Source organism: Hemitrygon akajei, chromosome 1 (genome assembly GCF_048418815.1).
Source record: "Hemitrygon akajei chromosome 1, sHemAka1.3, whole genome shotgun sequence".
In the NCBI taxonomy this organism is placed as follows: Eukaryota; Metazoa; Chordata; class Chondrichthyes; order Myliobatiformes; family Dasyatidae; genus Hemitrygon; species Hemitrygon akajei.
Genome location: NC_133124.1, coordinates 87,561,784 through 87,633,872, shown reverse-complemented (window position 1 = coordinate 87,633,872; position 72,089 = coordinate 87,561,784). Strand labels below are relative to the sequence as shown.

The 72,089-nt window shown below is 40.4% G+C and overlaps 1 protein-coding gene across 1 annotated transcript; it reads left to right on the top strand.

Moving 5' to 3' along the window:
* The first annotated feature begins 13,228 nt into the window (after positions 1-13,228).
* On the top strand, positions 13,229-65,005 carry rab12 (RAB12, member RAS oncogene family). Its single transcript, XM_073047483.1, has 6 exons — positions 13,229-13,594; positions 50,810-50,870; positions 53,343-53,481; positions 58,346-58,435; positions 60,036-60,140; positions 63,421-65,005. The coding sequence occupies exons 1-6, from the start codon at positions 13,327-13,329 to the stop codon at positions 63,529-63,531; spliced, it is 774 nt and encodes a 257-aa protein (XP_072903584.1). The 5' UTR covers positions 13,229-13,326; the 3' UTR covers positions 63,532-65,005.
* The last annotated feature ends 7,084 nt before the right edge of the window (positions 65,006-72,089 follow it).

Sequence of the window (72,089 nt, the reverse complement as noted above, 5' to 3'; positions counted from 1 at the left end):
TCAGTGTAGGCAAGGTCATGTGGTATTAGAAGGTAGGAATGTGATGTAAACTCTGCCGTTTTTCCGCATCATTCTTCCATACTAGAGAGGAAGAGGGCTATTAAAATCAGCTCCAATATTCTGCTTTCTGTATTTGGCGTTGATATTCATTTTTGTAAAAATTGAGGTCCCTTAGTACAATAATGTTAGTTAAAATTGTGACGTTTACTTTGTATTCCTCCACTCCCTTCCAACATCTTTCAGGCTTGGAGCTGGTTAATTGTTAAGGTGTGAAATACAGGGCTCTCCCACCACGTAGGTGTGAAGGATTTGTCCCTGTGTTGCTGCTATGGGCATAACTCAGAATGCACAATTAACTGCTGATGCTTGATAACCAGCCTGGGTAATGTCTTGTAGAAATGGTACCGAGTTTTGGCTCAGGCTAAGGAAGGTAACTGCACACTGAACATTTTGGAGTTGCTAACAAGATGAAAAGTCATGAGGTAGTATCCTAATCTACTGAGAATTCTAGCAGTCAGCAAGGTCGGTGACAAGGCAGGAACTTGGACCCTGGAGCATCTGAAGTAGAATAAATGAAGGCTCACAACCAAGGTATCGCTATTTCCATTCTTCCCTCCTCACTACTTCTCACATGGATCCACCTGTTGCAAATGGAGTTTAATATATGGATATATGAGCTTATGTAGTTCAAAGAGATATCAGGTATATTGTAATCCAAATGGAATGAGACTCAAATTAGTGATGTAGAGCCGGTTCTAGATGTTATAATGCGTGAATCATAAATAACTAGCAGGCAAGTCCAACAAGCAGTTAAGAAGGCAATCAGCATTTCATTGAAAAGGGGTTGGAATTTAAAAATAGGAAGGTTTTATTGCAATTATACAGAATAGTATGGGTCTATATACGAATAAGTGATGAATTTATTCAGACATGTAAGATTCTAAGGGGGCTTGATCTTTTCGCTGTTGGAAGAGTACCAAACAAGATAGGTGCCAGCAACATAAAATAAAATTTCTTCTCACAAAGGGCAGTGGACTTCAGGAATTCCTTGCTTCAGCTGGTGGTGGAAGCCGGATCAAGCATTCAAAGTGGAGGGGAATAATTATTTGATAGGTTTAAAAAAACAAGGATATGGAAAAACGACATAGAGGTTAAAGCTAGTATAGATGAACCATGATCATATTAAATGGTGGGGTTGGCTTGAAGGGCCTAATTGACAACACCCTCTCCTATTGTGTTAGCAAAGATAAGTATTGGATGAGGGCAACAACCTACTCATTTATATTTTTATTAATTTGAGCAATTTTAAATATTAAATTGCTTATTGACAGTTTTAATACATTTTATTCCCTGTGAGCCTCTTAAAATACTAGCATCCATTTGATTTACATACAGAATTAGGTTTCCAAATATATCAAACATAATAAACAGTCTTAGCCTCACAGCTTCTGCTTCTTTAAGTGTTCTGATATAAAACTTAAAAAGTGAATGGTTTATTCACTTTTGGACAGCTGAAAGATCCTTAGAAATTCTAGAATGTCCATTGAGAAAGAAACTTGGCCCACAAACACTGAAGCTTAATCAATGCTCTATTCTAATGCTGGGTGCCTGTTTTAATGGCTCGGTCCATGTAGAGTAAATCTTGAAACCCCAGCTGCAAAAATGGCTCAATTGAACAAAGTGTTTTTTTTCTCAGCTGCATCACTAGTTCGTATCTGTCTCCTTAGATCAAGGTCTGCCCTGTGCTAGCATAGGTCCCGTCCCTGTGGAAAAATCGTTTTTAGATAATATATTTGTGCAGTGCACCTTTTAATCATAAACTACATAAATCAATAAATTAAAATTAAGTTATTTGAATACTTCACAGGGATCAACTTTAAGTTTAAAATTTGTTTGTATTATTTCTATTATTAGAGCATAAATATAGGTGGGTGAAGGGATTAAAACAGTATGCAGGCGGATGGGATAGCTTAACTAAGCAGAAGGGGTGGCACAGACACTGTGGGTCAAAGGGCTCATCCTATCCGGTGCTGTTGTACATTCTCTGAATCAGTTTGCCATGAGACAAGGAAAACCTGGATCCATGCCAGAGTACCAGATGCAAGTGCACCTTTACTCTGTTCCATCACTGGATACTGACCGATGTCTAACAGTGCAGGCCAGCTTTGTTGAATTCCACAGCTTTGCATTAGTCTCTTCAATGGAGATTCCCAAACAAGAAATAGGAGAAAAAAGCTGGTTATTTATTTTTCACATTTCAAAGCCACATAGTCAAAGTCAAAGTGCATCTATTTCAAATTAAATGTCAAGGTGCATATATACCTTGGGGTTCATTGTCTTGCAGGCATTTACAGGAAAAGAAGAAATACAATAGAATTTCATAATAAACTACACGTTAACAAAGAGTGACAAACAACAAATGTGCAAAATACAAATTGTGCAAATAAAAAATATCATATTGAGAACAAGAATTGTAAAGTGTCTTTGGATGTGTGCCTGTAGGTTGCTGAATCCATTGAGAGTAATGGTGAGTGAAGTTATCCACACAGGTTCAGGACACTTGGTTGTAAAGTAGGAACTGTTTCAGGTCCTGTGTTGATGTTGGACCTGAGGCTTCTGTACCTCATGCCTAATTGTAGTAGTGAGAAAAAGCCATGGCCTGGACAGTGGGGCTCTTTGATGATTGATGTTGCTTTCTTGTGGCAGTGCTCCATGTAAGTGTACTCAATGGTGGGGAGGGCTTTGCCCATGATCAACTGGGCTGTCTCCACCATTTCCTGTAGCCTTTTCTGTTCCTGGGAACTGGTGCTTCCATACCAGGGTGTGATGCAACCAGTTAGGATACTCTCCACTGTGCATCTATAGAAACTTATCGAAGTTTTTGATGGCACATTGAATTTTGTTGATATACTTCCAAGAAAGTAGAAGTGTTGTCTTGCCTTCTTTGTAATGACACTTACGTGCTGGTCCCAGGTAGATCTTTTAATATGTTCACATCAAGTAATTTAAAGCTACTGACCCTCTCCATCTCCAATCCCCTAATGAGGATTGGCTCCTCTTCCTCCTGCAGTTAATAATCAGCTCTGTGGTTTTGATGATGGTGTGTCAGAAGAGGTTGTTGTGGCATCACTCAACCAGATTTTCAATTTCTCTCCAATATGCCAGTTTGTTACCACTTTTGATTCAGTTGGCAACAGTGGGATCATCAGCAAACTTAAATACAGCATTGGAGCTGTACTTAGCCACACATTCAAAAAGTGGGTTGAGCAGGGGGCTAAGTACACAGCCCTAAATGTAAGTATGCTGATGGTGAGGAGATGTTGTTGCTAATTTGTCATGAAGCAATACAGCACAGAAACTCTGCCCATTGATTCAGCATTAACACTGCCAACTGCATATCTTTGTGGTGTGGGAAGCCTGGAGGAAACACACAAAATCATCGAGAATGCATTCAAATTCCGCTTTGACAGCACCCAAGGACAGGATGGAACCAAGTCTTTGGTAATGCAAGGCAGCCCCTCTGTTAGGTGCACCTCTGTGGTGCCCCTTCATTTGTTACTAAATGTTAAAATTATTTCATTGTCAAATAATTTTCATTTATTTTTAATTCATTTCAACTTAATGTTTTTTCACTATCATTGAATATTAAAGATATCACAGCCTTGGTTTACACCAGCCTTGCCTCCTGTCAAAGACTGTCAAGGTGCTCCAAGGCCTGTGCCACATCAGTATGTTGTCTGGGATCTACCTACTGGTAGGGCCTCACTACACCTCCACGAGCATTTCCCAGGTGCAGACAGCGTGCTCCACTGACTCTTCATCATAGCTTGGTATGGCAAGAGCGCAAGGAATTGCAGACAGTGCGGACACTGCTCAGCACTTCAGGTAAACCAGCCACCCTTCCATGGATTCTGTCCTGGTAAGACAAACAATGTAATCAAAAACCCCGCCAAAACTGGACATTCTCTCTTCTCCCCCTGCCATCGGGTAGAAGATACCCAAGCTTGAAAGCACATACCACCAGGGTCAAGGTCAGATTTTATCCCACTGTTATAAGGTTATTGAACAGTCCTCTTGTATAAGATTGACCCTTGACCTAATGGTCTTGCATCATATTGTCTGCCTGCACCACACTTTCTCTGTAATACTTCATTTGGCTTTCTGATATTGCTTTTGTTTTGTACTACCCCATTGTATTGATGGGATACAGTGATCTGTTTGGGTGGCATGCAAAACTGCAATTCAATACATGTGACAACAATAAACCAATGTACCTATACATTCAGCCCAAGAGAGTACGAGCAAGTGGGGACGATGGGGAGCAAACCAGGGAGAACAACTGCTCTTGATTTTGTCCTAATGTTGGCCAAGCTTCAAGTTATTGAGAGTCTGCAGACAAAAATCTAAACATTGATTTTCAATTCTTTCAGTGTTAAAAAGCCACAATACTCTAATCACTTTTGTTTTTCCTGATTAACACACTGTCATGCACTGTTATCACAGATCAGATCAGCGGCAGAATGCCAGCTTGGTGCAACATTCTGCAATGGAGTTATTCAACTAAAATGAGGAATTGGATGCTGAGTTTAATTACATAATTTATTAAATAGTGTATATATTAAGAACAATAATTTATTAAAATTAAATTCAGGTGTATGCTAATTTTTTGTTCCATGTATCAATAAGAGATAAAGATGACAGGTCTTAAAAAACGTAATGGGTTTTTACAGCTATGGAAAAAATGAACCATGAAAATTGATTTGCTGAATTTTATTCCTTTAATTCATGGCATATAGAAATAAGTAAAAACTTTTAAGAGTGGTCATTTTTTTATTACTTACGTTTGTAAATTACAGATGCAAAATACTTAATTTTTCTGTAGGAGTTACCCAGTCCTATTTTCAGAAGCTTCACCAATGACCTTTACTCCAATAAGGATTAAATAAGGAATACTCCAAGAAGGAGAGAAGTAGGGTTTTTCACTGATTAAGTAATATTCAATTACATTTGTAACTCCTCAGTTAATGAAGCAGTACGTGCCCTAGAAGCAGGATCTGGAGAGGATCTCGTCCTGGTCCATTTGGGCATAAGCAGCTGTCAGAGCACACAAGTATCAGACAATGGAGTTTGTTAACAAAAGAGCTCCCATGTATCTCCAGGCAGGCAAAAACCAGTGTATTGTATAATTGTAAAATCAACCTGGTTTCATTCTTGATTACATTTTAAACAAAAACAAAAAACAAAGAATTGCTGGAAATATTTGACCACATTATTTTAAAGGATCTTCCATGGGTTAAGATTTGCTAGATTTTTCCATTAATCACCATAATGAAACACTGAGCCCCCAGACTTCTCTTCCCACAGATGTAGTCTGACCTGCTGAGTGTACATCTGCTGTCATTTTGATTTTCACTCACACTCCTCTTCTTTGATTGGACTTGTCCACACAAACCTTCAGATGTTTATTTCAATATCACTTCCACTGTCTAACCACTACGGTCTCAGTGGCAGCCAAACTTGACATCAATCTGGTTCAGTAATGTCCTCATGGGGTTCATCTACCACCCTTGTGTGGCCTGGTTCAAAAAATGACTCCATACTGACAATGTGGTTGACTCACAAACAGCCTGATCCGTTCATGAAAAATAGAGAACAGTAAGTGCCTGTACCGCAGCTGACATCCACATTCAAAATCCAAAGTTAAAGTCAAATTTACTGTAATATACATAAGTACTGTACATGTATGCACAGGTGCAATGAAAACTTTGCAACAGTATGTTAAATCAATGTGGGTGGAGATAAGAAACTGCAAGGATAAAAAAAGCATTCTGTGCCGTGCCGAAGGGTCTCGGCCTGAAACGTTGACTGTACTTTTTTCCATAGATGCTGCCTGGCCTGCTGAGTTCCTCCAGCATATTGTATGTGTTGCTTGGAACTGCAAAGGGAGCTGCAAAAGGCATGTAATAAGGGTAATATCACAATTGGGGTGGGGGACTTATATATGCAAGGGGATTGGGAAAATCAGGTTGGTGTTGGATTACAAGAGAGGAAATTTTTGAATGTCAACAAGATGGCTTTTTAGAGCAGCTTGTGCTTGAGCCTACTCAGGAAAAGGCTATCTTAGTTTGGGTGTTATGTAATAACCCAGATCTACTAGAGAGCTTAACATAAAGGAACCCTTAGGAAGCAGTGATCATAGTATGATTGAATTCCTACTGTAACTTGAGAGGGAGAAGCATAAGTCTCATGTATCAGTATTGCAATGGAATAAAGGGAATTACAGAGGCGTGAGAGAAGAGCTTGCCCAGGTGGATTGAAGGAGGATTCTGGTAGGGCTGATGGCAGAGAAGAGGTGGCCGAAGTTTCTGGGAATAGTTCCCAAGGCACAGGATAGATATGTCCCACAGAAGAAGTTCTCAAATGGCAGGGCTAAGCAACTGTGGTTGACAAGTGAAGTTAAGGACTACATAAAAATCAAGGAAAGGGCATATAAAGCAGCAAAATTTTGAGGGAAGTTGGATGATTGGGAAGCTTTTAACATATAACAAAAGGCAACTGAAAAAGTTATAGGAAGGGAGAAGATGAAATATGAGGGCAAACTAGCTAATAATATAAAGCAAGATACTGCAAGTTTTTTTCGGTCATATCAAGAGTAAAAGGGAGGTGAGATTTGATCTTGGGCCACTGGAAAATGATGCTGGTGAGGTAGTAATGGGGGACAAAGAAATTAGCAGATGAACTTAATGAGTACTTTGCATCTATCTTCACTGTGGAAGACACTAGCAGTGTGCCAGAGTTCTGTGAGTGTCAGGGAGCAGTAGTGATTGCCATTGCTAATACAAAGTAATAAGTGCAAGTCAAACTCAAAGGGCTTAAGATGGATAAGTCACCTGGACTAGATGGACTATATTTCCTGAGTCCTGAGAGAGCTTGCTGAAGAAACACTAACCAGATGCATTGGTTCAAGAATCACTTGATTCTGGCATGGTCTCGGAGGACTGGAAAATTGAAAATGCTGCTCCACTCTTTAAGAAGGGAGGAAGTCAAAAAAGAAGGAAATTACAGGCCAGTTAGTCTAACCTCAGTGGTTGGAGACAAATGAAAGAATAAGGCATAGCCAGCATGGTATCTGTAAAGTGAACTTTCGGGAGGGGGCTTCTTCACACAGAAAGTGGTAGGAGTGTGGAATGAGCTGCCAGATGAAGTGGTAAATGTGGGCTGTCTTTTAACATTTAAGAAAAACTTGCACAGGTACATGGACGACAGGTGTATGGAGGGATATGGTCCAGGTGCAGTTCAGTGGGATTAGGCAGAAAAATGGTTTGGCACAGCCTTTTCTGTGCTGTAATGTTCTATGTTTCTATGGTTCTAAGTGTAGAGGGACTTAGGAGTACTTGTGCAAGACTCTACTGTTGAATCTCTGGTAAAGAAGGCAAATGCAATGCTGGCATTTATTTCAAGGGGAATTGAATATAAAACCAAAGAGATAATGCTGAATCTTTATACTAGTCAGGCTGCACCTGGAGAATTGTTAACAGTTTTGGGCCCCATATCTCAGAAAGGATGTGTTGTCATTGGAGAGAGTCCAGTGGAGGTTCACAAGGATGATTTGGAAATGAAGGGGTTAACATACAAGGACTGTTTGGCAGCCATGGGCCTGTACTCATTGGAATTTAGATGAATGTGGGAGGATCTCATTGAAACCTAGCAAAAGTTGAAAGAATTAGATGAGGTGAATCTGGAGTGGATGTTTCCTGTGGGGGGGGGGGGGGGGGGGGGGGTATCCAGAACTAGAGGGCACAGCCTCAAAACTGAGGGGCAACCCTTTAGAACAGAGCTAAGGAGTAATTATTTTAGCCAGAGAGTAGTGAATCTGTGGAATGCCCTGCCACAAGCTGCAGTGGAGGCCAAGTCTGTGGGTATATTTAAAGCAGAAGTTGATAGTTTCCTGATTGGTCAGGGCATCAAAAAATATGGTGAGAAGGCAGGTGTATAGGGTTGAGTGGGATCCAGGATCAGGCAAGATGGAATGGCAGAGCAGGCTCGATGGGCTGAATGGCCTAATTCTGCACCTACGTCTTTGGTCTCATCACAGGAACATTGTATCATATAAGAATTCACAAAAAAAAATATTTTTCTAATGCTACTCTGAAACCAGTTATTACCTGGTTATTTTCATCTCCCATCCGGTCATGTTACAGTTCATGGGACTTTATTGAACTCTGCAATTTCACTCCTGATGAAGGGTTTCGGCCTGAAACGTCGTTATTACATCCTCCCATAGATGCTGTCTGGCCTGCTGAGTTCTGCCAGCATTTTGTGTTTTTCTGCAATTTCAAACCTAACTCTAATGTCATCTTCCTCTTTGATGCAAGATCATGCTTGTTAACCCAGTTTTTCTCTTAAACTGTTCAGGATTTCCAGCATTCTTTATTAATTCAAATTTCCTGCAATTGCAATATGCAACCTCTCGTAGTTTCTGCATTCAATTTTGTGGGGTTTTTCCATTCTTTAATTGTGATCATTCATCTGTTAAGCACACTGCTCCAAAGGTCTGGTGTAATATAAACAAACTTGGTCTCCAGCCAATCACTGGCAGTTCTTTTGCCTTCATTGTTTTCCAAGAACTAAAACGTTTATGATTTGGAGAAGACATTCTCTTTTGGGTTTGTTTTTTGAGATGACATATGAATGCCATATTAATGAAACCAATAGTGAAGACTTGGATAAAGTTTCATCTTCATCATCTTCAGTATAATCCAGAGGAGCTATGCTCTTGAAGAATCTACTTCCATTGCACTGAAGAATTAAAATCAGGTTAGTGGCCAGGTGACAAGGGTGAAAATTAACCTCTTCAATTTTCATGATAGGATTTACATTCAGAGTCATGAAAAAAGGGTATATGTCAGACTTCGCAGGGAAATAAGGGTTAACTGTCAACATTCATCGAACAATGAACTGTGCAAGATAAAGTGAATGGCTTTGATCTGTTGAGAGGAGAAAAGTACAGCTTGTCTTCTTTTTTGAGTCCAAGAGTTACTCCAAAAAGTGTTACTGTTTTAAGTAAGTGGTGGTAATGACATCGGCTATAAGGTGCTTAAAATATAACTTTGGGGTCTGGGACAATAAGCATAGGTAATGAGATCCATTAACAATAGAATGAAAAGGAGGTACTATAAAAATTATCATAAACCTATCAGATTGACATTAAAACCCAACTGCTCTGTAAACTCCCAAAGGGAAAGAAAACCATGGTGCTTAGCATTAAAATCTTTATGCAACACGAGCCCTATACCATTGTGCCGGCTTCTTAACAACCCTCCAGCAAGCTACTCAATTAGAGCAAACTATCACATTGGGTCACAAAAAATGTGCAATAAATACTGAGAATGAAAAATATTCATGTTCCTGATACAGTTTTTGCATGATGTTGAATACCTTAGCTTCATAAGGGTATTAGAGACAAATGCATTCCAGAGCAATATTGGCATAAAACCCACGTTGGGTGGATAAAGGTTATAATACAAAGAGATTTAGCTGGAGAAGCCACACTATAAAGAAAGGAACTTAGCTCAATTCAGCCAATGAATTGTCAGCTTGTGGTGTTTTAAGCAACTTTACAAGAATCAGATGCCTTAGAGATATAGAGAAGATACCACACTTTCACATTATATGGCATATTAACCTGGTGTACCTCAGGGATCTGTGCTTAGCCCATTGGTCTACTCTCTGTATACACATGACTGTGTGGCTAGGCATAGCTCAAATACCATCTATAAAGTTGCTGACGATACAACCATTGTTGGTAGAATCTCAGGTGGTGACATGAGGGTGTATAGGAGTGAGACATGCTAACTACTGTAGCGGAATGGTGCCGCAGCAACAACCTGGCAGTCAACATCAGTAGGACGAAACAGCTGATTGTGGACTTCAGAAAGGGTAAGACAAAGGAGCACATACCAATCCACAGAGAGGGATCAGAAGTGGAGAGAGTGAGCAGCTTCAAGTTTCTCGGTGTCAAGATCTCTGTGGATGTAAACTGGTCTCAACATATCGATGTGGTTATAAAGAAGGCAAGATAGTGGCTATACTTCATTTGGAGTTTGAAGAGATTTGGCATGTCAACAAATACACTCAAAAACTTCTTTTGATGTACCGTAGAGAGCATTCTGACAGGCTGCATTACTGTCTGGTATGGAGGGGCTACTACACAGGACGAAAAGAAGCTGCAGAAGGTTGTAAAACTTATCAGTTCCATCTTGGGCACTGGCCTACAAAGTACCCAGGACATCTTTAGGGAGCTGTGTCTCAGAAAGGCAGTGTCCATTATTAAGGACCTCCAGCACCCAGGGCATGCCCTTTACTCACTGTTACCATCAGGTTGGAGGAACAGAAGCCTGAAGGCACACTCTCAGCAATTCAGGAACAGCTTCATCCCCACTACCATCCAATTCCTAAATGGACATTGAATCTTTGGACACTACCTCACCTTCTTTAATGTACAGTATTTATGTTTTTGCACATTTTAAAAAATCTATTCAATATACATAATTGATTTACTTGTTTATTTATTTCTTTATTTTATTTATTTTTTCTCTTCTAGATTATGTATTGCCTTGAACTGCTGCTGCTAAGTTAACAAATTTCACGTCACATGCCGGTGATAATAAACCTGATTCTAATTCTGATGCTTCTTTGACTCTTGAAGGATGCCAGCACAAATCTCTGACTTTATTCCTTCCTTGCCAAACATTACTCTATCTGGATAACTGCCCCCATTATCATTATTGCTATAAGTTTCCAGTTATTGAATCAGAACAGTGCAGTTAGGGAATTAAATAAAAACATGTAGATGCTGGAAGATAGGTGGAGTGGCATGTAGTTATGAGGAAGTAAGACTACAGAAGCACCTAGACAGATTTGGACAGTCAGTAAAGAAGTAGCAGATGGAATACAGTGTCAGGAAGTGTATGGTCATCCACTTTGGTTGAAGAACTGAAAAGGTTGACTATTTTCGAAATGGAGAGAAAATACAAAAAAACTGAGATGCAAAGGGACTTGAGAATCCTCGTGCAGGATTCCCAAAAGTTTAATTTGCAGGTTTAGTCTGTGGTGAGGAAGGCAAATGCAATGTTAGCAATCATTTCAAGAGGACTAGAATATAAAAGCAAGGATGTAATGTTTACACTTTATAAAGCACTGGTAAGGCCTTAGTTGGAGTATTGTGAGTAGTTTTGGGCCCCTTATCTTAGTAAGGATGAACTGAAACTGGGGAGGGTTCAAAGGAAGTTCATGAAAATGATTCCAGGATTGAGTGGCTTGTCATGTGAAGAGCATTTGATTGTTCTGGACCTCTGTTCACTAGAATTCAGGAGAATGAGGGGGTGACCTCATTGAAACATATCAAATGGTGAAAGGCCTTGATAGAGTGGATGTGAGAGGATGTTTCCTATGGACCCAGCCTTGAATAAGAGGGCATCCTTTCAGAATGGAGATAAGGAGGAATTTCTTTAGCTGGAGAGTGGTGAAACTGTGGAATTCTTTGCCACAGGTAACTGCCAAGTCTTTATGTATATTTAAGGCAGAGGTTGATAGATTCATGATTGGTCAGGTCATGAAGGGATACGGGGAGAAGGTAGGAGATTGCGACTGAGAGGAAGATTGAATCAGCCATGATGAAATGGCAGAGTGGACTCAATGGGTCAAATAGCCTATTTCTGCCTCTCTATCTTCTGGCCTTATGATGCACACTAACTGTGGTCTCCCGATAAGTAAATCATGATTCCAAGTTGCAGGATAGAGTGAGTTAATGCGGCAGTTAGATAATAATTTTTGTTTGTGCTGTGTTGCTGATTTGGGGCTGGGGTCCAAAAATGGGTACGCCATATACACAAGATGGCTACAAGAGCAGGTCGAGGCTAGGAATCCACCTCCCAACTCCCCAAAGCCCCTCTACCTTCTACAGTACGTCTACAGACATGGAAAACTCCCCACTTGCCCAGATGATTGCAGCTTCAACAGCACACAAGAAGCTCGGCATCTTAACAGTTCATAGCAGCCCATCTGAGAGGCACCCCGACCACTGTCATTCACTTACCCCACCCGACACAGAGTAGAAACACCATATGCAGGATGCGTTGCCACAACTCATCAAGAATCTTTAGACAGCATCTTCTAAACCCACGACCTCTAACAACTGCACAAGGAAATCTGCAGATGCTGGAAATTCAAGCAATACACACAAAATGCTGGTCCAACGCAGCAGGCCAGGCAGCATCTACAGGAAGAAGCACAGTCAATGTTTCCGGCCGAGACCCTTCGTCAGGACTAACTGAAAGAAAAAATGCCAGAGAAACAGCAAGGCCCAAAGCCCATCTACTTTTTTTCTTTCAATTAGCCCTGATGAAGGGTCTCGGCCTGAAACGTCGACTGTACTTCTTCCTATAGATGCTGCCTGGCCTGCTGCGTCCCACCAGCATTTTATGTGTGTTACCTCTAACAGCTAGTAGTTGAAAAGCAGCACAACCATAGGAACACCACCAACCGGAAGTTGCTTTTCAAGACACGCAACTACCAGACATGGAAAAGGATCCTCAATGCCTCACCATCACTGGATGAAAGTTCTAGAACTCCCTCCAAATCTCCCCGCAGCAGTTCAAGAAGGCAGGTCACTGTCACCTTCGCAAGTGAAATTAATTTAAGTTCTGGTTCAGCCTGTGAAGCCAAATCCCTTGAATTAGTAGAAAATATTATACACATGCAAAAAAAAAGCAAAATCAATCAACCAGTCTGTTTTGGTATAAATAGGAATGACATCCTCTAGTGTGGTTGTTTTGCTCATGGAGCATGACCAAAGTCTTTGGCCCATGATGCCACGTCCGACCAGATGTCGAGTTAAACTAAACCCAGCTACCGGTACATGAACCATGTCCCTTCATTCTCAGCATATTGAAGCGCCTGTCTAAATGCCTCTTTATGGCCAGTATTGTATTTGCCTCTACCAAACCCCCGGCAGCACATTCTAGGCACCCACCACTTCTGTCTAAAAATACTGAATCACTCTACTTTTAAATCTATATCTGCTAAAATATGACATTTGCGCCCTGGGAAAACTGAGTTCATCATGTAACATACTTGGTCGCTTTTCCAACCTCCCACGCCGGACGGCTTTGATAATTAATATTAATGAGGAGTGGGCATGACGTAAGATGACCCTCGTGGTGCTGACTGGGATACTGGAAGAGTGCGGACAGTCAGCCTGGAGGAGATTTGTTGTTGGCGGAAGGAAGGAAGGAAGGGCTGGGGGTAGTTGAAAGCGGCGAGCCGATGGAGCGGGCAGCCGTGCCACGGAGGAAGGGGGTCGGTGGAGGCGGGGGGCTGAGCTCCAACTCCAGGTCTGTGTCGGCTAACAGCTTGTCGACCAGCGGCGGGGCTTCGCCGAGCCCGGCCAACTCCCGCCGCCGGAGGCAGCCGCCGCGGCCGGCTGACTATAAACTTCAGGTGATCATCATCGGCAGCCGCGGCGTGGGCAAGACCAGCTTGATGGAGCGCTTCACGGACGACACGTTCAGCGAGGCCTGCAAATCCACCGTCGGTATGTGGGGAAGGGAAGGAGGAGGCGGCGCCAGTTGGGCTTTGGGCCTTGCTGTTTCTCTGGCCGAAGCTCTGCTTATTGCCGGACTGTTTATTTTACAGACGCCCCAGCCTGTCTAGGGTTACTGTGCTTCCCCCTGGTTACATCCCCTCCCCACACCACCCTGCCCAACTCCACTATCCCAGCCTTTTCTACCTCAATCCGACACCCCAACCCCAGCAGGATGTTATCCAAGAGTGCTGGTCCCTTTAAACCTCATTTATTCTGGATAGGTAGACTAGATTTCCTGTAGTCTTTTACAGGAGTCTGACACTTCTGTTACGGAGTCATTCGATCCATCCAGTTTACGCCGAACTATTCATATTGACCTGCACCCGGAACGTAGCCCTCCAGACTGCTCCCATCCATTACCTATTCGAATTTCTCTTAATTTTTGAAATCAAACCCATCCACCACTTCTCTTGGCAGCTCGTTCCACACTCTCACCACCTTCTGAATGAAGAAGTTGCCGTTCATGTTCCCCTTAAGCCTTTCACAGTTACCACATGACCTCTAGTTCTAGTCCAACCCAACTTCAGCTGAGAAAGCCCACTTGCATTTATTCTATCTACCTATACTATTCATAATTTTGTATTCTTCTCCCCCCCCCCCCCCACATTCTCCCCAGCCTTAGGGAATGAAGTCCTAATCTGGTCAACCTTTCCCTTTAACTCTGGTCCTGAAGACCTGGCAACTTCCTTGTAAATATTCTCTGCACTCTTATTGGGGAATCAAGGGTCTGACAGATGTGGACCTCTCTCCTTGTCCAGTCACTGTGGTTGGGGATTTGGCTCTGTTGTTCTCACGAGTCAGGAGTGATCCACATGACACCAGGATGCAGATGATGGGTTAACACAAACTGCGGAGGAACACAGCATTGTTAGGCAGGAGGAAATAGACAGCTGACATTTTGGGTTCAGACCCTTCTTGCAGTCTTCCCTTCAATACTCCACAACTGTCACCATCCTGATCAGAGGTCTTGACCATTTGCGGGAAGCCAGCCCTTTCCCTGGCGTAATGGTCCCCTTTCATCCCAGCTTCAGTCTTTTTTTGCCTTTCTTTCCACCATTTCCCCCAGAATACTCTACATGGTGTCTGATCTCATACTTTGGATAATGAAGTGTGGGGAGCATATTTATTTTCAAATTTGACTTATTCACAAGGAAATTTATTAACTTTCCCAAATTAATCTTAACAGATTTTCAGATACTGCTTAGATCAAACTTTCTTCATAATGTACTTGGAGCTTCAATATAAAGTGTTAATGATTGAGGTCAGAAACTATATTAAGCATGTGAAAGCAACAAGTATTATCTAGACAATTTTTTTTAAAAGCTCTAGTTATTGTTTATAAAAGTACTTAATGATGGAAATACTCAGCAGTTCAGATGGCCTCTGTGGAATGAGAAACCAAGTTACAGGTTGAAATAGTATGTCCTGCCTAGTACAGTCTTGTATGTAGATGTTATGGCTCATCTTTGTGAATTTTGCTTGTATTTTGTGAAGAAAATGTTTATTCCACATCCCAGATAAAGCTGCAGTCTCATTGACTTGCATCCTCCATCTATATTATAGAAAGAGCTTATGAGCTTGGACTGATTTCTTTTGTTGGTCAGTCTCAGATTGCCATCTTCCATCCTCTCAGGGTACTAGAAATTCAGCTTCTTGCGTCGTTTGAGTTTTTTGTGAGCTGGATGAAAGTTGGAGAAAGCACCATCCTTGCTGATCTTGGCATTGTGTAAGCCTGTGTGCTAACTTCAGATTTTGTTTTGAAACATAATCCTTGGTATGATCAGAGGGAAACTGAACAACAGTTCTTCACTGGCTTTGAGAAATAATGCACTTCTGCATGAGATAGCAACTTCATTGTATTATGTATAGAGCTGGTGTGCAATTGTAGGGATAAAAATGATGCATATTTTCCCAACTTTCTCCTTCATTTCGTTGGGATTGATCACCATGGAAAAATTTCATTTGAGGCTCATTGATAACCTGCCTGATTGCTGGAAGGGCAGGCAAAAAGTTGCACTACCAGCTTTTTTCACTGTTGATAATGTGATTCACTAATTCAGGGACAGCTTCTTCCCCTCTGCCATCTATTTTATAAATGGACATTGAACCCATGAACACCACCTCACTACTTTTTTAAAATTTCTGATTTTGTACTGCTTATCTTAATTTAACTGTAATTTATATTTACATTAAATTTAGCGTAATTTGTTTTTTCCCTATATTTAGCATGTATAGCATTACTGCTACTGCAAAGATAACAAATCTTAGGACATAAGGCAGTGATTGAAAATTTGCACAGTAGTTTAGAGTCAACTAGGGCATAATTAAAGTTGTACCTCAATGTAAGCGTACATTTGTAGTCTTTACACTTCAATTACCAAAGCAGTGTCTGATTAAAACACTGTTGAGGTAGTTTATCTGCTGTTCAGTAGACAGATTGAATGGCACTGATCCATCCTAGAAAATGAGGTATGCTGAATGTGTTCAGATACATAATCCCATGTGGTTGCAAAGTTCTCAGCAATATGAACTTTAGGCCCAGGATTGTACTGCAGCATTAAAGGTATTGAAAATATTAAAGTTATGCAAGTTTGATGGTTCACAATATGTAGTAATCGTTAAATTGGTGATTTCGTACTGCTTTTTGAGGATCAGATGTTTTAGCTTGGGGGCAGTAGTGAAGCCTGGTGGATGCACTATTGTTCCCCAAGAAACTGGAGCAAAAAAAATCAGGAATTACTAACTTCACTATAAAGAATTTGTGGTTGGTGTCATTGTAAAAACCAAAGAGGCAATACAATTTAAGCAAATAGAAATAGGGAGTAGAATAAAAGGATAAGTTGGTGAAGGTCTTCATAGGAATATTAGCAATTTTGAGACTGTGTACCTGTGAAAAGGATAATGCCTGAATCAATGCCGGTAGTGATTGCCCTTCGGTTTCAAGCAAAAAGGTTATAACGTGGGAGGAATGAGCCTGTCAAAATATCAACTTGCAATTTTTTTCTCAATGTTTACTGAGTGTATTGGGAATAATGCCACTACTCTTCATCAAAGATTCAAAGTACATATCCATACGTACACGGAGGTTTATCTTCTCCAGATAGCCATGAAAGTCATTCAGAGACATCAAACCCTCCACCCTCTGAACAAAAAAACCAACAAAATGTAACAAGAACATTAACCCCTACCCCTGCAGAACAAAATGGAAAGAAACACAGACTATAAAAAACATAATTCTGAAAAAGCCCACTGTTCATGAATGCAATAGTCCAATCCAAGAATCCAGAACCACGATAACACTCTCCGACATCATTGAGAGAGAGAGACACCACACAATCACAGAGGCCTGTCTGTCTGCCATAGCGAGCTCCAGACATTGATAGGTCATTCACAAACTTCTCCGGCAGCAGAGGGATCTATCAGCAATCAAAAAGCAGGCAGTCAGCACTGAACCCTCGCTCGCCTTCTGCATTTGCTTTGATCTCTCAATCTTCCTCAAAGCTTTAATCAGCTATTAACGGATGCTTCAATCATTGAAATGGAGTCGGGCATCAGCTGGCATCCCATCTCTAGGTTTCTTCACCTCAAGGGCGTTTGACTATGCACTTGCTTCCCGGAATCTTCTCTGAGACAGCTAGGTGTTGGATCACTCAATTGATCTCCGAACTGTAAATCTCAGGCTCTAACAGTTCCAGAAATACAATTAAGATGAAAAACTGGGTAAGGGAAGTAAAATAAGCTGTTTGGTAGATTATCTGGAGGATGTCGACCGAGGGAGTGTTGTACACTGGAAGTAGCATTGTGGGCTTTTCCACATCCACCTATGAGTGCAAGTTCGGCTTTAGTTCAGCATTTCTCCTGAAGGCTGGTATCATCATCCTTCAGTACTGCACTGAAGAGTTATTTTAATCATTGGTGCTTGTTTCTGAAGGAAGACATACTAGGATTCTGCTGATGCCATGGTGAGATTCTACCAAATGATCCATGGTTGAGTTAGAAAGGTACCATTCTCTCTGTGTCAGAGTTGCTGATCGAAAAGTAATTTTAATTTAAGGCTAAGAAGTAAAATTCAGTGCTATTGATTCCAATTAGCTTGGGAAAGAAGTGAGTTAAATTACCCAAGTTGTATTGTATATACAATGGGTGCAAGAGGGGAACAGACATGACAATGGTATTGGAAATTGGTTTTGGTGTGGTGGGATAGTTTGCAGTAATCCAATTGATAAATTTTCCATACTGAATAATTTACAATTTATACAATATTTTTGTTTGCCCCAAACAATCTCAATCTAGAAAAGCACTCTCGGCCCGAAACGTCAACAGTGCTTCTCCCTTATAGATGCTGCCTGGCCTGCTGTGTTCCACCAGCATTTTGTGTGTGTTTGAATTTCCGGCATCTGCAGATTTCCTCGTGTTTGCTCAATCTTGAAAACATCACTTGGAGGTAGCATTCCCAGACAAGATGGAGAAAATTCCAGAAAATAAGATAGTAAATACTGGAATCTGAACCAACAATGGAAATGCTGGAAATACTCAACTAGTTAAGTGGTATCTGTGGAGCTAAGTAGACAGTCAATGTTTTGGGTTGTGATCCTTTGTCTGGACAGGACTAAATGAAGATTGGTTGAAGCAGGTCAGATGATGATAACATCAGGGCTGACCATCAGGAAAGTGTTTGATAGAAATGACGTGTGAAAGATACAAACATAATGATATGAAAGGAGTTGACTTGAAGTTGGAAAAAATGTGTTCTTTCCAGAAAATTGCAAAATGCCCAGACTAAAGCTAAGATTAAGCCTAATTGTGACAGTGGAGGAGCTTGCAGACAGATGAGTTGGAATAGGTGTGGGGCTGAGTATTAAAGTGGAATACAACAGGAAGCTAAGATCAACTCTCAGACAAATCTAAGTGCTCTGCAAAGTAAACACTCAATCTGTTCGGTTTCTCTAATGCAAAAGAGGCAGATGTACTTGCCCTGTGTGAATTGCCTTTAGCTCAAGTTAGCATTGTATTGCCTTTACTCAGTTGAAATGTTTTTACTATATACCTTATTGGATCCCATTAACTTTCAGTATTGTCCTCATTTTTTTTTAAAGTGATGAAGCTTAACATGGCATTTGGCTTTAGCCCTGACAATTATTGTAAAAACCCTTTCCAATTCATATTTGTTGAATCTGACCAAGAATATAAGGAAATGAAGGTTAATTTTCTCATTTATCTGTTCATTAACTTTGCTGATGTTGCTTCCCTGGTGCTCTATTCATGGTTTGCAACAGCATCCCTTTAAAATTTGGAACTTCAGTTCTGCCATTTTTAAAAAAAATCTTCACTTGTATTTAGCCAGAACTATTTGCTATTTGCTGTTCTTAGATGTTATCAGAAGTCTCTTTTCAACTTGCATTCCTGCTTTTTATTGGACCATTCAGTATTGATTGAAAATTTTCTTCATTAAGAATGGCTCCAAATTTTCATAAAAGGGGAAGCCAATGTGTACTCATGATTTTTTTCTCTGTTTTTATTAAATTTAGTCTATAATTTACAGCCTTGATTTGTTCCGTGACCAAGGAGGAAGGTAGGAAGTTTATCCATTGCAATAACTAAATAAACTTCATGTTGCAGATTTTAAAATCACATTTTAGGGCATGGTTTGCAAGGAATATTATCGTATTGTGACTTAGTTCCTTTTGCAAAATGCTCGGTCAGTTATCTGCTTTTATATGTTTCTATGAGATGAAAAAAAGGAAAGGGGTCAAAAAAGTCTGAGTGCTATTATGCACTGTCAGTATAGTTGGAGCACAGAAGATTGCCATTCAGTCTATCATATTGTACTGACCCTCTGCAAGTGCAATCCAGCTCAACCTCCTGCCCTTTCCATTCCCCGTAGCCCTGCAAATTCTTTAGTGTCTGATACTTTACCAGCTTATTTTGAATGTTGCATTTGACATTGCTTCCACTACTGCTCTGTCAGTACATCCCACACCCTAATCATTCTCTCCATTTTATTAATTCCCTTGTGATAGTTTTCTTTCTTTTGCCAATCTTCTTGTATTTTATGATCTATGGATCTTAATGCTTCTGCCATAGGAACATTATCCTTTCAGATCCTCTCCACATCTGCTCTATTCCAAGGAGAATATCCCCAACTTCTCTGATCTGCCTGCATAACAGAAAACTTTCATTCATGAAATAGAACATAGTTTCAGTAAATCTTTTCTTTAGCCTCGAAAGCCCTTTCATCTTGTCTAAGATGTAGCACCCAGTATTGGGTACAATACTCCTGCTAAGCCTGCACTAGTATTTTATAAAGATTCATCATGACATTTGCTCGTACTCAGTTGCAAGAAAAAGTTGTGAACCTTTGATTTGATGAGAGGAAACGAGGCTACAGATCCTGGAACAAAAAAAAATAAAATTGCTAGAGGAACTCAGCAGATCAGGCAGCATCTATAAAGGGGAATGGTCAGTTGACGTTTCAAGTCAAGACCCTTTAACCCAAAATATCAATTGGATGTTTTATTTTGGAACTGATCAGTCTCTTAAAAATTGGGGGTGCTATGGTAGCGTAGTGTGAACCTCTTACAGCTTGGGATGTTGGAGTTCAAAGTTCAATTCTGGCACCAGCTGTAAGGGTTTTGTATGTTTTCCCCCTTGACCACATGGATTTCCTCTGGAAATGCTAGTTTCCTCTGAAACTCCGAAGACATACTGGTTACTGGGTTCATTGGCCATCATAAATAGCCCTGTAATTAGGCAATGGTTAAATAGGTAGATTGCTGGATGGTGCAGCTTGATGGGCCTGAAGGGCCTGTTTGATGCTGTATCTCTTTTTTTAAGTAAAATGCAAGAAGAATATCAGGCAACGACCCATCGCAGCTACTCCTAATTAAGACATGTTCTACAGGTTATGTGCAAACTCAACTGTGTATTGAAAAGTCTGTGAAGTGGGTCTGACAAAAATGTGCAAGCCCCCAGTTCTATCATTTTAGTAATGGGAAGAGATAGTAAACATTAACAAAGAAGTACATTTGCAAAAAAAGGTTTATGAACTCTTTGAGGTTACCTGGTTTTCTGCATTAGTTACTCATAAAATGTGGTCTGATCTTCATCGAAGTCACAATAATAGACAAACATAATCTGTTTCAACAAATAACACAAAAACAATTATATTTTTCATATCTTTATTGAACACAGTTTAATCATTCTCAGTCCTGGCCTGAAAAAGTGTGTGAACCCTTGTATTTAGTAACTGGCAGAACCTCATTTAGCAGCAATAACCTCAACAACCTTTTCCTGTAGCTACTGATCAGACTTGTACAATGGTGAGGAGGAATTTTAGACCATTCCTCCATGCAAAACTGTTTCAATTCATTCTGGATTATCTTGCATGAACAGCTCTCTTCAGGTAATGCCACAGCATCTCAATTGGGTTAAGGTTTGGACTCCAAAACACAAATGTTCTTCTTTTTAAACTATTCTATTGCTGATTACTATTGTGTTTTGGATCATTGTCATGTTGCATCAACCAACTTTTATTAAGCTGCAGGTGATGGACTGCTACCCTGACATTCTCCTGTAAAATGTCTTCAATCAGAATCAGGTTTATTATCACCGGCAGGTGATGTGAGATTTGATCATTTAGCAGCGGCAGTTCAATGTAATACATAATCTAGCAGAGAGAGAAAAAATAAAATTAAAAAAATAAATTAAAAAACAAGTAAATCAGTTACGTATATTGAATAGATTAAAAAGCGTGCAAAAATAGAAATACTGTATTTTTTTTGAAAAAGTGAAGTAGTGTCCAAAGCTTCAATGTCCATTTAGGAATTGGATGGTAGTGGGGAAGAAGCTGTTCCTGAATCGCTGAGTGTGTGCCTTCAGGCTTCTGTACCTCCTACCTGATGGTAACAGTGAGAAAAGGACATGCCCTGGGTGCTAGAGATCCTTAATAATGGGCACCGCCTTTCTGAGACACTGCTCCCTGAAGATGTCCTGGGTACCTTGTAGACTAGTACCCAAGATGGAGCTGACTAGATTTACTACTTTCTGCAGCTTCATCCGACCCTGTGCAGTAGCCCCTCCATACCAGACAGTGATGCAGCCTGTCAGAATGCTCTCCACAGTACAACTATAGAAGTTTTTAAGTGTATTTGTTGACATGTGTTACGAAGGATAAACAACTCTGATGGGCAGAAGGGTGCAGTGGTCCATGCCTCCCTTTTTTGGAGAATCGCAAATCGCTACTATTTCAATGCTGCTAACAAGGAAGTAAGAGAGACAAAAGGAAATCTGCCAGGGCAGTTGTTATTGATAACAGCTCATGGAAGTTAATGAGAGAGAGACAGCTAAAAGGTACCCCATGGTGGAACGTCTCCTACTGACAAAAGCTATTGATTACTGCTATTGTCTTTTGGAGAAGGATTGTTTACTTGGTACCGTTCTATTCATTGAAACCCCTCAGGGGGCAACCAGAGTGGGCTGGTTTGATGGGTTACATCATCCCAACCTGATTGACACCTGAGACCCTGTGAGTGGGGATAAAAGTGAGGTCTGAGGTAACACCCCTCAGACACACCAGGAGAAATGCTAGTGAGCATCAGAACCCCCACGAGACAGGGTGGGAGACCGGAGACCGAACGAAGGGTCGGTAAATTTTATCTTGCAGTGTTTTGTAGCGAGACCGGTGGGGGCTTGTGTGTGTGTCCACCCTTGCCTGGGTGACGAGTCCACCACGGAAGAACGGTCTAGCTAAAGGACGGAGCGGTCGTACGTAAATGGCCACAACAACAATGCATCGACGGATCAAAATCGTAAAGGAAGGTTGGCAAGATAATAGCTGTTATTGTTCACACGTTCTCTCTCTCTCTCTCTCTCTCTCCCCCTCCCCTCCCCTCCCTCGCAACACATCGGCAAACAACTACCGCAGCCTGCATGAACTGAACTGAATTTTATATTTTCATCTGACAATTCATTATCCCCTAGACAACGATAGAGCTTGTTTCATTAGTGATTATTATTATACCTGCACTTTTAGGTTTAGTATTGCTAACGTATATTCTCTGTATATTCGAATTGATATTATTTTGTATATTTTTGCTAATAAATATTGTTGAAAATAGTATCACCAGACTCCAACGGACACTTCTATCTTTGCTGATAAGACACTCAGTTACGGGGTTCGTAACAAATTGGGGCCTCGTCTCGAGATTTGATACCAAATTGGAGGGCCAGTGAATCGGGCTACAAGTCCAGACTTTGATCTGGTTGCGTGGGTAACCAGACGGGAAACCAGCGATGATGGATGTTGACGAATTTACACAAAACTCGACTTTGAAGGCACTAGAGGATGCCACAAAGACGGACTTGGTAAATATTGTGAAAGGATTAAATCTCACAGAGGTGAAGTCGTCAATGAAAAAGTGGGAGATGCGGAGGGCTATAACTCAGTATTATATTGAGTAGGCTGTGTTTTCGGCTGAGGTATTGGAACATATCCCTGAAAAGGTACCAGCTATTGGGACGGCTCAGTTAGAGTTGTAAAAATTAAGGTTAGAACAGAAGAAAAAGGAGTATGAGCTCCAGTTACAGGAGAAAGAGAAACAGAGGGAGCATGAACTTAGGTTAAAACAGCTGGAAGCAGAGGAAAGGGAGAAGGAAAGAGCTGAAAAGGAGAAGGAGCATGGACGTAGGTTACAACAGCTGGAAGCAGAGGAAAGGGAGAAAGAAAGAGCTGAAAAGGAGAAGGAGAAACAGAGGCAGCATAAGCTGGAAATGGAGAAGTTAAAGCAAGAGAGAAGAGTCCCAGGGGCAGACCGAGTGGAGAAATTTAATGTTAGTAGGGAGTTTAGGTTAGTACCTCCGTTCGAGGAGACAGATGTTGATAGTTACTTCTTGCATTTTGAAAAGGTGGCAGTGAATCAGAAGTGGCCCAGAGATCAGTGGGTGGCGTTGTTACAAAGTGTGTTAAAAGGGAAGGCTCAACGGGCATATGCGGCATTGTCCATGGACGCGTCTGCGGATTATGAGGAAATAAAGCGGGCCATCCTTCGGACCTATGAGTTAATCCCTGAAGCATATAGACAGAAGTTCAGAGATTTAAAGAAAGTGTGGAATCAGATGTATGCAGAGTTTGCCTATGAGAAGGGTGTGCTCTTGGATCGCTGGTGTGCGGCAGAAAAGGTGGAGGAGGATTTCCATCGTTTCAGAGAGTTAATTCTGATTGAGGAATTTAAAGGTTGTGTTTCAGATGATATCCGGACGTATTTGAACGAGAAGCCGAATAAGTCTATATCAGAATTTGCCAGGTTCGCAGATGAATATGCCCTAACCCACAAGACTAAGTTTTCCTCGAATAAGAGTTACCAGAAAGACCGTAGGAACGATAGAGAAAGCCCGCCGGCTGAGGTAGAAATTAAGCCGGGAGCTAATGGTAAAAGTAAGGAGGAAGAAAGGCAGGCTGGCAGGAGGGTTCCTGGCTTGACCTGTTTTAAAAAGGTTGGTCATATTGCATCTAAGTGCTTTGCTCCGAGGAAGGAGACAGGAAAAGGGAACGCAGCAGTCCCTACAGGGTGTATTGTGTCGATCAACAAATCGACGAGAAAGGCCCAGGTAGATAAAATACGAGAGGGGCATGAGAAATTTATTTCAGAAGGGACCGTGTCGGTGAAAGATGGAGAAACACCAGTTCCAGTGCAGATCTGGAGAGATACTGGAGCTGAGCAGTCGTTGATTCTCAGTAAGGTACTAGATTTTGGTCCTGAGACTGGAGAGGTAGTTTTGAGAGGCATAGGAAAAGGGACATAAGCTGTACCTTTGCATGTGATCATTATAAATTGTGATCTGGTATCTGGACCAGTTGAAATAGGGGTGCGGTCAGAATTACCGAGAGACGACGTGGACCATTGCCCTTCTTGGTAATGATTTAGCAGGGGGTGAGGTGTGTTCAGCCGTGAAGCTGACGAGCAAGCCTGTGAAGGCTGAGGACCCGCCCCTAGGTTCCAAGATCTATCCCGCATGTGCAACCACTCGCAGCATGTCGAGAAAGGCAGCTGAGAAAGAGACCAGTTTAAATCAGTCCAGTGTCGATTTGGCTGAGACGTTTTTACTGACCCTGTACCAAGAGGGGTTAGGTGATGGTAAAACGGAGAATAGGGAGGTGAAAGAGAGTAAAGGAGAGGAGGTAGACCCATCCTTAGCCAAGAGGGAATTTATAGAGGCACAGAGTAAAGATGAGAAACAGATAAGGCAGTTAGAAGGTCCAGGGTTGGACATGGATGATCTGTCTGGCTTGACAGAACTGTTTGAAGAAGTTGAAAAATTTAAATGTGTTCCCGATAATGATATAAGGGCAGTCCTAGATGAAAAGGATGCCGTTACCTTGAAGGAGTCTGCTGGGTTAGCAGATGAAATTGTTTTAACCCGCAGGGTTGAGTTTACTCCGGATGGGAGTTGCCCAGAGAGTAACTGGGAGGATCAGGGGAATTTAGAATTTGAAAAGGGGACGGGTATTGAAAGCCTGGAAGAGGTAGATGTCCCGTTTGAGTGTGTTCAAGATGTGGATCCACATGGTACTGAACCTAGTAATGAAACTCAGGAAAAGTCTGAGGTATCTGATTTAGTTGAAAAGGAATGCAGTCCTTTTGGGTCAGATGGACTTGGTTTAGTGAAGAAAGGGTTAACCTTGGTACCAGTGGGAAGTGAGAATTCTCAGTTGTTATTGTTAGAAGGTGTGTTAAAAGTTAGTGAGGAGATGAGAGCTGGTGATATGAATATTATTATTGAAGGAGAAGGGAAAAGTGTAGTTCCTAAATTGAATAAAGAAAATTTCAAGTCTGGATTGGTTTCAGAAGCAGTAACCAGGCTGAAGGAACAATGGCTTGTTAACAAGGTGCCTGGGAATCAATTACAGTTTGTTTTGGAATTTAAAGGTAAACAACTTGCAGATGTTAAACTAAAAACTAATAGAATGAAGGGTCCTGAAGATAAAACTAATGACTTGCTTAAAGATAAAGAAGTGTGTGGAAGTTCAGAAGTTTGGAAAACATTGTTGATAAAATAACTCCTATGAAAGGAGTATGTGAAGGCCTATTCCACACTGGTGAGCAAGCTAACCACGTGAGAGTTAAATGGAAAAGAGGCAAAGGTTGACAAAATGCCACTTTAAATAACAGGATCTGGTTTTGAGGGATTTCGACAAAGCATGTAAATAATAAAGACAACACCATGGAAGATTGTCTGTTGAGTTTAAAAGTAAAATAAAGATTAGTATTTGCATAAACTTTTGTAATGTACTACAGAATAATCAGACAAGTATTGGTTCACATTTTGTAATATACACTTAAGCTAAGATCACTACTCTTTAGTTTTGTTTTGCTGAAGAAAAGGAATAAAAATAGGTGGTTATTAAATTGGAGTCTGATGCTACAGGAATTAAGGTACAAGATACTAAGATATTAAAGGAAGTGACAATGTAATCGCTAACTGTTTAGATGCTAAGTTGAATGTATATCTGTATTGCTCTGTAGTTAAAAAAAAAACTTTTGCATTGTGTTAAATACTGTAATTCTGTAAGACTCTGTATTAGTTAATTTTCCCCTTTGGTGAAAATTCTTAGAAGGATGGGGATGTTACGAAGGATGAACAACTCTGATGGGCAGAAGGGTGCAGTGGTCCATGCCTCCCTTTTTTGGAGAATCGCAAATCGCTACTATTTCGATGCTGCTAATAAGGAAGTAAGAGAGACAAAAGGAAATCTGCCAGGGCAGTTGTTATTGATAACAGCTCATGAAAGTTAATGAGAGAGAGACAGCTAAAAGGTACCCCATGGTGGAACGTCTCCTACTGACAAAAGCTATTGATTACTGCTATTGTCTTTTGGAGAAGGATTGTTTACTTGGTACTGTTCTATTCATTGAAACCCCTCAGGGGGCAACCAGAGTGGGCTGGTTTGATGGGTTACATCATCCCAACCTGATTGACACCTGAGACCCCGTGAGTGGGGATAAAAGTGAGGTCTGAGGTAACGCCCCTCAGACGCACCAGGAGAAATGCTAGTGAGCATCAGAACCCCCACGAGACAGGGTGGGAGACTGGAGACCGAATGAAGGGTCGGTAAATTTTATCTTACAGTGTTTTGTAGCGAGACCGGTGGGGGCTTGTGTGTGTGTCCACCCTTGCCTGGGTGACGAGTCCACCACGGAAGAACGGTCTAGCTAAAGGACAGAGGGGTCATACGTCAATGGCCACAACAGCAACGCATCGACGGAGCAAAATCGTAAAGGAAGGTTGGCAAGATAATAGCTGTTATTGTTCACACGTTTTTTTCTCTCTCTCTCTCTCTCTCTCTCTCTCTAACAATTGCAACACATCGGCAAACAACTACCGCAGCCTGCATGAACTGAACTGAACTTTATATTTCCATCTGACAATTCATTATCCCCTAGACAACGATAGAGCTTGTTTCATTAGTGATTATTATTATACCTGCACTTTTAGGTTTAGTATTGCTAACGTATATTCTCTGTATATTCGCATTGATATTATTTTGTATATTTTTGCTAATAAATATTGTTGAAAATAGTATCACCAGACTCCAGTGGACACTTCTATCTTTGCTGGTAAGACACCCAGTTACAAGGGTCATAACACATGCCAAATCTCTTCAAGCTCCTAATAAAGTATAGCCGCTGTCTTGCCTTTATAACTACATCGATATGTTGGGACCAGGTTGGATATTCAGAGATCTTGACACCCAGGAACTTGAAGCTGCTCACTCTCTCTCCACTTCTGCTCCCTCTGAGGATTGGTATGTGTTCCTTCGTCTCACCCTTCCTGAAGTCCACAATCAGCTCTTTCGTCTTACTGACGTTGTGCCAGGTTATTGCTGCTCCACTAGTTGGCATAGCTCACTCCTGTACACCCTCTCGTCGCCACCTGAGATTCTACCAACAATGGTTGTAATGTCAGCAAATTTATAGACGGTATTTGAGCTATGCCTAGCCACACAGTCACATGTATATAGAGAGTAGAGCAGTGGGCTAAGCACACACCCCTGAAGTGTTCCAGTGTTGATTGTCAGCGAGGAGGGTATATTATCACCAATCTGCACAGATTGTGGACTTCCAGTTAGGAAGTTGAGGATCCAATTGTAGAGGGAGGTACAGAAGCCCAGGTTCTGCAACTTTTCAATCAGATTTGTGGGAATGATGGTATTAAATGCTGAGCTGTAATTGATGAACAGCATCCTGACGTAGGTGTTTGTGTTGTCCAGGTGTTCTAAAGTCATGTGCAGGGCCATGTGTAGGTCGCCGTTGACCTACTGTGGCGATAGGCAAATTGCAATGGGTCCAGGTCTTTGCTGAGGCAGGAGTTCAGTCTCATCATGACCAAATCTCAAAGCATTTCATCATCGTTGATGTGGTGCTACCAGGTGATAGTCATTAAGGCAGCCCACATTATTCTTCTTGGCACTGATAGAATTGTTGCCTTTTTGAAGCAAATGGGAACTTCTGTAGCAGATAGAGATTGAAAATGTCCTTGAATACTCCTGCTAGTTGGTTGGTACAGGTTTTCGGAGCCTTACCAGGTACTCCATTGGGATTTTCCACCTTGTGAGGGTTCACTCTCTTTAAAGACAGCCCAACATCAGGCTCTGAGACAGAGATGACAGGGTCATCAGGTGCAGCAGGGATCTTCCTATTTTCAAAGTGGGCATAGAAGGTGTTGAGTTCATCTGGTAGTGAAGCATCACTGCCGTTCATGCTATTAGGTTTCAATTTGTAGGCAGTACAATTTTGAATTCATTGTTTCCTCAATGATTGCATGCTGCCCAGGTCCTGAGGCAGCAAAGCAGATCCAAACCCTGATGCTCATTCCACCAGGCTTCACAGTTGGGATGAGGCTTTGGTGTATGTGTGCACTGTTCTTTTTCTTCCAAACATTGCAGTGTGCATTTCTGCCAAAAAGTTCAGCTTTTGTCCCGTGTCCACAGAACGTTGTCCAGAAGTGTTGTGGATTATCCAAGTGGTCTTCGTAAACTTGATATGTGCAGTAATTTTTTTTTATTTTTGGAGAGCAGTGGTTTCCTCCTTGGTGTCCTTCCATGAACACCATTCTTGTTCAGTGTTTTTCTTATAGTGGACATATGTAGAGACTTTAAGTTCTAGAGATTTCTGCAGCTCTTTCACTCTTACCCTCGGGTTCTTTTCACCTCCTTCAGAATTGCACATTGTGCTCTTGGTGTGATCTTTGCAGGATGCCCACTCCTAGGAAGAGTAGCAACAGTACTGAATTACCTCCATTTGTAGACAATCTCTCTTGCTGTTGACTGATAAACACTCGGGTCTTTAGAAATGCTTTTGTAGCCTTTTCTAGCTTCATGCATCTGAGGTCTTCAGAAAGTTGTTTCGATCGAGGCATGCTGCACATAAACAGATCTTTCTTGAGAAAAGCAGGCTACCTGATTTTGTGTATCAATCCCCTGGCACTGACAATATCCCTGCTGAGTTACTGAAGAACAGAGGGTACTTGTGTATGTGCACCCTCGACCAGTACATTACCAAGGCCTGGACTGATGAGAACATCCCACAGCAATGGAGAAATGCAAATATCATTGTCATTTATAAAAGCAAGGGTGACAAGGCCATCTGTGGCAATAGTAGGGGCATATCACCCCTTACTGTTGCTGGAAAGGTCCTGGCTAAGGTGATGCTTCACAGGCTCATCAGCAACATCACCAAGTCAATGCTGCGTGAATCACAGTGTGGACTTGGGAAGAACAGGAGCACAATCAACATGATCTTCACAGCCCAGCAGCTTCAGGAAAAGTGCTGGGAGCAACATCAAGACCTGTTTATGGCCTTTGTCGACCTCTCCAAAGCATTCGACACTGTGCAAAGAGAGCTCTTATGGGATGTCCTCCTCAGGTTTGGCTGTCCAAATAAATTTGTTAACCACCTCTGCCAGTTCCATGATGGGATGACTGCTCGGGTGACCATAGGAGGACAAGAGTCCGAGTCCTTCCTTGTACGCACAGGGGTGTGCACTAGCGCCAGTGCTGTTTAACATCTTCCTCTTGTGTTACCAAGCTTCTCCACAACGAGATTGAGGACAGCAGCGGTCTGGCAGTGGACGTCAGGTTAGATGGCAACCTCTTTAACATCAGAAGGCTCCACGCAACCACCAAACTCCATAGAGAACGGGTCCTGGAGCTGCAGTATGCAGATGACTGTGCTCTTGTGGCCCATACTCCGGAGGATCTTCATACTGTCCTTGCTGTGGCAGTGAGAGTGTACAGCAGGATGGGGCTGACTGTCGATACCACCAAGACAGAAGTGGTTTGCCAATGGTGTACCAGTGTCCCACCCACCCTACCTTCCTTCACTGTTGGTTATGAAAAGCTGTCAGTAGTGCCATCTTTCAAATATCTGAGGAGCATTCTCTCTGAGGATAGCGGCATGGCAACGACATCCAGAGCCACATTAAACAGGCATCAGCTGCCTTTGGGAGACTTCGATGTAGAGTCTTTCAGAATAGGAGCTTTTTTCCCCTCCAGAAAGGTCGCTGCATACCAAGCGGTCTGTGTCACCACCCTCCTTTATAGCTGTGAAGCTTGGGTAACCTACATCAATCAAATTAAGTCCTTGAGCGCTTCCACATAAGCTGCCTTCAGCACATCCTGGGAATTACTTGGCGTGAGCGAGTGCCTCACACTGAAATACTTGTAAAGACCAACTACAGAAGCATTGAGGCCATGATCACCCAGTGTCAGCTAAGTGGCTCGGGCACATGATAAGGGTGCCCCCCCCCCCCCCCCCCCATGTCGGCTACCTTGCAGAGTGTTATATGGCCAGCTACATCATGATCGACGCTCAGCTGGAGGGCCGAAGAAGGTCTCTCAGGATCAGATGAAGAATGCTTTAAGGAAGTGCAAGATCAGACCTGAGGACCTGGAGGATGTTGCTGCTGACCGTAACACTTGGCGACAGCTGTGTAGGGATAGGGTTCGTATTCTGGAGATGGAAAGAACAACCAGAAGAGAGCCAGGAAAAATGCAGCCATGGTTGCCATCACTACCACCACCACTACCACATATACGTGTCCCACCTGCAGTAGAACTTGTGGGTCCAGGATAGGACTGTATAGTCATCAAAGATCTCATCGTTAAAGGAGTGGACGTTGTCATCGGATTCTGATGGACAACTGAAGAAGATTATATAGGGCAGGGCACCTCTACAACACACACCTCCAATCTCATCTCATTGATTGGAACACCCAACTCCAAATAGCTTTTGTAGCAAGTGTTCCAATCAATGAGATGTACCCCAGAGGTTCACATACTCCTTTGAACCGAGACTGTGATTGCTTAAATGGTGTACAAGAAGTAGTACAGTTGTTTGTGTGTTATTAGTTCAGGCAGATTGCGTTTGTCTATTTTGTGACTTGGGTGAACTTCAGACCACATTTTATGAATAATTAATGCAGAAGACCAAGTAATTTTACTTGCAACTGTATATGCATGGAAGCAAAGGATATGTCTGTTACTAAATTACTGTATTACCACAGGCTTCAAGGAAGTTTATAATCTAGAAAGATGAGCAGCACTCTATGGATATCCTCCGCAACTTCCGCCACCTTCAACAAGACCCCACCACTAAGGACATTATTCCCTTTCTATCCTTCTCTGCTTTTCGCAGGGATAGTTCCCTCTGCGACTGCATGGTCCACATGTCCCTCCCCACAGATCTCCCACCTGGCACATCCCTGCAAGCGTTAGTGCTACACCTGCCCCTACACCTCATCTCTTACCACCATTCAGGGCCCCAAACAGTCCTTCCAGGTGAGGCAACACTTCACTTGTGAGTCTGTTGGGGTAATCTGTTGCATCCGGTGCTACCGGTGTGGCCTTATCTACATCGGCGAGACCCGACACAGATTGGGGGACCGCTTCGTCGAGCACCTACGATCCTGTCCTGTCCGCCACAACAGACAGGATCTCCCGGTTGCCACTCACTTCAACTCTCCTTCACATTCCCATTCAGATATGTCCATACATGGCCTCCTCTACTGCCATGATGAGGCCAAACTTCGGTTGGAGGAACAACATCTCATATACCGTATGGGTAGTCTCCAGCCCCTTGGTATGAACATCGAATTCTCCAATGTTCCGGTAATTCCCTCTCTCTCCCTTTCCCCCATCCCACCTTCACTCTGTCTCCTCTTCTAGCTGCCAATCACCTCTCATGACTCTGCCTTCTTCTACTACCCATAGTGCTTTCCCCTTACATTCCTTCTTCACCTCTCCTGCCTATCCCCTCCCTGTTTCCCCTCCCCACCCCTTGATCTTTCCTCTGATTGGTTTTCCACCCTCCGCCCCACCTTCTTTATAGGGCCCCTGCCCCCTCCTTCTTTAGTCCTGACGAAGGGTCTCGACCCGAAACGTTGACTGCTTCTTTCAGCGGATGCTGGCCAACCTGCTGAGTTCATCCAGCTTTTTTGTATGTCTTGACTCTGTGGATAAATTACTTAATTCAAATGAGATACACCTGAGGTTGCTGAAGGAAGGGAGGGACAGAATTACAACAGCATTCCTGTAATCTTCCAAATATTTAAAGAAACAAGGATGGTGCAAATGTTATACTTGTTCAGAAAGGTGTTGGTATGAATTCAGTTGTATGTAGTTCCTTAATTTAGCCTCTTGTTGCAAAGTACCAGAATTAGGCATGGATTTGGTAGTCATTTTGTGGTGTGGGTTGATTTTTAAAAAAATTGATTTGTGAAAAGAAAATTATATTTTGGCATTTATTTTAATATTTTTAATGGAACAAAGCATTGATGAGGGAAATGCAATTGCTGTGGTATATGCAAAAGTGTTTGAAAATGGACTTGGCATAAAGGTGGAAAGTAGTTTTGAATTGTGTTGCTGCTAAGACAAAAATCACTTTTTTGAACACACACATAACTGACAATTTTTTTTTAAAAAAACATCATTCTAAGCACAGTATAGTGTCTTAACAGCCATGCAAGTGTGTAGAAACCGTTCTGTAGTAGTCTCCAGTCCCAGTTTGGCAACATTGTGTTACAAATAGGCGAAAGAGAATCCCGGCTATTTTCTCAATGAATTTTTGTTCTGTTAGTTGCCCCAAGTAAGCAGCTACAGTTGGCCCTCCTTATCCGTGGGGGATTGGTTCCGGGACCCCCCGTGGATACCAAAAAACGTGGATGCTCAAGTCCTTTATTTAACTTGTCTCAGTGCAGTGGACTTTAGGACCCGGCAGAGCTCTGGACCTTATTTAACCTGTCTCAGTGCGGTGGACTTTAGGACCTGGCGGAGCTTGGGACTCGCCGCCTGCGGCAGCTGCTGAATCCACAGTGTTTCTGTTCCGTTGACAGAAAACGATCACGATTGAAAATAAAGTGGAAATAATAAAGCGATCGGAAAGAGGTGAAATGCCATCGGTCATTGGAAAAGCGTTAGGCTACAATCGGTCAACGATCGGAACAATTTAAAAAGATAAAGTGAGAATAATGGAGCATGTGAAAGGCCCTGCCCCGATTAAAGCTACAATTATTACTAAGCAACACAGTGGTTTAATTATTAAAATACATACATTGGTTAAGTGTTTTATATGCATAGAAAGGTAAAATATATACTATATACTAAGACAAACATTTGACTGACGCTAAATAATACCAGATGTACTTGTTCTGACTTACTTATAATACCTAATACAAAGTAAATGCTATGTGAATAGTTGTTATACTGTATTGTTTAGGGAATAATGACAAGAAAAAAGTCTGTACATGCTCAAACAACAAGTGCTGGAGAGAGAACTTCTGGGTTTTCCCGATCCGCAGTTGGTTGAATCCGCACATGCGGAATCCGCGGATAAGGAGGGCCGACCGTACACCGATTAGTTAATGGCCCAATTAACTAGAGTCCAGTGTGTGTGTATATTATATAATTTACAGTATTTTATGTATTGCATTGTATTGCCACAAACTGCAAGTTTCACAACATATGTCAGTGATCATAATAAACCTGATTTGGATTCTGAAAACCTAGCTTTCTCTCTGTCCCTCACCTTTCCGTGCGACTTAAAACAAGTTTGTTTTTAAGCTTTTCCTCACTCTACTTGTATAATGCAACTGAAGTATTAACTCTGTGTCTCTTCATTTGCAGTTCTGAGTATCTCCCATCATTTTGCTTTTCTGTTTAAACTAATCTCAATGTCCAGGGCTAGTGCTAGGAGCATGTAGGAGCTTGTCCAAAGATGGGGAGCAAGCAAAGTAAAATCTCCAATTAAACTGCTCACCAATGCCCCACATTTTTAACCCACCAAATCAAATTATCATGGAAAGAAAAGTTTGAACAAGGAAGGATGTACATGCCCCTCCAGACATCATCAGATACATCATTGTGCACATCATTGTATTTTATAGCCTTGTGGGCAATAGCTTTTCAAATGTTCATTCAGGGACTCGCTAACAAGCAATAGAATAGCTTTTCAAATGTTCATACAGGAACTTTTTAAAAATAAAATAGTCAAGGTTTATGGTACAACAAGATCTATATGAATTTCTGACTCCAGCTCAACCTGCTCTCCTTCAGCTGGTCTCCAGTGGTTCAAATCTGTTCTGTTTACCTGATGCTCTGGAGATGATTGTGACAGTTGCTCACCTATTCTCCCATGGCAGGTAATGTAGCTGCTCTGTCACAGGTCACTGCTGCTGTTCTCTCACCCTCACTGCTGTTTAGTTTTGTTTCTCTGAGTGTTTCATGAATTCAGGCATCCTGCTCTCTAACCATCTCCTATTATGAATCTCAGGTCATAGAGCTTGAAAAGAGACCCTTCAGCCATCAGCTATTCATTTTACACAGACACATGCACACTAACAAGAGAAAATCTGCAGATACTGGAAATCGAAGCAACATACACAAAATGCTGGAGGAACTCAGCAGGCCGGGCAGCATCAGTGGACATTTCAGTCTGAGACCCTTCAGCAGGATTGCACACGATTCTAGCTTAATAGTGCTGGTAGATTTTGGTCTCAATTAGCTGGTTTATTATATGATTATTATTTATTTTTGTACTTGCACGCTGGTTGAACGCCTAGTCGGTGCAGTCTCATTGATTCCATTATTATTATTCTATTATGGACTTATTGAGTATGCCCACTAGAAAATGAATCTTGGGTTTGCATATAGTGACATCTGTATGTACTTGGATAATACATTTACTTTGAACTTTAAGGTTCCATGGCAATAGTTAAAATGATCTAAAAAAGACAAACTGAATAACAAATTATGTATTTAAATGAAATACAGAACAAGTTAGAACACTACCAATAGTACTACAATACTATAAAACAGTATATTAGTTCCTAATAGTTATCGCTGGAGAAGTTCATCTTGTGTATCAATGAAAAAGTCAGTGCAGACACAGAGTGCAGAAAATGGACTACCTTCATACTGTGCTATCAACAAGTGCATCCTCTAAGTCTTCATTGTCCATTCAAGATGATTATTGATAACTTCAAATTTTTCATAGTTCCTAACTTACTGAAGTAGTGAAATTGTTTCATTTTCACTCCCAGCCATTTCTGGCATCTCTAAGCCTGAATGCTTGAGCATTAAGCCACAATGACCAAAACAGTTCTGAATTGTCTTGCTGCTTATTTCTCGCCAGCTATCGATGACAAAAATAGTCACTGCTTTTTGAACACAAGCATACACAACTGATACTATTTAAAAACTGTTCACTCTAAGCATGGGGTAGTGTCTAATGGCCACAAGCATATTCAACTGCTGCTATTTAGAACCCGTTCAGCAACAGTTTTTTGTCCCAATTAAGTAGCAAAGTGTCCCAAATAAACAAAGGGAATCCTGACGATTTTCACTTAAGTTTTATTCTTTAAGTTTTCCTAGTAATTAATGGCTAACTGATTAACTGTTGGTCTATTTAAATGGAATCCACTGTATTTATTCAAGAGATGGTGGATTCGCAAGCTGATCCAGTTTTAATGCCTTTTCTTATTTGCCCTCAAAGGTGTTGGAAAACTGCACTCTTGAGCTATTAAAGAATTACAGGTTTTTGGCTCCGTGACTGTAAAGTCAGGTGGTGTGTGTAGTGGAGGAAACCTTCCACAGGCTGCTTCCCATACTTTAGTTGACTTTGTCCTTCTGGCTGTAGTGGTAATGTTGCAGCTCTATAAGACTGTTTAGACCTCAATTGGAATATTGTTTTCAGTTCTGGTCACCTCTTTAGAAGAAAAATGTGGAAGCTTTAGAGACAATACAGAGGAGATTTACCAGGATGCTGCCCGGACTAGAGGGCATAATTTTAAGGTGATTGGAGGAAAATGTAGGGAAGATGTCAGAGTTAAGGTCTTTCCACAGAGTAGTGGGTGTGTGGAATGCCCTAGCAGGGTTGGTGGTAAAGAAAGAGATATTGGAGGCATTTAAGAAACTTAGATATACACATGGATGATAGAAAATGGAGGCTTATGTCAGAGAAAAGGGTTAGATTGATGTTGAGGTAAGTTAAAAGGTTGGCGCAACTTTGTGGACCGAAGGCCCTGTAGTCTGCTGTAGTGTTCTATGTTGTGGATTAAACCTGTTGAATATTGTAAGGCCCAGGTAGTGTGAACATAGGATATTTCCCATTGTGGGAGAGTCTAGGACCAGAGAATACAGCCGTAAAATTGAAGCACATCCCTTCAGGACAGATATGATGGGGGATTTCTTTAGCCAGAGGATGGTGAATCTGTGACGTTTATTGCCACAGATGGCTGCAGAGATCAAGTCATTGGGTACATTTAAAGCAGAGGTTGATGGGTTATTGATTAGTAAGGGTGTCAAAGGTTACAGTGAGAAGGTGGGATTTTGGGGTTGAGAGGGATAGTAACGTAGCCGTGATTGAATGGCAGAGAAGACTCAATGGACTGAATGGCCTTGATTCTGCTCCTCTGTCTTATGGTGTGGAAAGTGCTGTCTCAGGAGACTTGGGTCTTGGTGAGTTATTGCAGTGCATTCTTTAGGTGGAACAAACTGGTAATGGTGGAGAGAGTGAATGGTCATGGATGGGTCTCAATACATTAGCTGTTTTAATGCTACTGCTTTAATCCCATTTCATTCTCCCTATATTCTCATTGGTTCTCTTCTCCCCCTCCCCCCATTTCCCGCCTCCACTACATTTACTCAGGTACAGCTAGAGGCAATTAAAGGTTGCCTATTATCCGACCAATCTACGTATCTTAGTGGTGAGGAAGAAACTGGAAGATTTGAGAGAAACCCACACAGTCACAGGGAGAATGTGGAACAACACCAGAGGTCGGGATTGAACCCAAGCGATAGAGCTACAAGGCAGCAGCAGCAGCTCTACTACCTGCATTATCTCTCTCTCCTCCTTTCCCAACAGATGTCTGCTCCAGTGCAATGCATATTTAAATTAAACAAGGGTCTGATACCCCTTGAAGTTGGTATTCTAATCATCTATTTTAATTATTTGACAAACATAAGGTTTTGATGTATAAGCAATACCTGTATTTTTATTTGTATGTTCATTTTGCATTTATCCTATTCAACATAGAAACATAAAAACATAGAAAATAGGTACAGGAGTAGGCCATTCGGCCCTTTGAGCCTGCACTGCCATTCAGTATGATCATGGCTGATCATCCAACTCAGAACCCTGTATCTGCTTTCTCTCCATACCCCCGATCCCTTTATCCACAAGGGCCATATCTAACTTCCTCTTAAATATAGCCAATGAACCGGCCTCAACTGTTTCCTGTGGCAGAGAATTCCACAGATTCACCACTCTCTGTGTGAAGGAGTTTTTCCTCATCTCGGTCCTAAAAGGCTTCCCCATTATCCTTAAACTGTGACCCCTCGTTCTGGACTTCCCCAACATCGGAAACAATGTTCCTGTCCAATCCCTTTAGAATTTTATACATTTCAATAAGATCCCCCCCTCAATCTTCTAAATTCCAGTGAGTATAAGCCTAGTCAATCCAGTCTTTCTTCATATGAAAGTCCTGCCATCCCAGGAATCAATCTGGTGAATGTTCTCTGTACTCTCTCTATGGCAAGAATGTCTTTCCTCAGATTAGGGGACCAAAACTGCACACAATATTCTAGGTGCGGTGTCATCAAGGCCTTGAACAACTGCAGTAGAACCTCCCTGCTCCTGTACTCAAATCCTTTTGCTATGAATGCGAACATACCATTTGCCTTTTTCACCGCCTGCTGTACTTGCATGCCCACCTTCAATGACTGGTGTACAATGACACCCAGGTCTCGTTGCATCTCCCCTTTTCCTAATCGGCCACCGTTCAGATAATAATCTGTTTTCCTGTTCTTGCAACCAAAGTGGATAACCTCACATTTATCCACATTAAATTGCATCTGCCATGAATTTGCCCACTCACCTAACCTATCCAAGTCACCCTGCATCCTCTTAGCATCCTCCTCACAGCTAACACCGCCGCCCAGCTTTGTGTCATCCGCAAACTTGGAGATGCTGCATTTAATTCCCTTGTCTAAATCATTAATATATATTGTAAACAACTGGGGTCCCAGCACTGAGCCTTGCGGTACCCCACTAGTCACTGCCTGCCATTCTGAAAAGGTCCCGTTTACTCCCACTCTTTGCTTCCTGTCTGCCAACCAATTCTCTATCCACATCAATACCATACCCCCAATACCGTGTGCTTTAAGTTTGCACACTAATCTCCTGTGTGGGACCTTGTCAAAAGCCTTTTGAAAATCTAAATATACCACATCCACTGGCTCTCCCCTATCCACTCTACTAGTTACTAGTAACAGCTACAGTCAGGCAAACCTTCCTTTCCTTTCCTAATCTGTCGTATCGGTGTGGTCATTCAGTTATGACCTCTCTGTCCTTCTGCTAGACCGTTCTTCTGTGGTGGACTCGTCACTCTGGCATGAGTGGACATACACACAAGTCCCCACCGGCCCTGCTTTAACACTCTGAGCTTTACTGACCGGTCTCCTGGTTTGGTCTCCGAAGCTCCCACCTTTCTTGTAGGTTCCAACACTCAATCAGTGTCCACTGGCGTGTCTGGAGGGTGTCTCTCCAGACCTGTCTTTTTATCCCTATCAACGGGGACTCAGCTATCCATCACTCCTGAATGACTGTGTCCATTAAATAAGGCCGCTCCTTCAGTCCACTGAGGAATGTTTATGAGCAAATTATTGTCCTTGCAGCGAAACAGTAAATAATTCAAAAAAGGAGTCACAATACGGTTAATCAGCAATTTGCTCTCTTATCTTCTTGCTTGTTTTTCGTCTCTTTTTCTCATTGTCAGCATAGCAACAGTAATAGTTAGTGTTTCTCGGGGGGGATGGTTAACTCTTCACCCCATTGTCCATCAGGTCTGTTCATCACTCATAACAATACATTTTTTAAAATACGAGCAGAATAAGGGTTAAAGTTAATGCGTATAAAACATTTTCAAGCTTCACATGTTGACGTGTAGTTAGCTGGATTATGTTGCCTTGGTTTCAGTCTTGATAAAGAATGTTAGAAACGCTCTTAATTCTTTCAGAAGTGGTCAGGAAAGAGTTTAAGGGGATGTTTTACATTGTGTAAAATATCATCTGAGTTCTCTTTGCTGTCTAGGATTTCCCAGAAGTAAGGGTGATGTTGGTGGATGATAATGAGGTTCACCATTGAGTAGGACATCAGAGATACTAGCTTTGTTGTGTCTACCTGCAGATTGAGATTAGGTCCAGAAACAGATATACAGTGGCATGCAAAAGTTTGGGCAGCCCTGGTCAAAATTTCTGTTACTATAAATAGCTAAACGAGTAAAAGATGACACATTTCTTTGATTACTTTTTTATTTCCATCTTTTACAGTTTCAAAATAACTAGTCAGTATTTAATAACACCCCCTTTGGCATGTATTGCAGCTTGCAAACGTTTTCTATAGCCAGCTAAGAGTCTTTCAATTCTTGGTTGGGGGATTTTCACCCATTCTTCCTTGCAAAAGGCTTCTAGTTCTGTGAGATTATTGGGCTGTCTTGCATGCACTGCTCTTTTGAGGTCTATCCACAGATTTTCAATGATGTTTAGGTCAGGGGACTGTGAGGGCCATGTTAAAACCTTTGGCTTGTGCCCCTTGAGGTAGTCCATTGTGAATTTTGAACTGTTTAGGATCATTATCCTGTTGTAGAAGCCACCCTCTTTTCACCTTCAGCTTTTTTACAGACAGTGTGCAGAATTTGCTGGTATTTAATTGAATTCATTCTTCCCTCTACCAGTGAAATGTTCCCCGTGCCGCTAGCTGCAACACAAGCCCAAAGCATGATTGATCCACCCCCGTGCTTAATAGTTGGATAGGTGTTCTTTTCATGAAATTCTGCATCCTTTTTTCTCCAAACATACCTTTGCTCATTGTGGCCAAATACTTCAGTCCACAGGACTTGTTTCCAAAATGCATCAGGCTTGTTTAGATGTTTCTTTGCAAACTTCTGACACTGAATTTTGTGGTAAGGATGTAGGAAAGGTTTTCTTCTGATGACTCTTCCATGAAGGTCATATTTGTGCAAGTGTTGCACAGTAAAACAATGCACCAGCACTCCAGAGTCTGCTAAATCTTCCTGAAGGTCTTTTGCAGTCAAATGGAGGTTTTGATTTGCCTTTCTAGCAATCCTACAAACAGTTCTCTCGGAAAGTTTTCTTGGTCTGGAAGACCAACTTGACCTCTATTGTTCCTGTTAACTGCCATTTCTTAATTACATTACAAACTAAGGAAACGGCTACCTGAAAACGCTTTGCTATCTTATAGCCTTCTCCTGTTATTTATTTTAATTTATTTTATTTATAATATAAATAATAATTTATATTATTTTAATTTTCAGAGTGCTTAATCAGCTGCCCATGGCTGCTGATTGTTGGGACAAGGTTTGAGGAGTCAGGGTATTTATAAAGCTTTGAAATTTGCATCACCTGGCCTTTCCTAATGATGACTGTGAACAAGCCATAGCCCTAACAAGCTAATTAAGATCTGAGACCTTGGTAAAAGTTAATCTGAGAGCTCAAATCTCTTGGGGTGCCCAAACTTTTGCATGGTGCTCCTTTCCTTTTTTTCACTCTAAAATTGTACAAAACAAAAATAATACACTAATCTTGCTTAAAATGTTGAAAAGAACGTTTTATCTTTAACTTTATGACTTTTGGAGATCAGTTCGTCTTCTACCCACTTAACTATTCACATAACAGAAATTTTGACCAGGGGTGCCCAAACTTTTGCATGCCACTGTATATTGTTTCACAAGAGATTCTGAAGATGCTGAAAATCCAGAGCAACAAACATAAAAATGCTGGAGGGACTCGGCAGGCCAGGCAGCATCTGCTGATGTTTCAGGCTGAGACACATGCCATCAGGACTTGTGAATCATATTGAATACTCTGCAGATGTAATTTGTTGCATCCTACACCAGAGACTTGAGAGCTTTGCCATATTCTGTAACAAGCTACAGAGAGAGTTAGATGAGATCATTGAACAACCATGTGGGTCTGTGACAATAAGCAATTCGTTTATGCAAATACAGCACAGATATAGTAAGCTTTACAAATATAGTTGTTGGGGATACTCATTATCTCAGTGATTTGCTGGTAGAATAATTCTTCAGGAAATGAGTCTGCAAAGATAATCTGGGATTGTAATGATAATCCAATATCAATACAGTGAGGTTGACGGAGCTCATCCTGTATTGATTCAAAGCTTTGCACACTCTGTCCTTTTCTTACCAAACAGAAAGACTGAAGTTATTGTGAAGTTTTTAAGAAATTACAAAACACTTCAGAACTGATGAAGTCGAAAGTACATTGCAATGTAGATGTTCAGCTGAGCTACTGCATATTAATTCCCTATGCAAGTACTGCAAGATCTCTGCTACTGGAAGAGTGATCTGGTTCAATGCTGATGATTTTGACCTTGTTACAATTTTCTCTATTGGGGCTGTTATTACTGCTTTGAGGGGAAATGTAAAAGTAATTTATTGGAGTTAGCTGCATCTGATGGCCATTGGGGTTGTGTATGTGCTATCCATTTTCCAGACTGACTTTGTAAATAGCATCCAGTTACAGCAGATGATGGTAAACACTGTTCCTTCAGCATGGTGATAAATTTAGTCATAGTCTATAATGATAAAAATAATACAGGATGTCACTATAATGTAATTAAATAGTACTGCTTATTGAAAAAATAAATTCACTACCTTAGGTAGTCCTTAAGCATCAAGAATACATTATTTTTATCCCAGTTTTGTGGTTTTTGAGGTGTCTGATGGAGACCAATGTGGGAACTGTTGACTCTTCCACAGATAGGGCAGGGAGTACCCAGTGGTGCAGGTGAGTGGTTAAGTTTGTGAGATGATGCACTTATTCCACAACTTGTACGGCATTCCTGTGTACTCTCAACACACGGGCTTGAGGTTCTCCATGCCATCCTAAATGCTCCTTGCACTGTAAATGGCCACAGGAGTTAGGGAGGAATGATATATTTCTTCAAGGAGGGATAGAGCACACATTGGTAATCGCTGTGAGAGCTCAGAAAGGAATGTCTATTTCAGGAGCCTGGTGTAGGATGTGCAAATGATGTGGTCTCTGATGACCAATAAACCAAATTGGACACTGAAATAAAATCTATGCAGTTCCAGACAGGATGCAGTTAAATCTCTGGTGTTGTACCTTTGCCTTATGAATTGCTGCAAAGAATTTAGATATTAAAGAAACTTTCAGAATAGATTATTGTGGAGGCAGAGTCATTACATAATTAAAGCAGAGTTTGATAGGTTCTTGATTAGTAAGGGTGTGAAAAGCTACAGGGAGAGGCAGGAGAATGGAGTTTAGAAGGATAATAAATCAGCCATGATTGAATGATAAGGCATATTTGATGGGCTAAATGGCCAAATTCTGCTCCTGTGACATGGTCATGTATGTCATATTATTAAAATATTATGTCACTTTTTTTAATTATGCCTTTGATTCACACATTGGTATTCATAAGAGTTAGTTACAATTTTGTATTTCTTAAGCCAATTTGAATACGATTGTGATGTTTTTCTTTACTTGCTTCATTTCAAGACAGACAGACATGCATACTTTATTGATCCTGAGGGAAATTGGGTTTTGTTACAGCCGCACCAACCAAGAATAGTGAAGAAATATAGCAATATAAACCATAAATAATTAAATAATAATAAGTTAATCATGCCAAGTGGAAATAGCAGGAATGAGGCTGTTGTGTAGTTTCCACTGTGCTAAAAGTACGGAAATGAAGAAATTGAGATATTATCAAAATAACCTTGGTGATCTTTTGCAGGACCTCTTATAGATAGTACCGTAGATTTCGCACTACAGAGCGCACCTGATTAAAAGCCGCTGGCTCTAATTTTAGAAAGAAAATCAATTTTGTACTTGTACAAGCCGCACCGGATTTTAGGCCGCAGGTGTCCCACGTTGTAATATGAGATATTTACACAGAAAGATATTACACGTGAGGATTTTTTAACTTTTAATTAAATCCGTATGGTAACATAAACAAATACATATTGCAAATGCTTTTTTTCGAACCGTGCCTGTAACACGGCTACTTTTAAATATACATACGTATCGGTAACACACAAATTACGTTGCGTATACATTCCAATATCTCCTAACGACTGGTAAAAAAATATATACTGCAGCCTACCAGGAAAAGTTATTGATCGCCTTTAACTTAAAAGCAGCGTTTCGCGCTGGCCTAATGCCCCCACCTTCCCGTTTATCGCAAACCGGTATTTCCCACAAGACGCGGCGAAACCGGATGTGACGTCATAGTATCCTGGGATGTAGTACTTCTAACTTTAACTAGAAAATACTAACAAATGAATTACTAAGCGAAAATATTATAAACTAAATAACTGCCATAAAGGCAGCACAATGCTTTTCTTCGAGTGTTTTCCATGTTGATGAGGGTGAGTACAAATGACTGATTTACAATAATTTAATTGTGAAAGTGCGCTTGATTTATCGTACAATTTCATTGGACCTCTGTGAACTACTCATCAATTTTATTGGTCTACTGTTGAGGCAAAATGTTTTTGGCGGCATGAAAAAAAATCATGCATTAGCCGCACCGTAGTAAAGGCCGCAGTGTTCAAAGCTGTTCAAAATGTGGGAAAAAAGTAGCGGCTTATAATCCGACATCTACGGTATATAGCGCATGCGTGAGCGTCAGAAGAGTTCAGTGCCAGTGCTACACCCATCTTGATAAATGATATCCTATCATACATATGGCTTCAGCCTCTTTATATTATAGAAGCATTATAGGATCAGAAGGTGAGATATCAGCTTGTACAATTACCTTGATGTTATTCAGAGTTCAAAGATAATTTATTATCAAAGTACATGTATGTCACCATATACTACCCTGAGATTTTGTTTTCTTACAGGCATTCACAGTAGAACAAAGAAATACAATAGAATCAATGAAAAGCTACACAAAAATAAATACCGTAGATTTCGCACTACAGAGCGCACCTGATTAAAAGCCGCTGGCTCTAATTTTAGAAATAAAATCAATTTTGTACTTGTACAAGCCGCACCGGATTTTAGGCCGCACCGGATTTTCGGCCGCAGGTGTCCCACGTTGTAATATGAGATATTTACACAGAAAGATATTACACGTGAGGATTTTTTAACTTTTAATTAAATCCGTATGGTAACATAAACAAATACATATTGCAAATGCTTTTTTTCGAACCGTGCCTGTAACGCGGCTACTTTTAAATATACGTTACGTATACTTTTTTACTGAACAACATTCCAATATCTCCTAACGACTGATAAAAAATATATATACTGCAGCCTACCAGGAAAAGTTATTGATCGCCTTTAACTTAAAAGCAGCGTTTTGGCTCCGCCACTCGCCCCCCGCCTTCCCGTTTATCGCAAACCGGCATTTTCCCACAAGACGCGGCGAAACCGGGTGTGACGTCGTAGCATCCCGGGATGTAGTACAGAAAACAAATATAGTTAAAACACTTCTAACTTTAACTAACAAATGAATTACTGTAGATTCCGGATTTTAAGCCGCTACTTTTTTCGCACATTTTGAACAGCTTTGAACTCTGCGGCCTTTAATACAGAGCGGCTAATACGTGGTTTTTTTTCATGCCGCCAAAAACATTTTGCCTCGTAACAGTAGACCAATAAAATTGATGAGTAGTTCACAGAGGTCCAATGAAATTGTACGATAAATCAAGCGCACTTTCACAATTAAATTATTGTAAATCAGTCATTTGTACTCACCCTCATCAACATGGAAAACACTCGAAGAAAAGCATTGTGCTGCCTTTATGGCAGTTATTTAGTTTATAATATTTTCGCTTAGTAATTCATTTTCTAGTTAAAGTTAGAAGAGTTTTAACTATATTTGTTTTCTGTACTACATCGCGGGATGCTATGACGTCACACCCGGTTTCGCCGCGTCTTGTGGGAAAACGCCGGTTTGCGATAAACGGGATGGCGGGGGGGAGCGGCGGAGCGAAAAAGCTGCTTTTAAGTTAAAGGCGATCAATAACTTTTCCTGGTAGGCTGCAGTATATATATTTTTTTACCAGTCGTTAGGAGATATTGGAATGTTGTTCAGTAAAGAAGTATACGCAACGTATATTTAAAAGTAGCCGCGTTACAGGCACGGTTCGAAAAAAAGCATTTGCAATATGTATTTGTTTTTGTTACCATATGGATTTAATTAAAAGTTAAAAAATCCTCACGTGTAATATCTTTCTGTGTAAATATCTCATATTACAACGTGGGACACCTGCGGCCGAAAATCCGGTGCGGCCTAAAATCTGGTGCGGCCTAAAATCCGGTGCGGCCTGTACAAGTAAAAAATTGATTTTATTTCTAAAATTAGAGCCAGCGGCTTTTAATCAGGTGCGCTCTGTAGTCCGGAATCTACGGTACTAAGCGAAAATATTATAAACTAAATAACTGCCATAAAGGCAGCACAATGCTTTTCTTCGAGTGTTTTCCATGTTGATGAGGGTGAGTACAAATGACTGATTTACAATAATTTAATTGTGAAAGTGCGCTTGATTTATCGTACAATTTCATTGGACCTCTGTGAACTACTCATCAATTTTATTGGTCTACTGTTACGAGGCAAAATGTTTTTGGCGGCATGAAAAAAAATCATGCATTAGCCACACCGTAGTAAAGGCCGCAGTGTTCAAAGCTGTTCAAAATGTGGGAAAAAAGTAGCGGCTTATAATCCGACATCTACGGTAGTGACAAATAACCAATGTGTCAAAAAAGACAATACAAAAAAAAAGTAATGAATAAATAAAACTGAGAACATGAGTTGTCGTGTCCTTGAAAGTTAGTCCATAGGTTGTAGAAGCAGTTCAGAGTTGAGTTGAATGAGGTTGTGCTGGTTCAGGAGTCTGATGGTTGAAGGGTAATAACTGTTTCTGAATTCAGTGGTGCTCACTTCTGTATCTCCTGCCCCTTGACAGCAGCAAGAAGAGAGCATGGCCTAGATGTGTAAATGTAAATTTGCCGGATCAAATAACGACAGCACAAAAAGATCGCTACTTATCTTTTTCACAAGTTTATTTCTTCGAGCTCAGCCGGTGAGGGAACTTGGTCCCGACATCAGGGGGAGAAGTGTTCTCATTATCCAGCGGTCCAACAAGTTCACTGTTAGCCTGCCAGAACTGTTACAATTTATAAGGCCACCAATACAAAAGAACAATCAGTTTGATAAGCATTCCAGCCAAGTCAATGCACTATTGATACAAAAGAACAATCAGTTTGATAGACACTCCAGCCACCTTAATTAAAGAAAGGAATGTCCTACCTGGTTGTTGGAGCCACAACTTAATTACAAAGATAAGAACATCCATCAAATTTATGCTTTAATTAAGAAAGGAATGTCCTGTCTAATTTCTATCAGGTACTGCCTTTTGTCAAAACCAGGAGACATCTTATGTGGATCTGGGTGAACCTTAACCCTTATCTTGCTCCAGAGAAAGCAGCTGTGAGACATCATTCAAACCCACTGCAGTCACAAAATACACATAATTGGTACTTAACCCATTATTTACAGGAATCTGAGAATCCCCCAATTCCCTTAAACTTTATCAGATGGTGCAGGTTGTTGACAATGGATGTTGCTTTCTTGTACTAGAGCTTCTTGTAGATGTGCTCAGTGGTGGGGAGGGCTTTTCCTGCAATGTCCACCACTATTATGGAGGCTTTTCCAATCTTGGGCTTTGGTATTTCCATACCAGGCCATGATGTAACTAGTCAGGGTACTGTCCACTGTGGCAGATTTCCATTGGTGCAAAGTTTTAAATGACATGCCAAATCTGTGCAAATTTCTAAGAAAGTACAGGCGTTGTTCCTTCTTTGTAATGACACTTACGTGCTGGTCCCAGGACAGATCCTCTGATACGATAATGCTTAGGAGTTTGAAGTTGCTGTCTCGACCTCTAATCCCCTAATGAGGGCTGACTCATGGACCTCCGGTTTCTTCCTTCTGTAATCAATAATCAGCTCTTTGGTTTACTATTTGCTTATTGTTCAAAACTACTATGTTGATATTTTAGCAATTATGATGTATGTGAAATTGCTTGGAGATGGTTTTTGACTTGTACATAGTATGGCATAATTGTAATCTACCTCTTGACTGTTGATATGTAGGCTTCTTAAACTTAACATGAATGAGTCATGTTTTATTGACATACTTATAAAAAGAGGTCTGGAATAGTTGGTGAATAGCTCCACTCCCAAGCATCATAATGGAATAAAGATCGTTATAAAATAGCTGAAGGTGGTTGGATTATGTCCCTCTGGAGCACTAACAGAAATATTCTGGAGTGATACTGTTTGATGCATTGTAACAATCTTCCTTTATGGCAGCACTGACTGCTCAGTGATTTCCCCCCCCCCCCCAAATTCTCAGTGTTTCTTATAACCATATAACAATTACAGCATGGAAACAGCCCATCTCGGCTCTTCTAGTCCGTGCCGAACGCTTACTCTCACCTAGTCGCACTGACCCACACTCAGCCGATAACCCTCCATTCCTTTCTTGTCCATATACCTATCCAATTTTACTTTAAATGACAATACCAAACCTGCCTCTACCACTTCTACTGGAAGCTCGTTCCACACAGCTACCACTCTCTGAGTAAAGAAATTCCCCCACGAGTTACCCTTAAACTTTTGCCCCCTAACTCTCAACTCGTCTCCTCTTGTTTAAATCTCCCCTACTCTCAATGGAAAAAGCCTATCCACATCAACTCTATCTATCCCCCTCATAATTTTAAATACCTCTATCAAGTCCCCCCTCAACCTTCTATGCTCCAAAGAATAAAGACCTAACTTTTTCAACCTTTCCCTATAACTTAGGTGCTGAAACCCAGGTAACATCTAGTAAATCTTCTCTGTACTCTCTATTTTGTTGACATCGTTCCTATAATTCAGTGACCAGAACTGTACACAATACATGTTTAGTGATGGCAGCTTTATTGATGTTGGGTGCAGGTACCATATCGAAGTGCCTCATTTGTATTGCTTGAGGGTAACTTTGGTGCTAATTTTAATTTGCTCATATATCTAAGCAAGTTTTGTTAGGTTTCCCATAGGTGTTTCTTATAGAAAAGTTTCTCTTTTGCAATGAGTGACACAGTAGCATCCCCAAGTATTGTTGCTGTCTCTCAATGACTGAGAACTGGGTTCATCCGGACCTTAGGTGTAGTGTGTATGAAGTTTGTCAGTTCTCCCATGACTGCGAGTTTCCTGAGGGTGCTCTGGTTTCCTCCCAATGCAATGCAGGTACATTTGTTAATTGGGCATTGTAAGTTGCCTCTTTATAGGTGAGTGATAGTATTTGGATGTGTTTGATGAAAAGATGGGTTAAAAAAAGATGGAATTAAATAGCGCGTTAGTGTAAATGGGTGCTTGATGGTCAGCGCACTCAGATGGCCAAGCTGCTTGCTTCTGTCTCTGTCCCTCTGACCTAACCATTTGAAATAGAGTAGCTATGAAATTGTACAATTAAAAAATATATTAAAGCAAACATTTCAGGTTTGAAACTTTGATACATAGTAATTTTATTTGTTTCTTGGCTATCTTGTAACAACTGCACGTTCCTCCTGGGTTTCAGTTGGGTTTATATCTCCAGCTATGGGTACTCATTTACTTCAGGATACCGTAATTATTTCCTGCAACACATGCATCATTTTTTTAAAAACTTCTGTATGAAAGCTGCTTTTCAAAATGGATTTGCACATTATTTTGGAGGTTACATTTGTCACAAAGCAAATGAAATTCAAGGTGGACTGAAAGACAAATAATCAGCCTGGAAGAGAATGTACTTGTCCTGGTGATAAATGTGACAAAAGTTTAATCAACTTTCATAATAATAGAATGCAGTGGAAGTAAAGCTTGCAAACAGTCTGCTAAAACATGTCAGCTAGTAAATCAGTAAGGTAAGCAGTGTGTCAATATAAGATAGTTATTCCAATTCTGAAATAAAACCACCTTCCTCTCATCTTAAGCCTACGCCCCTAGTTGCAGACACATCTGTCATGGGAAACTGGCTTTCTATCCAATGTATGCATTTTAATAGCTTTATATACCTGTATAATGTCACTTTTCAGCCTTCTTTGCTCCAGAGAAAAACAGATCCAAGTTGGAAAAACTCTACTCATAACTTAACCCTCCAAACCAGGCAATGTTCTTGTGAATCTTTTCTGAACCCTCTCAAGCTTAATCACCTCCTTCTTGATTACTGTGATCAGAATTGCACATGGTACGCCATGTGAACAAGTAAATTTCTTGAACAGTCGTAACATGATATCCCAATTCTTGCAGTCAATGCCAGTCAAAGCCATTGCCGATGAAGGAAAATACGCACCTTCCTCAATGCTCTTTCCACCTGTGTCGCCACTTTTAGTCAGCTATCACAAGGTCTAAGGTCAATGACAATTCCCAAAGCCCTGCTATTTACTGTGTATGTCTTGTCTTGGTTTTATTTGCCAAAATGCAGTGCCCTGCACTTGTCTGAGTTAAGTTCTGTCTGCCATTCCCATGCCCATTTGATCTAATTCCTGTTGTAACCTTCATTCGCCTTCACTCTCCACTATACTACCAATTCTAGTGTCATTTGTAAATGAATTACATTCTCATCCATTTGCAGAATTAGGCCATTTACAATATATATGACAAACAACAGAAGACCCAGCACTGATTCTTTTGACACCCCACCGGTTATAGGGCTCTGTCTGGGAAAACAATCCTCTCATTACCACCCTCTGACTCTTTTCACCAACCCAAGTTTCACTCAACATAAGATCCCTTGTGATCTAACCTTCTGTAACAGCCTACCATGCAGGACCTTGTCAAAGACCTTGCTAAAGTTCATGTAGATAAAGTGTATCACCTTGCCTTCATCCCTTCAACAAAAACCAAATATTTTTTAAAACAAGATTTCCCACTCATAAACCCTTGTTAACTATCTTTATTCAGTCCTGCCTTCTATATACAAGATCCTGTTATATCCACTTTTTCACATTACAAGACTTCCATTTCAACTTCCTTTGTAATGTTGATATGCTCCAAGATATCACTGTTACTTCACATGAAGTCACTAGCTTCCACATCCTTTTCCATGGTTAATAGTTCAAGTTTATTGTCATCTGACTGTGTTTGTGTGTGTATGTATATCTATATATATCTTTCTTTTACTGCCATATCCATGTAATGAACTTGTAGTGTGTTGTAATCTGTTTGAAAAATGTTAACTAAAATATTTAAAACCAAATATTGTGTTCATTTTACACACACACACACACACACACACACACACACACACACACACACACACACACACACACACACACACACACACACACACACACACACACACACACACACACACACACACACACACACACACACACACATTACAGTATCCTGGGTAGCTATCTTTCCCTGTCCTTTTCCTATGATATGAAAATTAAGCTTTTACAGAATGCTATGTATCCTGTTGGAAATGTTTGCTTTTTGCTTTTGAATTCAACTTTGGATTTGCTTTTGCTGCTTATTCCTCCTTTTTCTTTTGCTGTATTTGTTTATAGGTGTTGATTTTAAAATCAAAACAATAGAGCTAAGAGGGAAGAAAATTAGATTACAAATCTGGTAAGTGAACAACTCATTTTGAGTTTCTTGTTACCCCTGACTTGAAATTTCACTTGCAATCTCATCCTTGGCATGGGCTGGTTTTCCACTTCTGGTAAGGATCTGCTGTTATTTTTTGAAGTTTTGGACCCAGTTGAAATTTCAAAACATAGTGCAAAGGCTGCATTTTTAACAATGTTGATTTAATCTCGATTTTTTTTTTACCTTTTCAGCCTGCAGTGCAATTGTTCTTAAAATAAAATTTTCAAAACTTTAGTTTTGTTGTTACCTTAGCTAATTTACTTCATAGTGGCTACTTTTGTCGTCTGACAGAGCCAAGCAAGACACAAATACTGAAATAACCTTGGACAGTTGTTTAGTTTTGTTCACTTTGTTCCCAACTTCCTTTAACTGGGCTTTTAACATTGTTTCTTTATCCCAGGATGGTCAGCCCACTGTTAGATCACTGGGTGATTCATTTTGTAATTGCCTTAACAGCACCTCTAATCAGTGACAAGCCTAAATCACTCTGTGTTCTGGTCCCCTTGGTGTGACATATGGCATTTTTACTAAAGCAGATTGGCATCAGCTTGTAGTGCAAGAATTTGAAATGATAGCTTAAAATATTCAATTGGTGTCAATCCTGCTAATTAAAGTATCTTCATTCATTTTTCTAAGCTGGAAAGCGGTGTTAATTCATCCCATCCATGTAATTCCAATGATTGGATAATGCATTTGATTTGTGCAGATGTTTTTTCATTTCAATAGGAATAAATAGTATTCACAATGCAACGATTTGAAAGCAGTAGAAAACAAGCTGTCTTAATATTTTCAGAGTATAAACCACCTGTGCCAACATTGAGTGTTACAGGAAATTTCCCTTGGTCTTATTTAACATAAAGCCTTTAATAAGCCTGTAGGACCGCTGCTGCTGTGTGTACTAATATATGGTACGTAGGATTTCAGTATTTCTAAACTACATTTGGCTACCATACTGTCCCATCAGTGAGGAAGAACAATGGAGATGTGACAGATAGTCTGTGTGAGACACATGGTTTGTCAGTTGTCTTTGTTTTCATGAACTCTTGTGAATGATAATAAAAAGCTTACTAACACTCCACTCCACTCCACCCCACTTCCCAACAGGATTTTGGCTTTGGATTGCAGCACTGCTCTGGAATTCCTTACTCATCCATAGTCTCCAGTTAACAATAGTCTAATTTCTAACTGTCTGTGTGTTCTCATCCCTCATCTGTGTGACTCTTTAAGATATGGCTGCGAGAGGCTGGCAAATAGTAGCACTGTTTCTACTGGAGCATGCGGAGGTAAAATGTATTATTTTATTCAAACTGTATTGTTTGGTTTTATTTGTGATATGACTTGTGGTTATTCATCTGCCTCATCGGATGCTACAAAGCTACAAAACTATTTGGACTTTTAATCAAAATGGGTAGTAATACATAGTGTTTCAGCTCTTTTAATAGAATCTGATAAATTTGACCCAGGAAGGTCATTCAACCCCTCAAGTGTGCTGGTCAATAAATAGTTGCCCTTCTAATTCCATCTTCTACAGCAGGACTGAACTCTTGTAGTTCATGACTCTTAAGTACAGATGCAAATATTCTTTTAAATTATGGACTTCTACTTTTCCATCTCCCTTGTGAGCCTTGACCAACTTTTTTTTTTACTCTTTTGCTAGGGAAAATCAGTTTATTTGGAAATTTTATATGCCTCAATTAAATCTCCCCTCAATCACCACTATTTCAAACAAAACAACCCTAGCTTATCCAAACTTCCATTGGTTAAAATTTGGCAGCATCCTTGTAAATAAATCTCCTTTGTGTGTTCTATATCCAAATTCAATCTTTCCTATAATGTAGTTATTAGAAATGGGTATATTATTCTAGTGTACCTTTACAGTTGTAGTATAACCCATCAGCAATAAATGGCATGCCTCTGCAAATAAAGGAAAACAAATTTGTCTTTTTAACCATATTACTGAATGATCATACTGTCCTTAAGAATACTTGGATATAAATTCAAAGATGCCTTTGTTCCTCCACAAAGGGTATCCGGTCATTTATTATATACTCTGTTGCTTAGTTGAACCTCACTAAGTCATTATCTCATACTTTACTAAATTATATATGGCCAGCCTCTTTCCTATCTATCTTTGTTATTTATAATTAATGGTTATTTGGGCATTTGTAATAATTTAATCAAAGCAGGTCTATACAACTTTTGACAATGTATTCAATTACCTTTATTTTTTAATGTTCCTTGCTTAAAAGGCTGACATTTATCAGCTGAGTTAAGTACTTTTTTGACCAAGGTTATTTTAATCAACCCACTGCATAAATCTCTATTCGAGTCCTGGATTACTAATGTAACTAGGTGGCAGGGGGAAAAAAACAACTGATTGGACGTGTAGGTGCTTCATTGTGTCAAAGTTTTGAATATTCTTAACTTTTTAAAATCACACTTTTTCCTCAGGGATACTGCAGGGCAGGAGAGATTCAACAGCATTACTTCAGCATACTACAGGAGTGCCAAAGGAATTATCTTGGTATATGACATTACAAAAAAAGAAACATTTGAAGATGTACCTAAATGGATGAAAATGATTGACAAGGTAATGAAGCTGATATTGTAAAATTTGTAAGTTTTCAGAGAATTTGTAAAAGTCCAGTATCTATTTTGGCTGAATCTGACTTTAATATGCTTTGTTTTGTTTGCTTCCAGAAAACTTTTTGGTCTGGTCTGTTAGCAAACGTGTTTGTTTCACTTGGGCACGAAAAGATAATACCATAAGACACAGGAGCAGCATTAAGCCATTTGACTCATTGAGTCTGCCTTGGCATTCCATCTCCAAATAACCTTTGATGCTTGATTAGCCAAGAACCTTTCAATTACCACCTTAAATATACCCAATGACTTGGTCTGCACAGTTGTCTGTGGCAATGAATTCCATAGGTCACTGCCCTCTGGCAAAAGAAATCTTTCCTCTTTGTTCTAAATGGATGTTACTCAATTCTGAGGCTGTGCCCTGTGGTCTTAACTGCCCCACAATAGGAAACATCTTCTCCACATCCGCTCTATCTAGGCTCTTCAGTATTCAATAGGTTTCAGTGAGATCCCCACTCATTCTGCTAAAGTGCAGCAACTACAGTCCCAGAGCCATCATATGTTAACCCATTCTTCCTTGGGATAATTCTAGTAAACCTTTTGTGGACCCTCAATGTCAGCACCATTTTTTCTCAGATAAGAGACCCTCAACTGCTCACAATACTCTCAAGTATGGTCTGATAAATGCTTTATAAAGCCTCAGCATTACATCCTTGCTTTTGTATTCTTCGCGTCCTCAAATGTATGCTAACATTACTTATGCCTTCTTTACCACTGACTCATGCTGCAAGTTAACATCTATGGAATCCTGCACAAAGACTCCCAAGTCCCTTTGCACCTTAGAGTTTTGAATTTTCTCCCCATTTATAAACTAGTCCAGGCCTTTAATCCTTTTCCATAATGCATGACCATGCACTTCCATACAATATTTTCCATCTGCCACTTTGCCTATTTCCCCCAATCTGTCTAAGTTATTCTGTAGATGCCCTGCTTGCTCAATGCTACCTGCCCCTCCACCTATCTTCATATCGTCTGCAAACTTGCCACAAAGTCATCAATTCCATCATCCAAATCATTGACATATAATGTGAAAATAAGTGGTGCCAACACTGACCCCTGTGGCGCACTTCTAGTCACCGGCAGCCAACCAGAAAAGGCCCCCTTTACCCCATCTTTGTCTACTGCCAGTTAGCCAATCTTTGCTACATGGTTAAGCAACAGAAAATCTGCAGATGCTGGAATTCCAACAGATTTGTCAAACAAGGTTTTCCCCTTACAGAAACCATGTTGACTTTGGCCTACTTTATCCTGTGCCTCCAAATACCCTGAAACCTTATTCTTAATAATGGACACAACATCTTTCCAACCACTGAAGTCAGGCTAACTGGCCTGTAAGTTCCTTTCTTCTTCCTCATTCCCTTCTTAAAGTGGAGAGACATGTACAATTTTCTTGTCCATAAGACATAGGAGCAGAAATAGGTTATTCAGCTCATTGGGTCTGCTCTACCATTCCATCATGGCTGATCCCACTCAACCCCATACACCTTTGATGCCCTGACTGATCAGGAAACTATCAACTCCTGCCTTAAATATACTCACAGACTTGGCCTCCAGCGCAGTCTGTGGCAGAGCATTCCACAGATTCACTACTCTCTGGCTATAAAAAGATCCCTCCTTACCTCTGTTTTAAAAGGTCACCCCTCAGTTTTGAGGCAGTGCCCTCCAGTTCTGGATATCCCCACCATAGGAAACATCTTCTTGACATTCACCCTATCTAGTCCTTTCAACATTCGGTAGGTTTCAATGACATCCCGTGCATTCTTCTAAATTCCACCGAGTTAATGCCTAAAGTTGCTAAGCTCTCCTCATATGTTAACCCCTTCAATCCTAGAATCATCCTCTGGAACCACATATAAATATAGAAAACCTACAGCACAATACAGGCCCTTTGGCGCACAAAGCTGTGCTGAACATGTCCTTACCTTAGAAATACCTAGGCTTACCCATAGCCCTCTATTTTTCTAAGCTCCATATATCCATCCAGGAGTCTCTTAAAAGACCTTATCGTTTCCGCCACCAGCCCATTCCATGCACTCACCACTCTCTGCGTTTTATATTTTAAAAAACAACTTAACCCTGACATCTCCTCTGTACCTACTTCCAAGCACCTCAAAACTATGCCCTTTCGTGCTGGCCATTTCAGCCCTGGGAAAAGCCTCTGACTATCCATGTGATCAGTGCCTTTCATTATCTTGTTTACCTCTATCAGGTCACCTCTCATCCTCAGTTGCTCCAAGGAAAAAAGGCCGAGTTCACTGAACCTATTCTTATAAGGCATGTTCCCCAATCCAGGCAACATCCTTGTAAATCTCTTTTGCACCCTTTCTATGGTTTCCACGTCCTTCCTGTAGTGAGGTGACCAGAATTGAGCACAGTACTCCAAGTGGGGTCTGACCAGGGTCCTATATAGCTGCAACATTACCACTTGGCTCTTAAACTCAATCCCGCGATTGATGAAGGCCAATGCACTGTATGTCGCCTTAACGACAGAGTCAACCTGCATAGCAGCTTTGAGTGTCTTATGGACTCGGACCCCAAGATCCCTCTGATCTTCCACACTGCCAAGAGTCTTGCCATTAATGTTATATTCTGCCATCATTTTTGACCTACCAAAATGAACCACTTCACACTTATCTAGGTTGAACTCCATCTGCCACTTCTCAGCCCAGTTTTGCATCCTATCAATCTCCCGCTTTAACCTCTGACAGCCCTCCACACTATCCACAACACCCCCAACCTTCGTGTCATCAGCAAATTTACTAACCCATCCCTCCACTTCTTTTTCCAGGTCATGTATAAAAATAACAAAAGAGTAGGGGTCCCAGAACAGATCCCTGAGGCACCCCATTGGTCACCGGACTCCATGCAGAATATGACCCGTCTATAACCACTCTTTGCCTTCTGTGGGCAAGCCAGTTCTGGATCCACAAAGCAATGTCCCCTTGGATCCTATGTCTCCTTACTTTTTTGATAAGCCTTGCATGGGGTACCTTATCAAATGCCTTGCTAAAATCCACATACACTAACACAAGGTAATCTGCAGATGCTGTAAATTCAAGCAACGCATACAAAATGCTGGTGGAACACAGCAGGCCAGGCAGCATCTATAGGAAGAAGTGCAGTCAACATTTTGGGCTAGACCCTTCGTCAGGACTACATCTATGGCTCTACCTTCATCAATATGTTTAGTGACATCCTCAGAGAATTCCATCAAGCTCGTAAGGCACAACCTGCCTTTGACAAAGCCAAGCTGACTATTCCTAATCATATTATGCCTGACCAAATGTTCATAAATTCTGCCTCTCAGGATCTTCTCCATCAACTTACCAACCACTAAAGTAAGATTCACTGGTCTGTAATTTCCTGGGCTATCCCTACTCTCTTTCTTGAATAAGGGAACAACATCCGCAACCCTCCAATCCTCTGGAACCTCTCCCATCCCCACTGATGATGCAAAGATCATTGCCAGAGACTCAGCAATCTCTTCCTTTGCTTCCCACAGTAGCCTGCGGTACATCCCATCTGGTCCCAGTGATTTATCCAACTTGATGCTTTACAAAAGCTCCAGCACATCGTCTTCCTTAATATCTACATGTTCAAGCTTTTCAGTCCACTGCAAGTCATCCCTACAATCGCCAGGATCCTTTTTTGTAGTGAATACTGAAGCAAAGTATTCATTAAGTACTTCTGGAATTCTCTCCAATAACAACACATCCTTATTGATATGGGGCCCAAAACTATTGACAGTGTTCCAACTGTGGCCTGACTAGTGTCTTATTAAGCCTCATAATTTTCTCCTTGCTTTTATATTCTATTCCCCTTGAAATAAATGCCAACATTGCATTTGCCGTCTTTACCACAGTCTCAACCTGTAAATTAACCTTCTGGGAATCTTGCACAAGGACTAAGTCCCTCTGCGCCTCTGATGTTTGAACCTTCTCCCCATTTAGATAAATCTGTACTATCGTTCCTTTTACCAAAATGCATTATCATACATTTCCCAACACTGTATTCCGACTGCCACTATTTCTTGCCCATATTTCCAATTTGTCTGTCCTTCTGCAGTCGTATTGCTTCCTCAGCACCAGCTATCCCTCCACCTATCTTCATATCATCCGCAAACTTTGCCATAAAGCCATCAATTCCATTACAGTATCAAAACCTTTGACAATGTGACAAGTAGTGGGCCAACCAGAAAAGGCCCCCTTTATTCCCACTTGCTGCCTTCTGCCTGTCAGCTATTTCTCTATCCATGCCAATATCTTTCGCCATGGGATTTTATCTTGTTCAACAGCCTCGTGTGGCAACTTATCAAATGCCTTCTGAAAATCCATGTAAATGGCATTCACTGGCTCTCCTTTGTCCACCCTGCTTGTTACTTCCTAGAAGAACTCATAACAGATTTGTCAGGCAAGATTTCCCTTTACAGAAACCATACTGACTTTAATATTTTATCATTGGTCTTCAAGTACCTCAAAACTTTTGTTGCCTGACATGCTGAGTTTTTGAGTTGTTTCTGAGTTCTTATTTCAAATTTCCAGAATTCTATGCTAAATAAGGTAGGGGATTAAAATACTTAGGATCATGGCAATGATAACTGCCCAAGTGACTTCTCTCTGCTTGCAGGATTGATGATTGGGTTACTAAAAATATTTTTTGCTGGAAAGAAAGCGCACTGTTACTAAGGTTCTAATATTGCTACTTCTGGAATTATTCATGTTTTTCACCAAATATCTCAAGTGTTAGTCCATCTATACTTCACGGTACCTTCTAACTGCTGGTAACTGTTTTTTTAATTTTGTGTTGCACAGTATGCTTCAGAGGATGCAGAGCTTCTGTTAGTGGGAAATAAGCTAGATTGTGAAGTTGACCGAGCAATTACTCGTCAGCAAGGAGAGAAGGTAAGAAATAATCAAGATGTAGAGTCTTTTCTCGAAGTAGAACTTTAAATAATAATAACATTCAAATTATTTTGTGAGAAGCTCTTTTTCAGACTGTAACAGTAAGGAGTTAGTCAGTCTCTGGTACTTGGATAGCAAAGATTGAGTAGGTCAACTTCGTGGAAGGTTGAGGAAGGCTTTTTGGCTAATTGGATCCAGAGAGGGAGTTTTTTTTTTAAAGTATTCTGGGACATTCATCTGGTTATCTCTTTATTGTGTGATATACATATCTTAAAAATAACAGTGCTACATCTTTCTGCACTGTTAAGATGCAAGACCTAAGACGAGCAGAAATAGGTCATTTGTCCCATTGAGCCCTCTCTGCCATTCAATCATTAATCACTTGGTCTCCACAGCTATCTGTGGCAATGAATTATACTGATCCACCACCTGCTGGCTGAAGAAATTCTTCCTCATTTCTGTTCTAAGGGGACATCCTTCTATTCTGAGTTTGTGCCCTGTGGTCCTAGACCCTCTCACTCCATATCCTCTCCATATCCATTCTCTCTTGGGCTTTCAATATTCTACATTTGCATTTTAAGTTATATTGCAGACAGTATTTTGACATCCTTGGAAGTTTTGTACAAAAAATGATCTCACTGAAGTGTACAAAATAATTAACTTTCTACTAGTCTAGCTGTTCTTCATTGTTGTATTAGCTTTAAAAGTTACTGTTGTCTGATTCAGCATACTGCATGTTAAATCAATCCATGGCATTTCATGGAATATTCCTCCTTGCTGCATGCATTGTTTTACCTTCTCCACTTCTATCTGGCAGAATTCTGAATAAGGTACTCATTCACACTTTATCCAACTTATACCCTGAATCAGGTGCCTCTTTGATGTTGATCTATTAATAAAAGCACTGTACATTGCATTCAATTTCAAAATACATACAATTTAATTTATTTTATTCTCTTAGAAATCTAGAAGTTTCATGATATTCTGTTATCAGACATGATGAAAGAATGTGATGGGGAAGAGGGTATTGGAGTTGTTAATGGACATTGCAGTTGTTAATGGACAAGTCAGCATCTGTATAGATCCTGGGACATGAATTTGAAACCAAACCAAAGGAATTAAATTCGGGTAATTGATTCATCAGTAATAATCAAAAAAATTGCTGAATTATCATAAAAACATCTGTTTCATTGAAATCCTTTGGGGAACAAAATCTGCTGTTCTTAAATCAATTTGGTCCACATATTGCTATTGTAATATGATTTATTCTTAACCCCTCCATTGTGAAATCATTTCGTGATAAATAATGAATGCTGACCCAAGAATGACATCCACATGCACTGAAGTAATTGCTAGAGAGCTTAATTCCAGTTTTTAGGATCAATGTTAGTCAGATCAAGATAAAATAATTTTACACCAAAACTCATCTGTAATTCATTCTTTTTCCTCCTTTTTCTGATCTGCTCTGTGCAGATCTGTAATTTGCTTATAATGCTCCTTATCAAAATGCATATTCCCACTTCTAGTGAAATTATTTAAAGACCAAAGGAATATTTTTCTCCAGCTGCCTTGCTAAACATTTAATCTTTAATTTCCTCAGTTTGCCCTGCAGATAACTGGGATGCGTTTTTGTGAAGCTAGTGCAAAGGACAACTACAATGTCAGTGAGATATTTTTGAAGCTCGTGGATGACATTTTAAATAAGGCAAGTTCATTTTGAATGAAGAGCAAAGCTTTTAAACATCAAAGTCTACTGTTGTATTTATGATCTTTCATGTGAATTTCAAGGCCAGTTGAGACTGTCACTTAAGAAGCTGGCAGTGTTGTATGGTAAAAACCATTCCTGACAGGACTGGTCGTAATTAGTTGTGGCAATTAAATGGAGGAGGAAACTTCATGAACATCTCCATCCAGGACATTGTCAGAACCCAGCACAAGTGGCTGTTATTGATATCCTCTACATCATTAAATCCATTCATTAGTTAATTAAGTTCACTTCATATGATATAGTCATAGAAAGATACAGCACAAATAAGCTGTTCATTTCACTATGTCTGTGCCAATCATCCACCAATCATTTACTCTAATCCAACATTAATCCCTTTTCCCCCCACTTTCTCATAAACTTCCCGGACCCTACACACAATATTAGGATATAGAAGAGCAGATGACCCAAAGAAAAGCCATGCAGTCAGATGACTGATATGAAACTCACACTGCTGACATCAGTAGTCAGGATTGAACCCTTGTCTCTCCCACTGCATGCAACAGCTTTACTCTCTCTACTGCTGTGACCTTGCGTTAATACAACAGAAGTCATGGGTTCCATCAACATTCCAACTGTAGTGCTGAGACAATGTGCGCTACATTATACTTGTCTACGCCAACCCATTTGCCCACATTGGACCTGTATCCTTCTTCCCCTTTCTAAGTTCCTGACTAAGTGCCCTTTTATGTGTTGTAATTAGAGTAGAAAGTGATTCCCCTTACAACCTAAAGGCTGCCTACCAGCACTCAAATTTCACAAGTTTGAAGTAAATGTATTATCAAATTACATATGTATATGTTGCTACATACAACCCTGCGATTCATTTTCTTGAGGTCACTCACAGTATATACAAAGAAACACAATAGAATCAATGAAAGACCACAAACACCAGTGTGCAAAAGACGACAGACTGCAAATACAAAGAGAGAAAAAACAGTAATAAACATTGAGAACATGAGAGAAGTCCTTGAAAGTGAGGCCATAAGTTGTGGGAGCAGTTCTGTGTTCAGGGTGAGTGATGTTATCCTCTGGTTCAAGAGCTTGATGGTTGAGGGGTCATAATTGTTCCTGAATCTGGTGGTGTGGGTCTTGAGGTTCCTGTACCATCTCTTTGATGACAGGAATGAGAAGAAAGCATGGTCCTCTGCCTTTCTGTGACAGCACTCCATGTAGATGTGCTCAATGGTGGCTGATATTGCATTCTGCCAGGGCCAGTCACTCCTGACCTCCTTACATTATTATTTCAAACATGGGCAAAAGAGCTGAATTCCAGTTTACAGTTCCTCAGGTAATGTAGTACATCTGCACTAAAAGCAGCCTGGATAAGCAAAGAGTTTTCAAATGATGAGTATGTTCAGGCCACGAGTTTCTAGCAATGGAAGTCTCCAAACAGTTGCAAACCACCTTGTTTCCCCAGCGACCTGCTATCTGAAAAGCTCTGTTTCGTACTGTAATGGAATGCTTTGAAATAGCTATATAGTAGCACCAACAGCATTAAAGAAACTCAGTACCATCCAGGCCTAAGCTGCTTATGTCTTTTGGTATACCATCCACATGGCCACCACATTCACACTGCAAACACAGTCTGTCTGTGTTATGACCCACAAGCAGCAGTTGATTAGGAGCAGCTTTATCAGCAGCACCTTCCAAACCCACAGTCTGTACTCTCCTAGAAGGGTAAATGTAGTAGGTGCAAGCTATTGGAAACAAACCTGCAAGTCTCCTGTTAGGTCACACATAATCCTGACTAAATACACACATTTTTCCTTCATTGTTATAGACCACAGTCTTGGCAATCCTTGTATAAAAACACCGAACTGCCTTCAGCACAAGAACCACCTAATAATAGAAGGCAGCTTGTCACCACCATGTTAGGACAGTAAGGGATTCTGCTTCATTACATCGTGAACTGACAGCAGTAATTGGGATTTTTGTACATTCAACATAAGGTGGGAATCCCAAAATTGCGGAAATAATTGACTCCTGCTGTTGGAAGCTTTGCTGTGTTTTGCAGCCTTCTCCAAAGGAATGAAGTATAAACGTTCGAATCGCTAGCAACATGAGCTATTCATGAACCAGACTCGCTGTAAAATGTTACAAAATCTTGATATTTTTTCTTTGCAAGAGGTCTGTTTTAGAGGTGCATTGTGTTATATGTACTGCTTCTCAAAACTCCTAACTTATTCTCTCTGTTCAACAATTCCCTCTGATATACTCTTAAAATATACTGATATATCAGCTCCTACAATTAAACATGTGCATCATTTAGTCCTTAGTGCTCTATTGAGTGCTAGTATATTGAGTAAAAATTTTACTTTTCCTTCCTGGCTTGCTATCTGAGATTTCCTAAATGTGTTGGGCTGCTGACAGGCATTCCGTCTGCTGGATGTATGTGATCACTTTGAACCAATGCCTGCCTGTAATCATCACTAGAAATTCTCATTCCAAATATTGCTAGATATCTGTGAATGACTTTTTCCAAGTTAACAACAAGTGTCATTGCTTCAATGCTATCTATATTAGCATTCTCTAGTATTTTATCAACTCTAAAACAGTTCTATTTATTTTCCAAATAAGTTCTTTCTAATAAATGATGTTTGTTTGAATGTTAGTGACAGATATGCTTGTAAGTAGAAAAAAAACAGTGAAAGCAGGAGTTCATAGTGTGATTTTAGTGAATGTTTCTCCAAGATCTCCTTGTGATGTTGCCATTGACAACAACTCACCCAAACTTGCCATCATTGGCACACTGAGCACAACTTCCAACAGCAGAAGTGGCAGCTGTTGTTTCATTACCTGAATCACAATTTAGAGCAATGAGAAACAGCCAGCTGTCAAAATTGTTGCAAATTGCCTTTTTCCACAGAGTACCCTGTGCAATATTGTAGCATGTGATAGCATACAAATTCCACAGTACTGTATATTGGCAACTCCCCAGCTGGTGTTAATGCTTCTCATAAGCCTCCTCCAGCATCTCTCATCTATTAGCACTACATTTTATTTTGTATTCTTTCATGTATTTGTCAAGCATTTCTATAAATACATCAGATTTGCTTTTATGCTTTGGATTATATTGACTCAGCTTTTTGACTTGGATAATTGCTTTGAAATCACAAAGTGTATAAAGTTTTTAAAAATCTGCTTTCATCTTTTATCTCTCTCTTTTGATGTCTGAAGCTTAAAGAATTGTAATGTTTTACCCTATGCAAACTTTCAGATGCCTGAAGTACCCAAGCGCGAGTTATCAAACAGCATCCTGTCACTACAGCCAGAGCCTGAAATTCCACCAGAACTTCCACCAGCTCGGCCGAATGTTCGCTGCTGCTGACTGGTGCTTCTCCCCTGCGCCATACTGCGCTCGTACTCGCGTACGTCTCTGCAATGCAATCAGTCTCACCATTGTCATCATTGCACTTTGTAGGAATGATCAGAGAAGAACTTGGACTAACTGTGTATATGTGTGAAGTTTTAAAATGGCATAGGATAAAATTACTCTGTTCAGAATAACTGCACATGTATTTTTAAAAATCCTCTGATCTCTAGCAAAGTTGATGTTTTCTATACTAGTACAGTATTTAATGTTGGCACGTAGTACCAAGTGATTTCTAAACTTTGGAAGGGACTTTTTTTATTGGTACTCTAAAGAAAGTCAAGCCACCAAAAAGGCTGTCTAAATACTAGCACAGAGCTGCTATTGTCAGTGGTATCATGGTATCACTGCTGCCTTTGAGTAGTACACGGTGGGTACATTAGAAAAACATATGAACCCAGTTTGGAAAATATTTTGGAAATTTTGTGAATCCTAATAATACACATACAAGGGAACCCCATTAGATACATGGTTGGTTTGTTTGTACATTGGTGCATAGACTGCAAATATGCATTTTAAGTTCCCAGGAAGCTTTGGGAACTAAAGGGTTAACACTAAGTTGTGATCTATCATTTGGAGAAAACAAGAGTTGTTCTCAGAGTGTGAAGCACAAAAATATTTAATGTGCAGTGGCAGAAATGTGCCATGCAATTTGAGTATTTTATCAAAGACAGAACACTATTGTGGTCAGGGCAGACATAATCCACTTTTCTCCATACTAATCATAAAAGGTGTGTTGTGAAAGGACACGATTTGTGGTCATTTTAGAAGCACTTAATGTTAAGTTCTGGGCAGAGGGAGGGGGGTAATGGGTAAATGGTTCAGGCTCATATTTTAGGTGAGTATTTTATAGTGTACTTGAAATTTCAAGAGGGCATTTTATAAAAGTTGCCTTATGTGGATCAAATGTTTCAATATTTGGTCTGTTCAAAGATATTTTGATTGTGCAAATGACTGCACCTCGCACTTGCACCATAGCTGTACTCAGCACTCCTTCATAACGATGTTAGATTTAAATTTTGGGTGCCAAGTGCATTGCAAAGTGGGTGTAATTTACTTGAAGGAAACCCCCACTTAAGCCGTGGCTCATAATACGAGCAACAGAGTAACTTCCATATCCAAGACTGAAGATTTTTTTGTGGAAATATGTGAGTACAGTATTCACTTTGCTATATTAATGGTTGGGGAAGTAATTTTGAATTACACAAAAAGTTTGTACTGTGGATCCCACAAAAGGGCAGATACACTCCCAGCTTGATTCCAGATTGTGCTTGGTCATTGCTGTATGTGGAATATGAAGGTCTTCCCACTATTAGTGCATGTTATTTAAGAAGTGAAGTCTGTCTCTGGTGTAGCTGATTTCTTTTTTTGATGGATTCAAATATAAGCATGGTATGTAAAATTGTGACCTATTAAAACTATATACACATAAGCACCTAAACTGTTTACTTTGTTTATTGAAGCAATGCCGGAAATGATCGAGTCTGCCCAGAAGAATGGATATTACAATGTATCATAACATCTTCTGTATGAGAACACTATTGCATGTATAGGGCTTTCTCAGCTGATCATTTCTTGGCACTTGGGAAATGAGGATGCTACACATGTACATTTTAAAATTGTGTGATTTGCTGATGTGCATTTCAAAATTATCTTTTAAAACAACTACGTTCAAAGTTGTTGGTTCCATCGTGCATTTACACTTCAGGTGTTTGAGACTTGGTGCTCTCACCAGGTTGTTTTCTGGGAAATCACTGGTTGGGTTATTTATGTTAGGTCTCAGATACTGTTTCTCAGGCAAGGAGGGGATGGTAAAAAGTATCCCCTTGGGGGAGAACAAGTGGTGGTGGAGGCTGCATAAGGCAGGTATAGGTCCTCTCCAGGTTATGAATGCCTGAATTTTGGACATAAAACAAGGCTCCCATATTATCAGATATAAAAGTCCAACATAATACATGCATAAAACATTCATTCCTACGGACAGCTGAACTGATTTCCTCTGCGCTTTTGGTAATTCTTCTCAGTCTTATTGTGTATCTATGTCATTTTTTTAAACATTTATCATTGTAACTAATCTTTGGGTATTTTCCTTTATAATATTGATTTATGGATATCAGAAAAACGACCTTTTTAACTGCATACAGACCATCGCTGGTAAGGGAGGGAGAAGTGTAGGGCACTTCGGGGAAGAGGTGTTTGGAAGATTGTTCTGCGAGACCTAGAGCATGTACATGAGCATGGGGGTTTGTGTATGTCTGCATGCAGGAACTTGTACATTGCTGCCATTCTGATATCCTAAGACCATGAAATGTGGCCACAAGGCATTTTGCCCTTTGATGCCTCATTATGGCTGATCTCGACATTCATTAAATCCACTTACTCTTTCCCCATAACCCTTGCCACCTTTACTGATAGAAATCTTTCTCTCTCAGCCTTTTTTGTACACGAGGATTCTGCTTCCACTGGTCTCTGTGTCAATTCCAAACACTACAGATTCAGACTTAATATCAATGATATACAACATAAAATTTGTTTTGCGGTCACAGTACAGTGCGAGACTAAATTACTAAAGTAAATAGTGGGGGGGAAAGGGAGAAATTTATCAGTTTCATGTAGCTGCCCCCTTATTCTAAGGAGGTATCATTGGTTCTAGGCTCATGAATTTTCTTGGATGCTTTTACTGCATAAACTTATTCCAGCTGATCAAATACCTGCATTTTTAATTTACATTGAGTTACTAAATCTGAAATTGAATTATTACTAGAAGTTAATGCTGAAAGTGGTGAAAATTTCTAATATTTGAACATATTAAAACAATTAACAGTAATTCACTAAATCTTCAAAAGACAGCCAGTAGAAATTCAACATTGCCAGGAGAAAAATGAGGAAGCCTTATGCCAGTGCATAGAAAGCTGGGTCTTAAGAAGCTAATAAATCATTTGGGTAGAATTTATGAACTGCCTGTTATTAATTAGGACCTATATATTCTTCTTACCCTGCCCACGTAACCAACATTGTAGAAAAAGAAAAAAATGAAACATTAATTTTGATCCTCCTTTCTCTAAAAAAAATCTTAACCTTTATTGGAACCTATGAAGCTTTCAGATTATTTTGCTTCAAAAGGAGAGTTGCAGATTAAAAGCAATATGATGGATTAAATTTTCTAGAGACCAACTAAAATTATAAAAGTGGAGTATAACTTTCAACATCAAAATACTCAAAACATCCTTCTGAACAGCTTTAAACTGGTTTATACTAATTAACCATGGAAATGAGCAATGGATAATTTTTATTTAAGGTTCAGAAGAGTATAGGTTTTAGAAGTAGAGCAGACTGCCCTCAGCTTCAAGCACAAACTTTAAAACAATGTTTAAAGTACCTCAAATATATTAATACACAGTATAATTGATATAATATAAATATATAATTTTAAAAGTGTAGTGGCATGGTAGCAGCGTGCTTAATATAATGTTATATTGAGCCGGGTCCAATTCCACTATTGCCTGTCAGGTGTTCTCCCCATGACCGCGTGAGTTTCCTTCGGGTGCTTTGATTTCCGCCCACAGGCGTACAGGTTAGTAGTTTAATTGGTTACAGAGGTGTAATTGAGTAGCACAGGCTCAATGGGGCTGGAAGGGCCTGTTACCATGCTGTATCTCTAAATAACAATTTTTAAATATATCTTTAATTTGACAGTACATTGCACGCTCTTACCTAATACGAAGGTACTTGGTGCCATTTGTAATGAACAGTTGTAACTGGGTATTCTTAAGGTAAAGTGGGAAATACTTTGCTCCCAGCAGTGCAGCCAGCTTTTCTGGACAGACAAACAGAATTATTGACAAACAAGAAAATTTGCAGACACTGGAAATCAAAGCAATCACACAAAATGGTGGAGGAACACAGCAGGCCAAGTAGCATCTATGGAAAAGAGTAAACATTATTGTTTCAGTTCATGATTTATATCAAATCTGGGAAGTGTTCGATAAACAGGTATAAATGATGTTGAGAGTAGGGGATGGGAGAACAAAAGGAAAGGTCTGGTAAGGGAAAAGGTGGATGAAATTAAATTACAAAATGGACTGGTATTGCCAATTCCTTTTGTGTTTTACTGAGGCAAATTACCTCAGTGCTTTGGAAAATAACTGATAAATAAAGATTGGTATTTTATGAATCAGTTCATGTTCGTCACAGTACTAAAGCTGATATTTTCTAAATACTAGAAATTACCAGCTACACTCTGGCCCCTCTTTTTATTAGAGTAAATTATCTTTGTATGAAGATTTTAAGTTATTCAGTATATCCTTGCTGGTATTAAGTGTGTGAAAATCCAACAACTGACCTTAGCAAGTTAAGATGTGATCAATATTCTTTAATTAATTGGGAAAATAAATGGAATTAGATTTGTTAACCAACTGTTTTACAAGTGTGATATATAATGTTAAAAAGCATATGTTTCTATTACGTACATCAAAGGTGTGTGGTGTTTTCCTCATCCATTGTGAGTATGTATATGTGAAATTGGGTTCCTTCCCAAGCTAGTTACATACATAAAAAGTGCCAGTTTATTAGATACAGGAGTGAAGCCTGTGTGGTCTTTGCTGCTGGAGCCCTTCCACTTCAAGGTTTGACGTGTTGCGCATTCACAGATGCTACTCTGTACACCGGTGCTGTACCACCTTGGTTATTTGAGTTACTGTCAGCTTGAACCAATCTGGTCATTCACCTCTGACCTCTCATTAACAAGTTGTTTTTGCCCACAAAACTGCTGCTCACTGTTTCTCTTACTGTTAAGCAAGGGATCCATGGACTGTAGGTTGGGAACCCCTGCTGTAGTCACTGTTGTGTGTGAAAATCTCAGATCAGTTTCTGAGATATTCAAACCACCTCATCTGGCACCAACAACCATTCCACAGTCAAGGTATCTTAGATCACATTAATTCTTCATTCTGATGTTTGAACTGAACTTGAACATGCTTTAATACATTGTATTGCTGCCACATGATTTGGATATTTGCATTACTAAGCAAATGTATGCAATAAAGTCATCACTGAGTGTAATTTCTTGCACTTCTATCAATGTGTGATGCTATAAACATTGTTTTATTTCAGAATTAAAATGCTTCATAATTCTGATCTTGGTGTTTCACATTTTCAAACAAACAAATCAGTGTGCCTTTCACAAGCTGGGAATGGTTTTTTGGCTGATTTTGCCAGATGCAGAGTGATTTGAACAAAAGAAAATTCTGAACAGGGGTAGTGGGAATCTTCAGCAATGAGCCCTCATCTGTGGAGAGAGAAATAATTAACATTTCAGTTGATGCATTTTCATGATAATGGAAAACCCCTGTATGAACAATAACTGACCTTGATGTTCTCCATTCCCACCACCTCAGCCACTAAGTTGAACTTGAGTGATCACTAGATTCGGAAGAATGAATTTCAAGGTATTCTTGTACAAATAGATATTCTGGCACTGGAATATGTTGTGTCCACTGCTTGCTGGCTGTGTTTTGTAATTTACTAAACAAAATATTTTTGAAATAAACTTGGGTATCTCAAAAACTGCTGATCTGGGATTTCCACATACAACACCCTCTAGAGTTTACAGAGAATGGTTCAAAAACAAAAAAAATCCACGAGTGCCTCGTTAATGAGAGGTTAGAGAGAATGGTCAGACTGGTTCAACAAGTTTAACTGTTATAATTTGTATCAATAATACAGTATATAGTACCGGTAATTTATCTACAGCTGAAAACATCTACATTGCACTGCACATTCCTTTTGTCACCTGTTGCAGCTGCTCTCATTCACCTGTCAATCTGATAGCGTCAACAGATTATCCCCAAGGTAAGCCTAGCTTCGCCTGTTCGGAGATATTCCCTTTGCCCTTTTTATCCCTCTGTTAGCGTTTTCTGCAACTTGAAGTAAGAAAACAAGTTAATTTCCTTAGTTCTAGCAAAGGGGTCTTTGACCTGAAATGTTAACTCTGCTTCTCTTCACACAAATGAGCCCTGACCCGGAGGATTGGAAGATTGCAAACTCTAAGAAGGGAGGAAGGCAAAAGAAAGGAAATTATAGGCCAGTTAGCCTAACCTCAGTGGTTGGGAAAGTGTTGGAGTCCATTATTAAGGGTGAGGTTTTGAGGTACTTGGAGATGAATAAAATGGTCAAATTCAGCAAGGGAAATCTTGCCTGACAAATCTGTTAAGAGTTCTTCGATGAAGTAACAAGCAGGGTGGACAAAGGAGAGGCAGTGGATATCATTTACTTGGATTTTTAGAAGGCATTTGATGGAGCTCATGGAATTGATGGCTTTGTGGCGAAGATAAGTGATTGCAGAAGGATTTAAACAAATTGGAAGAATGAGCAAAAAGTGGCAGATGGAATACAGCTTTGGGAAATGTATGATAATGCATTTTGGTAAAAGGAGCAATATTATGGACTATTATCTAAATGGGGAGAAGCTTCAAACATCAGAAGTGCGGAGGGACTTTGGAGTCCTCGTGCAAGACTCCCAGAAGGTTACAGGTGGAGTCTGTGGTAAAGAAGGGAATTGCAATGTTGGCATTTATTTTAAGAAAATAGAATATAAAAGCAAGGAGGTAATGCTGAGCCTTTATAAGGCGCTCGTCAGGCCGAACTTAGAGTACTGTCAACAGTGTTGGGCCCCGTGTCGCAGAAAGGATGTGTTGTCATTGGAGAGTCCAGAGGAGGTTCACGAAGATGATTCTGGGAATGAAGGGGACAACATACGAGGCGAGTTTGGTAGCTTTGCGCCTGTCCTCAGTGGATTTTAGAAGAATGCTGGGGGATCTCACTGAAGCCCATAACAGAACATTGGATGGATGTTTCCTCTGGTGGGGGTATCCAGTACTAGAGGGCACAGCGTCAAAATTGAGGGGTGACCTTTCAGAACAGAGGTAAGGAGGATTTTTTTTTGCCGGAGTGTAGTGAATCTGTGGAATGCTCTGCCTCAGACTGTGGTAGAGGCCAAGTCTGTGGGTATATTTAAGGTGGAAGTTGATTGTTTCCTGATCAGTCAGGGCATCAAAGGATATGACGAGAAGACAGTGTATGGGGTTGAGTGGGATCTGCGATCAGCCATGATGAATGGTGGAGCAGACTCAATGGACTGAACAGCCTAATTCTGCTCTTGTGTCTTGTGGTCTTAGGAGCTGTTGCACTGCATTTCCATCAATACTCTGACACCTGCATTTTTTCCCTTACAGTTCCCACAGAGTTTAATGGTATTTTGTGGGAAGCTTTCTTTTGAGGTTGATCCCTGGTGAACATGCAATGTTGATATCAGTGTGTTTTCATCAGTCAGAGACATAGTTGCAAGAATGTGGATCAGATATGTAAATCGGTGCATCAGAGCTCTTGCAGAGGGTGTGGAAATTCCCAGAGGAGTGTGATGACTAGATCATTGAGGAAGCGGACACATATTTGAAAGATCATGGAACTGACACTTCTCACTGTCTTACCAATCCATTCCATGCTGGACATTCCCTCTTTTCCCTTCGCCCAACGGGCAGAAGATACAAAGTAGTGAAAACACCTACCACCAGGCTCAAATACAGCTTTTATCCTGCTGTTAAAAGACTATTGAATGATTCCCTTGTACAATAAGATGGACTCTTGCCAACACAATTTACCTCAATATAGCCTTGCACCTTAATGTCTGCCTGAGCTGCCCTTTCTCTGTAACACTTGACTCTGCTTTCTGTTATTTTCTCTTGTACTACCTGTATAGTACAGTGCTCTGGTGTACTGCTCTCCTTGTCTGTGATGTAGGAAGTACACAATTCAGAAGTAAGGCAAACTCCACTTAATTGAACACAGTAGTGAGGATCTAGTGTCCAAGCTCCAAGTGCTTTATTGGGCAGCACTCACATATACAATTGAATAAGAGTAAAACAGAGAGAACCAGAAAAATGTAAGTACTTAATGCAGCTAACATGATTAAGTCAAACATTTATAAGGAATTTATGAAGATAGACTTTCATGTAAAATATCCAAAAATTATGCACCACATGAGTAAGCAAAGTTTTAAAGTATGTGAAAAGATTAATATGTTAAGCATTCCTTAAATTCCCACTGCTGGTCAAAGACTATACTGATAATCAGAGAAGAAACTTTTACATGCTAGCAGAAAAATCCCCTAATTTCAATGGCATGACCAAAGGATATTCTTGTTTCCATTACCTTTAGAACTGATCAGCTAAATTCTACATCTAATGCCATTACTGTTTATAAAGGTCCTGTTCTGTAAAGTTTCGAGTCTAGGTGATGCCCTGTTCTATTGTGTGAGAAGCATTGTAGGAATGAGAATTAAAGATGAGTTTGCATTTGCAGAGACTGGAACCAATTACCTCATGTTTGTAATTGACATTGCATGTGCCGTGAGAATGCACAGAACCTCATGACTGAAGATGAAAGATCCTGGATTAAAGTCCAAAGTGCAGCCTTGCCTGTTGATATACCTCTGCACCTTAAAGTCCTTTGTTACTTTC

Bases quoted from the DNA above. Each gene is read 5' to 3' on its own strand.
- rab12 (XM_073047483.1), top strand. From the start codon at position 13,327: ATGGAGCGGGCAGCCGTGCCACGGAGGAAGGGGGTCGGTGGAGGCGGG. The intron at 58,436-60,035 runs GTAAGAAATAAT...TAATTTCCTCAG, and splicing joins CTCGTCAGCAAGGAGAGAAG to TTTGCCCTGCAGATAACTGG. The intron at 60,141-63,420 runs GCAAGTTCATTT...GCAAACTTTCAG, and splicing joins TGGATGACATTTTAAATAAG to ATGCCTGAAGTACCCAAGCG.